Here is a 72089-nt window from a genome sequence, read left to right as displayed (position 1 = left end):
ACTATGGTTTAAATGTAAAAGAGTCGACTAGTCGGTGTGTTTTGCATTAAAAATAAAAAGGGTCTCGAAGAGCGACAAGAATAAGATGTGTAAAGGTTGAAGTTAAAGATAAAAGGCTATTACCTATTTAGGGCGATTGTCGGCGCCGACCGAGAAAAAGGCTGGGATTGTTGGAGCAATAGAGGGTTTGAGCGGAGAAGTGGTGGAGCGTGCTCAAATTTCTTGTTCTTATAAACGTATCTGTGTAAACATTGGTTTGTATTGACAGTCAATTGAGACTCGTCACAATGGAAGACATTACTCCACTGATGCAGTTATGTAAGACATTGCCAAAACACATGCCTAAGCTCAAATAATACAGTGCAGAGTGGGTGTAGGGCACAGCAGATAAAATGTTTATGCCATGGTCACAAGGGGGAAAATCACTGTCAAAAGCGGTATTGCAACATATGACCACATACTTGCACACTGCATACACAGGGAAGAAATTGGAGAAGAGGTCAGCTATTTTAGAGCTCTGGAAAATGTATCAAGAGGAGAGAGAGAGAGGATCCGCTACCGGAGGAGTGGATGCTTACCCAGTGCAGGGAGGAATGTGTTGAGCCTTCTGCTCCCCTTACCTCACCAGATGTAAATAGCAATAGTACGGAAGATGTAGGATTGTATCCGTTAAAGCAATCAAAAGCAGCAACAGGGTATAGTAATCCGCTATACAAACCACCTGCTTATAGCAGTGATAGGTCCAGAAGCGACCAAGAGAAAGGAGGAGAAAAGTGAGCAATCGGACAGACATATAACGAGAGACTAAGAGATGGAAAAGAGAGAAGGATAGAGTGGACGAGATAGTGCTCGTACAGAACGAACGGATGGGAGGCGAGACATTACTCAAGCTAGATGGGAAAAATATTGAGGAAGTCAGACAAAGGGTAGATCAAGACGAACAGTATAGAAAAGACAGGTAACGAAAAAAGAGGTTGAAGGAGGATGAACACAAGAGAAAGAGCAGACCGCAGCGAGAACAGATGTATCAGGAAGAGCAGCAAAAGAAGGAAGAAAGGGCAGAAGAACAAAAAGTGTGACAACAGGCAGAGAGCAATCGAAGAACGGGATAGACAAGAAAGGAAGAGAAGAGGAAGAAGCACAGAAATTAAGGGATGAAAGGATGCAGAGATAAAGGGAATAAGGTGGTACGTGAATATGTATGTATCCACAATAGGATAGCTCACAGGGTGACTTGATGTGTTCAGTACTATAAGTGAAACCAGACTCCCAAGAGGAACCACAGGTTGATGCAACGATAGGAGGCAAATCTTTTTCTTCTTTAGTAGACACGGGTGCAACTCGCTCATGAATACGAGAGGGAAAATACCCAATGTTGGGAATTGCCATGAATGTTCAGGGATTCTCTGGAGCTACAAGTTTTACCAGTCTCCATAGGAGAGTGTGACATGTTTGTTCCATTAGGGTACTCATGGCAGATGCCGGTTAACATCCTGGGACAAGATTGAATGACAAAGCTTAATATGACGATTTCTTTCACTGACGAAGGCATAGTATGCCCCACTCCAGTGATACATTATATGAATGTGGGCGGATTTACATTGGCATTTACAGGGCAAATGGCTCTGTGAGGAGTGCCGATAGAGCCAGAGGTTTTTCTTTATGGGGGGGAGCATTCTGTTAACATGGCTACCGGCCTAGTGGGAAGGACTATGAGAATACCTGACAAGTTCTTGTTTACGCCACAAATACCTATGGACGAAGAAGGGGGACGGACTATTCCCCTAGAATGAGATGCAGACGTAGTACGAGGGGAAATGGTAATGCTTGGTGGAACAGATAACGAGGGCAGGCCATGGAGAACAGTGATTGCCATTGGGGAAGGGTGTAGACCGACGACGTCACCGATGATGACCTGTTTAGAGATGACCCAGCAGATGATGAAGTGATATTCGAGATAAATATTACATATTGGATCAGACTAGAGAAAAGAGATGCGATAATGCAACAGCATTTTTTGATGAAGATTCGGAAAAGGTGCCCAGCGCTTTATGGACTACGGGCCCCTATGATAGCAAGGAGATGGCAGCCTTTGTGTGGGAAACTACAGCGAGTAAAGGGAATTGAAAGATGATTTTGGTGCTTCTTTAATTTGTTGGTGCTGCCTACATTTGCAGTTTGTTGCTCTAAGGGCTGGGACAAGCTTGTAAAAGGTGCTCAATGAAGGATAAAAACACTGTTGACAGGCGCTCCAACCTATAATTTATTTAGTAAACTCTTCTCTTCACAGATTAGTTGCATCTGTTGCTCAACTTAAATGTACATTCATAAATGCCCTCAACACGCGTTTCCCCACTTGTCATCAGTGGTTCTTCAGGAGGGTAAGTAACTCTGTGTAGTTGCTTTGTGTCAGGCTGAGAGTTCCTGTGTCCGCAGAAGCTGCTGAACCCCCGACAATCCCCCTGAAGTGTAATTCTCAGAACCAGAAATACTACTCAGCTCTGTTAACTACACCCCTAAGGGAAAGGGGGAAGTGGATAATGTTTTATTCTTTTCTTAAGTTCCAAACTATTTACAAAACAATTGAGTACGTAGATTCTTGAAGATGCACATGCGCTGAAGAATACCCGCGCTAAAAATCACACGCGCTGGAAAGTCCACGTGTTGAGGCGCACCCGCGCTGAAGAATACCTGCGCTAAAATCACACGTGCTGGAAAGTCCACGTGTTGAAGGACACCCGCGCAGAAGAACACACGCGCTAAAATCCCACACGCTGCAGAGTTCATAAGCTAAAACACACGCGCTTGAACACACGCACTGCAGAGTTCATGCGCAGAAGGATTCTCACGCTAGGAAACACACGCGCTAGGAAACACACGCGCTGGTAAAAACAAGCGCAGCATGGATCTTGCGCGCTGAGGAATTCTCGCGATAGGAATTTCACGTGCGTAGCACACTCATGCTTTCTACGTACACAGGCAGACAAATTCTCACGCTATGAAACACATGCGCTGGTTACACACGAGCAGTAGAGTTCTCGCACAGAGAAGTTCTCGCACCGAGGAATTCTCGCGATAGAAAGCCCACGCGCATAACACACGTTAAACCTCCCGCTTACTTTCAAACGAACACCAAAGTTCATGCACTTAAACAATTCAAAGTTAAAGGCTCCAGGAAAACATTTTACGAATTCTCTCTCAAACGACTTCAAGATGAAGGCAAAGCAGAAGAATTAAAGTCTCAAAAGATAATCACTTATCTCCAAAATGATTTCTTAATATCTTCAGGGTTTCCTGTCTTCAGATGACTTTCCTGGTAAACAAAGATCTTCTCCTGACACCCTCTAGAGAGTTGCCGCTCGACTGCTAGCGCCTGAAGGATCAAATCCACCAGGCCCAAGACTAAAGCAGCAGCAGCCACTACACACGTCCTCTCAGCTGGGTGTTAGATGATGAAAGGCAAAGAGTGACAGTTTAGAATGTTCATTGTTGTTCTGCAGGGTTCTATAGCGAATCAGAGCAGTCACTGAGAAACTCCATCTTGCCTTGGGTCAGAATCAGGATTCTGTATTACGAAGTTAAGGCCAAACCAACTACAATAGAAAACTTCCCACCCACATAAGGCCAATCTAAAAGGGATAATAATAATAATAATAATAATAATAATAATAATAATAATAATAATAATAAGATAAAGGAAAAGAAACCTGACACTTTGAAATTAAGGAGTGAAAAAGAAGAGTTCTAATTTCTATGCTCTTATATTGTCCTTTTCAAAAAATTATAGAATTAAATCAAAAAGTATTGCTAAATAAAAATGCTGTATAGCATCAGAGAGTTTAGCTGAATTATATACCACAAATGTTGTAGGACAAGGAAAACATTGAAAAACAGATAAGACAGAGCTATTTAAGTTAAAACATTGCAAACAGAGAGCTAATTGTTAAACAAAAAGGGTTACATTTGGTTGTGCTTACTGTTATAATCCTCACAAAATCGAATTGGTCATAATATCATGTGGCTGATGTGGTGGATATTGTTCTTTCCACATAGGTTGCAATTCTTGATTATCTCACAAATATTTGAGTTTTATAAATATTAAGTCCTGTAAGTCTTTGATTTGGTAGACAGTTCCTGCAAGTAGTAAGTATATTTTGGATTAGTCGGATATTGTGATCAACAGGTTAAGGATATGTTAAAATAACATTACATTTTGAGGCTAAATTTCAAAATAGTGCAATTGGAGAATAGTGGTACCTGGATTACTCCTTAGATTTCCTCAATATGCTCGGATTCTTCTGGATTCTGCTTTTGCTTGCTGCTGGAACTGTATGTGAGCGTTAATGGCCGCTATTTATTTTGGCGTCGTAACGTGATGATGTCATATGCGTAATCACGTTACGGCCGCCATTTTGGATTTGAAAATACCCTTTGTCATTGAGTTAACGTGCTTGATCATAAGTATTCCGTTGTTAAAGGAGTGGAAGTAGGGATTTTAATTAGGTTGAAAGTGACTCATTTTCATACATCTAAATGGTAACTACTCTGTTTATTTACCTGACAAAGACAGATTTTTATTAGTTTTTAAATGGTTTGAAATGATAAGAAATTATAGTAGTTTAGGTCATTACGCTACACATCAACTATAAATTGGTCCTAATAATCTTCAGAGTTGAAAAGCATGCAATGTTGTACTTCAATAGAGAAAAAGCCAAAAAAGGTCTCTTATAGTGTTCAGATGTAGAGACTTGCTTAGGGTATTGAACAATATAACAAAGTTTTTATACCCAGATATGTATGATGATTAGACATCTAGATACATGATGAAAAGGTGTTGTAAAGCATTAATGGACATATACATACATGATGAAAAAATGCTGTCAAGCATTAATGATGCATCATAAAAAGTGAATTAGTTTATGATCTGAATTTAAGCCGGTGATGCAGCGGTCCATAGAATAAATCCAATTAGCTTACACTTGTCTTAGGGCTCTTTCTCCATTTCATCCTCTTTTGGGTGGAGTCACATGTTCTATGCCATAAAATCTGATCAAATTCCTCTGTTCCTTGTGGTGGTTCTCCAAAAAGTGCTTGCTCAAGGGATAGCGTATGTCTTGCTGTTTAATTGAGCAGATATGTTCTGGAATACGGATTTTTAGAAGTCTTATCATGCTCCCTATGAATAGTTTTGAGCAAACACATTTAATGGCATATACAATTGATTATGTATTGCAATTTAAAAAATCCTTGATGATGTATTTAATGCCGTTGGGTTTAGTGATTTCTTTCAGGCCATTGACTGTGTATGGACACATTTTGAAGTATCCTTTTAATCTGTCAGTTGTCCATAGTTATTCCATACCTCCCAATTTTTTGCTTTCCAAAAATTCAAAGGGCAAAAAACGTTCTTCAAATTTGGTGCTCTTCTGTATGTAATACAAGGAGTATCTGTGAGAAAGCGTTTCAAATCCTGATCCAGCGTTAAGATTCCAATGTTTTTTTAGAATTTTGCTCAAGGTTTTGGCTTCTGTGTTGTAGGTGGTTATAAATCTGATTTTCGGTGTCTGTTTTCTACTTTGTCTTTACGTGGCTTTGTTGTTAAAAGATCTTGTCTGGTTCGTTCATTGCGTCCATTTTTGGCTGTATTTCGATGTTGCATTTTGTATCCTCTTTATAGAAATGTTTTTTTTGAAAAATTCAGGTGTTTGATCAATTGATCCTTTTCGGTACAATTCCTTTTGAGCCTTAGATACTCCCCATATGGGATGTTGTTCTTAATGTGTACTGGGTGGTAACTTGCTGCATGTAGGATGCTGTTGCCCGCAGTTGGTTTAGTGTATAGCGTGGTGTGAATTTTGTTTTTATGGATATATAATTCCAGGTCCAGAGAGTGAATTTTATTTGTGCTTTCTTCCATGGTGAGTTTTAAGTTGTATTGCTGATGTTCAAATAGTGATTTTGTCTCCTTTCCATATTGTTAGAATGTCATCTATACATCTACTCCAATAGATTATCGGGTTAAGTTCAGAAAATGATGCATGCTGCCAAGCATGGTTCATTGTACATGCCATTAAATGTGTTTGCTCAAAACTATACATAGGGAGCACGATAAGACCTCTAAAAATTCGAATTTCAGAACATATCCGCTCAATTAAACAGCAAGACATACACTATCCCTTGAGCAAGCACTTTTTGGAGAACCACCAAAAAGGAACAGATGAATTTGATCAGATTTTATGGCATAGAACATAGTGACCCCACCCAAAAGAGGAGGGAACAGAAAGAGCCCTAAGACAAGTGGAAGCTAATTGGATTTATTCTATGGACAGCTGCATCACCGGCTTAAATTCAAATCATGAACTAATTCACTTTGTATGATGCATAATTAATGCTGGACAACATTTTATCATGTATGTATATGTCTAATCATCATACATATCCGGGTATAAAAATGTTGTTATATTGTTTAATACCCTAAGCAAGTCTCCACATCTAAACACTATAAGAGACCTTTTTTGGCTTTTTCTCTTTTGAAGTACAACATTGCATGCTTTTCAACTCCGAAGATTATGAGGACCAATTTATAGTTGATGTATAGCGTAATGACCTAAACTACTATAATTTCTCATCATTTCAAACCATTTAAAAACAAATCAAAATCCATCTCTTTGTCGGGTAAATAAATAGAGTAGCTACCATTTAGATGTATGAAAATTAGTCACTTGTCAACCTAATTAAAATCCCTACTTCCACTCCTTTAAAAACAAAATACATATGATCACGCACGTTAACCCAATGACAACGGGTATTTTCTAATCCAAAATGGCGGCCGTAACGTGATGATGCATATTACATCATCACGTTACAACGCCAACATAAATAGCGGCCATTTTGAAACACTCACTCACAGTTCCAGCAGCACGCAAAAGCAGAATCCTGAGGAATCCAAGCCTATTGAGGAAATCTAAGGAGAAATCCAGGTACCACTATTCTCCAATTGCCCTATTTTTGAGATTTAGCCTAAAAATGTACCATTTATTTTAACATATCCTTAAACTGTAGATCACAATATCCGACTAATCCAAAATATACTTACTATTTGCATGAACGGTCTACCAAATCAAAGACTTACAGGACTTAATATTTATAAAACCCAAATATTTGTGAGATAATCAAGAATTGCAACCTATGTGGAATGAATATCCACCACATCAGCCACATGACATTATGACCATTCGATTTTGTGAGGATTATAACAGTAAGCACAACCAAATGTAACCCTTTTGTTTTTTTTACCAATTAGCTCCGTTTGCAATGTTTTAACTTAAAAAGCCGTCTTATTATCCATTTTTCTATTTTTTCCTTGTCCTACAACATTTGTGGTATATAATTCAACTAAACTTTCTGATGCTATACAACATTTTTATTTAGCAATAATTATTTTATTCAATTCTATACTTTTTTGAAAAAGGACAATATAAGAGCATACAAATTAGAACTCTTCTTGTTCACTCCTTAATTTCACAGCAACTGCAGAGTTACTTACCCTCCTGAAGAACCACTGATGACAAGTGGGAAAACATGTGTGGAGGGCATTTATGAATGTACATTTAAGTTGAGCAACAGATACAATTAATCTGTGAAGATAACAGAGTTTGCTAAATATATTATATGATTGGAGCACCTGACAGTGTTTGTATCCTTAATTGAGCACCTCTACGGGCCCCTATGACCTAGGCCTATTGAACGGGGTTAGGGGAGGTTAAAATAAAGCTGACGACAGGAGACATTTTACCTCAAGGAAAACAGTACCCCTTGTCTCGAGAGGCAGATGAGGGTATTTTTAAGACTATTTCAAAGCTGATTGATCGAACAGGATTTCCTAGTACCGTCAGAATCATTGTGCAATACCGCGGTGTACCCTATCAAAAACAAGTCAAAGGGGGGTGGAGGGGTGTGGAGATTCATATGAGATCGATTAACCAGATGTAGAGGCAGAGTTTCCTTTAGTTCCTAATCCAGCAACAATATTGTGTAGCATCCCAGTAGAAGCACGATATTTCATGGTGATTGACTTGAAAAATGTGTTTTTTTAAATCACCTTGCACAAGGACTCACAAGACGGACCTTTTTCGTTCCGCCAAATTCGACTGAAACATGCTCGTTTGTCTCAAGGGTACTGTGAGTCCCCATTGATCTTTAATAGGGTCCTCCAGATGGACCTAGGCAATATTGAATTGAAGAGTGTTGTGATACAGTATTTAGATGACCTTTTGATTTGTAGCACGACAGAAGAGGAGTGCAGGCAAGACTAGGTTCAGTTCATGACTATCCTAGCAGACAAGGGTTACAAGGTAAACAAAGAGAAGTTACAATATTGTCAAGAGTAGGTGTTGTACATAGGCCAATTGATCTCACATGAGGGAAAAAGGGTTACACCTGAAAGAGCCGAGGAGATTATGAAAACAGCAAAACCACACACGGTAAAGCAAATGCAGCAGTTTTTGGGACTATGCAACTATGTTAGAGCATGGGTGTTTGATTATAGTTCGTGCACAAGACCACTTTTGCAGGCTCTAAAGAAAGCACAGGTAAATGAAGAGAAAATGGAATGAAATGAGGAAATGGAGGAAGAGTTTGAAGAGTTGAAAAAAGCATTTTGTACAGCGCCAGTTCTAGGAATTCCCAATTATGCCAAGGAGTTTTTCTTGTTTTCACACGAATAGGACAGTCATGACAGCAGTACTTACACAGAGGACGACACTAGGGTATAAACCTCTGGCATATTACAGTGGGTTTCTAAATCAATTTATGAAAGGGCACTTTCCTTGCCAACAGTCATTGGCAGCAGCCGCATTCAAAAATTGAGAAGTCTACCAGCATTGTAATGGATTGTTCTATGATGCTTTTTGTAGAGCACGCTTTGTTTGCTATTTTAGAGAAACCTAAGGCTACATTGACATCGCAGAGAGCTTCTGCATATGAGGTGATCATATCCAATACAGTGATTAAAATAGTTAGATCTAAAGTATTGAACCCTGCCACATTTGTAGCTGAGCCCGTGGCAGAGGGTGAGCATTTGCAGGATTGCACAAACTACGAGCAGTTCTATGATGATATAGAGCGCGTAAAAGAGAATGCATTGGCAAGAGGGGAGATTCTCTTTATTGATGGTTCTTAAAAAAAATTAAAATAAATAAAAATCGAGCTAACTAGTGGAGAAGGGCATTCTGCCGCAGCTGTAGTGAGACAGAGCAAATGGTGAATTCGAGGTTGTAGCAAGTGCAAGACTACCGCCTTACTTTTCAGCGCAAGCGGCAGAATTGGTGGCGCTTATTGTCGTGCTTGAAAATCATGCAAGGCAGGGAGTGAGTGTACACTGACTCCGCCTATGTGACATCACTCATACATGCAGGGCTAGCACGTTAGAAAAGGAGGGGCTACCTATGAACAAACCGCACTCCAGTGCAACATGCAGCATTATTGGACAGGCTTATTAAGGCACTACAACTCCCAGTAGCCATAGCGATAGTTAAATGTGCAGTACATACTAAGCAAACTGACCATCTCTCCGGGAACGATGCCGCAGACAGAGGCCAGAAGGGTTGCATATTCCACAGATATTTCAAGTTTTGATACTCCAGATGTTGCGGAAAAAGTGGTCACGATTATAGTAGTCAATGAAGGGTTTAATCATTTACAGAGAACACAGTTGATTGAAATTCAGGGCAGTGCACCGCAGGAAGAGCAAGAATTGTGGAAGCGAAGGGGGTGTTCTTTATCCCCCTCAGAAGCATTATGCAGACAAAACAGCACTGGAAAGCCGGTGATGCCAGTAGCATGGTTAAAAGTAGCACTTGAACAGCTGCACTACCCTGTGCATATAACTAGGGAAAGCCTTGCAGCAACTATTGCAGAGGACTGGTTCATACTGAACCTGTTAGAACACGTTGCATTTCATGTAGTAAACTGAACCATATGTCAAAGGTTTACCGCTGGGCATACACTGCGAACGATTTGAGGAGTGAGTCTTCGACCGAATGGTCCTTTTTAGCATTTACATTTTGACTATGTTGATATGCTGCAAGTATGTAATAGATACAGGTACAGGATAGTGGTGGTGTGTCCCGTCTCCAGGTGGATCGAAGCAGGTCCGTGTACACACCCTGATGCCACTTATGCAGCAAATTTTTTGTATGAGAAATATTTCCAAGATGGGGAGTGTGTGAGGTGCCGAGATCCGATAATGGACCCCATTTTGTTAATCAAGTATTTGAACAGATTAGTCTATTATTGAACATTAATAACAAGTTTTCTTCTCCATATCACCTGCCAGCGAGCGAGATATGTCAGAGACTAACAGTCTCCTTAAAGAGAGGATCACTAAGATTAAATTGACACTGAAGAAGGGATGCCTATGTTGCCGGCCCTTAGCCCTATATGTGTTATGGAATCAGCCTGGGTCGGACCACCACCTCACACTCCACGAGCTAGTGATAGGCAGGCGAATGAGAACACCTTTGTCTCCTCCATCGAGGAGGATAAGTGATGCCCAGAAGACTGCAGAGAATTTAGGAACCGAGTTATGTGCGTACTTGACATGTATGACCGATAGTAGTTCAGATCTGAAATGACAGATACTATCTGTACCTAGACTTTTTGCGGGAGATACAGTACCGATTCCGAACTTTACCAGAAAGTGGCACGAGCCGCGATTTGTTAGACCTTACATTGTGGAGAATGTTCCTCCTTCGGCAGTAAAAGTCAAAGGAAGACGAGCTTGGATCCATCTTAACGATGTCAAACTCCACACTGGTGAGACCGTCCCACCCCATAAGAGCGATTCGGAAGCAAGACAAGAAGATGTAGTTCAGTGTGTGCTGACCCGATCAATGACGAGGAAGAAGGATGCTAAGGTTGCGGATTAAATAAATGCAAGTTTGCATTTGGACTGTGGGTCCCCCGAACACTCTTTATAGATATTCTAGCAGGAGTGCAAACTCAGTTCTTGAGCCACAGGAATCTTTGAAAATGAACTTTAGAAAGTTGTTGGTATGTTTAAACGACAATACCAGTTACACTCACCTGGTCTCTGCGGAGGCGTTATGGGGCTGAGGTTGCTCGGGTCAGACTTCGCTCTCTGCGCTTATGTTGTAATACGTGATGCTGCTCGGGACTGCTCCTGCATGGAAAATAGGGGGCCTGAGTATGCCAGGTTGTGCGCCTGATCCCCTTCCAGAGCCCTTCTCACAAACCGTGGTACCCATGGGATGCGTGGTACCTGGAAAGCTCACCTGTTGATTAGTTTTAGCTTGCACTCCGTCCTGCTGCTTCTGGCAGAGGCGCTTGTATGATTTGGACCGAGTTCCTTCACTAGTCCCTTGCACGTGGTAGTCCAGTACTGCTGCGACTAAGCCACTATACTTCAGGTAAGTGTTCCTGTTTTCCTTTGCCTTTGCTCGTCTGTTTTTGTTGTATTGTAAAGTTTGTTGTCTTGTATTGCTGTCCGTTCCACTTTTGATGTTTGCTCTTTTGATTTATTCCCTTGCAGGTGATTTTGCCGGCCCGGCAGAAGCTGCGGAGTTCGAGGCGACAGCCGGAGGGAATGAGGAACGAAGCTGCAGTAGTACAGTAGCTGGTAAGTTGTTAACTAGGGGGCGTGCAGGGTTCAAATGCGGCGCGGCCCTAGGACGGATGTTCTAACCTTGTCTTTCTTCTTCACAGGGTCCGAGTTCGTGGCCGCAGAGTGCAGTGCTGCAGCGTTGGGATCAAGATCTGGATGTCAGGAGATTAGTCTGCAGATGAAGCACCGGTTTCCTGGAGGTTCATATGCAGAACGCCTGGTTTCAAAGCTAAGTAAACTGGTCCAAGCAGCGGTGAGCGTCACGTTGCACGCGAGTGCACAGTAACACAAAGCACCGGCCTCAAGGGTGGAGCAGCTTATATAGCCCACCAGGTTCAGCCTACCTGCCACACCTGATGAGCCAGGACATGAAGACCAAACCTAGGGAGCCACACCTGATAAGTCAGCACATGAGGATGTTCTGTGGAATAAAGGCTTTCAGCTCCTGGAAAGTTCTTGTAAAATGAAAGCACTCCTGCACTGAAATAAAGTGTTCCTGCTCACATCTCTATATGAGCCTGGCGCCAAAGGCGCCAGGCCTGAGTCCAGCCAGGGCCCCTGCATTTATAGGTCCCAATGGGATATAAGTGAATCAAGTGACCCATTGCCCCCATCACTAGATGGTGTAGTTTTTGTGTTCTGGGGCCTGTGGCCATGACAATACCTGATCAGAAATTGGAAGCGTGAACAATACGCTGATTCATTCTTTGCAATGCAACTGTTTGGTTGAGTCTATGGTTCTGACAAACGACTATGCCCATACGCTCTTGCTTGCCATTTTCATATTTATTCTTGGAACTTATACTGCTCTTGTTAGGCGCAGTGTTGACATACTCACTTTTCTGCATGATCCTAAAAATGGCCCTGCGATAAGGAGGCTGCTTGTGGCAATAGTCTAAGAGATCCTGCAGCTACCCGATTTACCAGAAATGCCTGATTAAAAAGGTTTTTTTACTTCCGTAAAGCAGTATACAGGAAACATGCGGAATATTGAAAGTGGTACAGTTTTGGAAAAAGAGCGAGCTCAACGGTGTACAGAAAGTCGTAAATGGTGTGGGTTAATGTACTGATGTATAATATATGCATGCTCAGCATTTATCCTTGTTCTCTTGGTTCTTGTGTTCCATACTCTTTACTTTATTGGTCCAAGCATAACAGGAGTCCCTTTGATCCTCCCCAATCCAATAGCTTGTGCAGAGTTGCCTATTGCAGAGACACACGTTTCTACGGTTCTCCATGAAAAGAGAACTCTTTCTGATATGCTTCTTGATTATTATACAAGCACTTACTTTGTACAAGGAAGACACAAGAGAAGCACAGAGGAAAACGATAATGGGATAAACACATATGTAGACAGTACAGCACACTTGGGTAATAACATGCAGTTTATCAGCACATGAAAAAGGTGGGAGAGAGAATGTGCAAGGAGTTGCTATGTTTGTGCTCTCATACCTTATGCCATGGGGACTTCCAAGATATTCGTAGCTATAGAAGTAGCAGTCCAGAAAGCTCATTGCCTGACGCACATTGCCCTTGCCAGACAAGAGGACAGTTCCAGGGTCGAACAGCATCCATGGTATGGGTGACTGAGAAAACATCTCCAAGAAGACGATAATGATGTGCAAGATTTAAAGACAAGAGAGAAATCAGAGACCAGGAATCGAGTGTTAAGATATGAACAGCCTGGAATGAACGGGGCAGGAATCCGAAGAGAAGAAAACAAAATGCTAAATTGTCAAGGAAAGAACCATGAAGAGATACGAAGACTTAAGGAAAGAGATCAGTTACAAACCAAAGGAACAGTGCTGGCTCCACAAGGATGGGCTGAAGGCCTGATCGTGTGCAAAGCAGAAGCAATGACAGGATGTTATGCGCCAGTTATAAATACTGCAGAGCGCGAATGCCAGCATCATTGGCTGAATAGTGTGAAGTTGCTCACGTGGGTTGATGATAAAGGTGGACCCTTACAGATAGTACCTTGGCACAAGAAAAGTTGGAGTAAATCAGCAGTGTGGCTGAATGTTCGATGTACCAGGCATGAAGCATGGAACAGTAGCGTTAATGGATCACTACTGGGTATGTGGCTTCCGAGCCTATATGAAGTGGACCAAAGATTGGGGAGGGCTGTGCTTGGTGGTACTTATTCTTGTTCTGGCATTAGTGATTCCAAGAAGTGACCTAAACATTGGAGAGTTTCCAAAAGCAGATGCTCATAGGAGGACAAGGGAGAATTACTTTTCAGCTACAATCAATAGAAGCCTTTGATTCTATTCCGTATGAACATTGGTTGTTCAGTCAGACTTCAGCGATATTCACAACTATCTTTATTCCAGGGATCCAGACAACGGCGAATGTGAAGTGGTTGAAAAATCACTCGCTGGGAGCTCCTAGCAGATGATAAACACTACCATAAAAAGGATTCAATTCTATCAAGGAAGAATTGAGAGCCATAAGACTAGGCATGTCCATGATATGATCACAGCGATGGATGTAGGCGCTTGTGCCAAAAAAATCAGGGAATCTTGTTGCACATTCATACCTTCTCACAATGACAAGAATGGGACCATGACAGAGGCCATAACGTTGCCGACAAACTTGCACAACAAGACGGAAGATGATGTAGCTTCTCATGGGTTCCGCAATGGATGGCAAATATATTCAAGTTTCTTGGAGCATTATTGGTGATGATCATGTTTGGATTCTGTGTAATAAGGATAATAATCACAGTGTAAGAAGACAGCGAAAAAGGCAATAGGAATGAAGGTCATGATCAATGTTGAATCAGGACTGGGACCCAAGAAGCCGACAGATGATGAAATCAGAAAATATATACAGGCCAGCATTCTAGCGCCTGAGGGAACTAAGTTCCTGTATACGAGGAACCACAAGAAGTATGTGGAATGATGGATCTACAGTAACCCGAATGGACAATGAATCCACAAGACCTGGAGTGTTGATGACCATGTAAAATCAGCAGCATCCCTTTAAGGAGTAATGACGATATGGACTCCAAAAAGGCACTTTTTCAGAAGAGTATGTCTAGATGTGAAGACTGAATCAACCAGGGGGGGGGGGGGGGAGGAGTGTAGAGGAGGAGACAAATGCCTCTACTAGAAGTCCTGCCCCTACTCTGCTTATATGTTGGAAGCCGGAAATTGAGACATCCAGTAATGATACCTATACCACAAATAATCTATGAGACAAGGTATCCATTGAGAAGACCTTTTAAGATGTACCCCCGGAGAGATCACGGTCTCTTCTCTTGAGGGAGATCCCGGAAAACGTGTGAAGATGATTGAAAGAGAAGATTGGTGAAGTCACATGAAGTGAAGACTATGCAGCAAGAAGAGATGCCAAGGAAGAAAGCGTACAGACCGTATAGAATCTGATGAGGAAATAAGGTTATTCGAAGGAAGAACACTCGATGACGCAAAGGATATTCGATGACGCAACTTTAGTAACCCAGGACCCACGAAGAGAAGGGCTGAAAATGTGGCGCAGTAGGAAAAACAGCTGAAGATCGAGGAAGGATCGCAAAGGCTGTCTGGCCCAGTGTCAAGGGTTGGGGCAGCCAAGAAACTGGTTATCTATCTGTGAAGATACAACAAGACATGAGAAGTGAGATGAGCCCCTGTTAAGGTGCGAAGGAAAGCCACCATGAGTGTTATAGTACAATGTTAAATGAGTATTAAATACAAAAAAGGAGCTAAAACACTGTCTCCTGTCACATGGGGTAGATGGAAATAGAAAATGGGCAAGCAGCACCGAGACTTGAAGATAAGAACGTGCTCACACTCCCTTCTATTCTCAGGAGCAGTGATACTTTATAAGGCCGAGTTCAAAGACAATTCAAATAGCAGAAGGTAGGAGTGATGATGGGCTAATTGGGTGGGGGCATGGTCAAGTCCACCCACAAGCACCTGGGGTACCAGCTTGAGTGCTGCTAGCGAGTCGAATATTCCACAAGGGTACAAGCGTGCCAACCAATTACAGAGGGCCCCGTATTGAAGAGCCCTATAGTTTGAAAGCCAATCATATACTGTGTAGTTAACACATGTTGAAGATGGCTAGCACTAGGGGTGGGCATAAGTGGCCCACCCGACTATAGAGATCAAATCACAATCCAATCCCCTAAAAAAAGTATACCTAGATGTTCCCCGTAGACCAACCACAATCCCAAGTAGGTTTTTATTAGTTTGCCACGTAGTAGGACGTCAGGTATGAAAAGTGTTTGGTATATAAATTATGTTTTTTTATTAAATACGATATTATGCTGCGAGACGTCCGTTGATGTCCATTGTACTTCCTGTTTTAGGCAGAATAAAACAGATTACTTTGCCAACTTCCTGAGTCAGTCTTATAATTGGTATAAGTGTTATTCTGCATCCCCATCCATCTAATGATGCGCTACCTCATTTAAAAAGGGCCATAACGTTTCACCAGTTGTTCAAGGCCAGTTGTTAATTAAGCCATCAACCCCATGTTGGGGGAGGGGGGGCATAAAGGGCTGGGAACGGGCAGCCAGCCTGAACCTATGGCGGCCCGAGCAAAGTGATTGCCTCTGCGAGGGCTCGGGGTCATTACTGGCACTGTACGCTCCCCTTGAAAAGGGGGCGATGGCTATTCACACTCGGTGCTCCACCAGGGTGCGAATAGTTTGAATGTTTTTTTCTTTTTTTAACGGGAGATGGGCTTCATGCGTATTGAACATGCCCAACCTCCCATAAAACCGTAGTATAGAGAACAAGGGGCCAAGTCCTTTTTCTATTTATATGGTGGCTCAACCAGGACGTAGCGTGACAATCAAGGGAACGGGTGGGGAGGACGAGGACTTGGGATGACATGCCTGCCAGGTCATGCAGGGGCTGGGAACAGAGCCACAAATAAAACATGGCAGCACCTTGGGTTGCTTGTGGAATGCAGGAGGGGTACTGGCAGTTATCATCCTAGCCACATTATAGGCTAAGTTTAGTTTCTGCTGCGTTTAGGGCAGGAATCTACGGAAGAGTCAATGCGATCTGCTTTTTTTTTTCGAATGGCGGTCTGATCACAAAAAGCAAGCCCAAGTTGCATAATGCAGGTGCTGGTATCACAGACAAAAGCTCAGGAACATATTACAGGTTGGGAAAGTGCCTGGGCAATCTTGAGTTTTAGGCTATGGATTTCTAAGTCAAAGAAGTAGGTCTCGAAATTTGCACTTGCCACTACCCTCTGATAAACGACTCTTGAAGACTAGGACATGGTGTGCAGTGTGTATGCAGCAAAATAAGGTGCAAACTGACTATGCCTGGCTAGTAGCTTGAAACTGTATACCCCTGAAAGAAGCCTTGCAATCAATTGCAGATTTATTGGAAGGGGTCTAATTTGGTGGGCAGTACACTTGGGTTTGAGGAGGCGATCAGAGACCTTGAAGGGAATCAATGTGTTGTCAGCAGTATCAATAATGTAGCTAAAGTACGTGGCTCTAGAGATACCAATTTTTAGACCCCTCTGCATAAAGTGACATGCTAGCTTTTGGCTTGAAACCAATACTTCATCTAATAGTGGAAAGTATGCACCAAGAGGTGTGTGGCAATCTTTAATCACAACTTTATTTTTCAAAATAATTATTCATAAGAGTTCAGGGTTTTAAGATTTTATTTAATGCAATTTGTCAAACAAACAGTCTTCGGTAACCAGAAAGTGGCAATTTTCAAAGTAGCAGAAGATACCATGTGAATCTCAATATAAAAATAAAAATCACAGAAGGACCAAAAACTCGCTCATTAAACCCAAATATAAAATGTTTTAAAATAAACAGTGCAATTCACACACTCCTCAGTGCTGGCAACTGTAGGAGTTAAAACTTTAATAAGATCTTCAACAGAACAGCAGAAACAGACCGACCAGAGTAATAATTATATTTCAATGTCCTTTTTTTTTTTTACAAACATTAATCTTCAAAATTAAAACAAACCCATAATAAATTAACACACAAGAGGAAGGGCTATTAGAATCTGTGACGGTCTATATACTCATTGAGACTTAAGAGTGGATATTGAAGACTCAGAAATGTTGTATGAATTACAGCCGTTGAGAGAACAAACTTACTCACACCTCCCTCCAAAGAACCCAATACCATTCTACAATGAATGGCTCATAAAAGACATTTTAAAGTCACTGTTTCACCCCGAAAAGGCACAAGAGGGCAGGAATCGTGTAGCTGCGTTCATAACGATCTTGTTCTCCACTTAGGGCGGGCCTCTGGAGTTGGACACATTGCATGTGAAGGGCTTGAAACCGTTCCCTCAGACAGTCTCATCTTCCTGTTCAATCAATAAAACAAGGCATTATTCAAAAGCCCTCATTTCACTAACGAGTTGTAGAAGAGCTCTAAACATATGTGCACTTCAATATCCGAGTTACTGCTTGATTAGAGTGGATCCAACAGGAACGTCTACTAAAGAACTTGTGTTTCCTACTGACAGCTATTAGCACATTATTCGATCATGTAACTTAATACCCACCTTATAGTGATTAAAACCACTGAAACATTAAGAGTTCCACATATGATGGGCTAAGAAGCATTATAGGAAATTAAGGTGTCTCAATCTCTCCTCAACTAAAATGTGCCTAGATTGCAGAAAGCATTTACTTGAAATGCCTTGTGGCCAGTGTTACAATTGGAACCCAACAGAGGAGGTGCAAGACACATTTGTACTAGAAGTCTGGTTATGCCCTTTCTCAGTGCAATAAACAAGTGAAACACTAAACAAAAACACAAAAAGGCAGCGATATGTTCCCCGGATAGCCATGTAGAAATGTAGTAATTATTGTGCAGGTAAACACTGCATTGGTCTGGGTTGGCTTCCATTTTTGCAATATATATATTTTATTTTTTAAAATCGGTACTTGGTCCTGCTGTGAAGTGGGAGGTGTAGATATTGCAGTAAGGTTTGTAGCTGTAGATTCATTATGGACTACAGCACCCTGTGTCCCAGGTATTGATATTATAAGCATCGATATTTGACTGTTTTTAGGGTGTAAAAATGGCTGATATGCAGTTTATTTGCAGGGCTGGCTAAGGGGATTTAATAGTCAGTCTCTAGATCTACTTCAACTGTTACCACCAATGGGAACAAGTTTAGGCTATAGTGTTACAGGGATGGAAATTGGGATTTGTTGTCAAGGGGCAAAAAGCACAAGTCCATAGCGCACAGCAAATCTAACATGCGCAAGATGCAAAATCTAACTTTGTGTTCCATTAAATATTATACAATATCCTTTAAATGTCCCTTGGGTGTGTTATTTATTCACCTTCCAACATTTTTCAAAATATACACAGTTAATATCACATATCTATGTTTCTATGGCACTACTTGTCTGGAGAGTCAAAAGGTATCTCCGGGTAGCTGTTGGTTTCAAGCTAACCAGGCTCCCCATGAGTATAACCAAGAGCTAAATAGCTCCCAGCTCCTGGGAACTTCGAACTCTGGTGTTGCATGAACCATATAGAAGGACTACTGTATAACATTCACCTGTGCAATGATAAAAGGTTCCAATTCACAATGTGTCACAAGAGAATCAGAGGAGACTCGGCTGAATCAATCACGCTTGGGAACACCAAGAATCCCACTAGTTATAGCAGTCAAACTTTTCTTTAAACCTGTTCTGTTATATAAAATATGTAAATGTTTATGAAGAGTGAGGATAGGTCAAAGAGGTACACACAATATTATCCATACGAAATGGCAGTATGCATTGGTTTAATATTTAGGTTTCCCCAATTATAAATTTTGAAATTAAAGGTTTCTTAAAACTCACAAAGGTATCTAGAGTGGAACTGGTTGTAGAAATATAGGGAGCATGTTCATATTTTGTAATCAACATTCATAATGTTTTCAATAAACATATTAGAGTAATACTGCCGTTCTGATCATCTGTATTCATGATGTGCACTCATTTTGTTAATTTGTTTGGTTTAAGCAAATGCCCCTTCAAATCATTCACTTCATGTGTCATCAATACCAAATCAAGATATTAACAGTAACATTTCAGTGGCATTAAAAAGAAGCAATTAAGCTGATGCAATGGGAAACTAGAGTGGATAAAAAAAAAGCAGAGACTGACAGCTGGAATTTATTTAAGAACCAGGAGAAGAACAGCTATGACAATCTAAGGACCTGGCAAACCCCCCTCCTCCCACTCAACCCCCTCTTAAAATAAACCAAGGCCATTAGCTTGTGATAGAGAGAAGAGATCAACCCTTCACCAAGATTATCTTCTTATCAAAAGTAGCCCAACAACCTTGAGTTAGAGAACCCTTGCACTTTGTCAAAGCCAGCAAGGTCTGTTAAGGACTTGACTCTGCAGACAATGGAAGAAAGGACAGGAGCAGCAGTAACAGGCATCAAATTATACCTTACTCCTGAAGATTGGCCTGGCTCCCGGGCCACAGTACTCATTGTAGATGAGTTTGAACAGGAAGAGGTGGAAGAGTGTGATGAGGGAGGCAATGCTAAACCAGAAGATAAAGGGTAAGCCTGGGTCCTGCTTCGCCATATGCTCTTCGTGGGCCAGGATGGCCTTCAAGTGCAACGTATGCCTCAGATCCTGGAGATGCGTCAGGTCTGTAGAGATGTACAGCAGTGGTGTAAGGGGCTGAGTCACCATCACAGGAAAAGTGTGCCCAGATACCTCAGAGGTCAGCTCCACAGGCTCATTCATACAGCCAGCCTCACAGGCGTAGAGACGGACAGGCTTGTCCTGTAACTTCACAGAAACGTGCAGGAAGGGCTTCTCCTCCTCGTCCATCAGGACAGCCAGATTGAGGAGGTCTTTATTGTAGTGAATGCCATGTAAAGAAAAGCTGTTGTGCAGGTGTGGGTCTGCCTGAAACTGAAGGTGATTTTCTGTGAACTGTAAACCCCCGAAGCTCAGCACAATACCCTGCATAAGACCATGTGCCCCAGCTGCTACCAAGACCTTACATCCCCGCTTCTGAAGAGTCAGTTTCCACAAATCTAGGAGTTGTAGAATTTGTGGGACACTGCCAAGATTCTCGGGCCACAAGTTTTCTGCGTTCATGGTGGCATGGCCACTGAAGCAGTGGTCTGCATAGTTCAGGCTGGCCTCCATCTTATCACGCTCTTCACTGCTAATAAGAGGGTCCAAGAGGGGAGCAGGCGTGCTAGAGAGGATGTAGTACAGAGTGATGTTCACTGTTTCACTGGACGGTGTGTGCGAGTCAGTGCTTTTTTTTAGCTCTATACCTGCAATACAGAAAAATAATTGTCAGATTAGGAGATTTGACATCCTTGAAACAATCTATTTCACAGGGAGGGCATATGCAAACTGCTGTCAATTGTCTAAGTGAAGAGGTACATTCTAAACAGTATCGTCAAAAGATGTCAAAACAATAGACATACAGACTAGGAAATATATTGGAGAGCATTATGATCCACCGCAGGTATGCAAGTACAATGGCTGGATAAGCATTGATTAATATAGATCCAATTGTGCCTACAGCAAACAGGAATCAGTAAATACTAAATGGAGCTTACCATACATTGACTGAATCTGAATTAGCATGCATGTCTTCAGCCTGGAGCACCGCCTGCTTTGGGCAGGAAAATGTAATGCATAAAATAGCACTGCCCTATAAGACAAAACATTTTCTGGAGCAAACGGATTGCATTTGAGCCAATATGCATAACCACCATGCATTGCTCATATGGCTCTGAAAAGGAGGTGAACTTCCAGTGATGGCTCCCACGTAACGCTGTGGCATGTGTGACTCAGCTGAAATGGCTTTGTCTACTTTCTCAATTAGCATGATAAAAGATGTATTTATTTGACCAAGATGAAGAGTCATCCTCCAAGACTATGGTCATCTCCCTCTAGGTTTCTAAACCTGCCCGTAGGTGGCAAGTTATATGGGCCCAACCAATAAATCATGACATGGGGCTAAAGAGGCAGGCAGGGACGACTACAAGTAAAAGCTCTCATGCAGCAAGAGCTTTGATATGGTGAGACTGGGTGCGAGGATGTGATAGCAAGGAGAGGGCCCTGCACTGTAGGCAGCATCCTGAGCTGTGCCTCAGACCACCAGGCTTCACCCCTCCCCCTCTGTGTGCATTCCTTCCCTTCTCCCCAGAGAAACTCAAAGGATCCAGGGCAACCTCTCGACCATGTTGTGTACATTATGAGCATCATGAATGCAGCTTCTCTGATCAGAGATCACTGATGACACCTGATCCAGTACACAGCTCAGATTATATTATAGGACGACTCCATGCATGGATGCTTGGCTTGCTCATTGCCTTTGATTTAGGGATCTTCATCTTGCCTTTCACCCTGCACATATCCTTGGCCTCCCTGCTGTACTGCTGTAGTGGCTTCACCATTCCGGTTGTCATTGAACCACGCAACTGTTTCAAGATGTGCAGAGTCCAGAGGCAACGTTTAACAAAGAAACTGTCTTTGGAGGATAGCTCAGGGGCAATGTGATCGCCCTGATTTGGGGGGGTAGGTGAACACTGTCCATGCCACTTGCTCAGTCTGTCTGTGCATCTATAGTCTTGCGTGTGATTGTGTGATGATGCTTTTACTGGGCATAACTCTTTTGAGTTGCCAGTGTGGGTGAAATCAGAGGATTTTGCTTTTGGTGAGCGAGGCTCATTAAAATCTACAGACAGGTATAGGGGTTGCGACTGTGATTTGAGAGGTATGCCTGAGCGTTTGATCCCGGTCATCGCAGAAATTATGGGAAATGGTAATTGTATGTTTGACCAGTAGACTGGTCGAAATGTAAGGTTTTCTTTAAACGTGTACATGTTCAGATTATACCGTTTATATGCGGTGTACTTCAATTGAAGTAGTGTTTATTTTGCGTGCACTTTCAAGAGACACGGTTCAGTTTAGTGGCACTTCAGGAGAAGATTGCACAACTCCACCCACAGATTCTGGATTTTAGAACCACAGAAATACTTGTGACCTCAGGTGTATAATTATCCTCTCCTAAGCGTTTATATTGAAACACGCTGATATGCAAGTACTATATTGTTCTTGCAGGTGTTAGTAAAACTTCTAAGTGTAAGAAATGTGTTGGACTTCTTTCTTAGTGTACATTGTTATCTGCCGTAGTAATGCTTTTGTTTTATTATCTTATTCCGTGAGGGATGTGACTTCCTGTGACCGTCTCTTGGTCAAAGGTCACTGGTGATCCCTTCCTCTGATGTCATCAGTGGCAAATGGCATGTGATGTCACTTTGCTACACCTGCCATTTTGGTGAATTCACAGTACTACCTCGGCCCCAACAATACATTTGTGAAGTTGGCACCCATTATCCTGCCTCTTCCCACCCCCTTGTCTTGTATTAGTTGTCTGTAGAAAGAGTATGACAACCTCTGACCCAAACCTAATTCCACAAAACAAAATTGTTCCCAGTTTTAAAAATATGTTTGTTTATCCATAGTACTGATGGAGCACTTATTGGGGCACTGATCCTTTTTAAGTCTTTAATTCGTTTTTCTTTTTACTGCGTCAAAATCAACCATTTTAAATTTAAAATACTACCATCAGATTGGTCACAAACAAAATGAAATTAAGCACACAGGAATACATTTCGCTCTGTACACCAATGCAGTAGAAACAATTCTCCAGGCTGAACAAGGAAGGTAAACGAGCCGCATTGCTGACAAAAAGAACAATTTATATAAAAGAAAAAGCAAGCGTTCCAATTCCGTTTCAGGGCATAGGTGTACACATTCACAAAGACCTTCAAGTGCCCCAATTTAGTTTCATCCAATGGAAGTGAATTTAAGGCAAGGTTTTATTTCCTTTTTATTTACCCACAGCGCTTTAGAAGAAATACAAGGTTGGTAATAAATAAAACGCAAATGTAAAACAGGCACAATGATACTCGGGGCCGAAATTGCGGGGAGCTGGGAAGCTATTTAGATACGGCTTATTGCAGAGAAGAGCCTAGTTCCCTTAATAACATCTACCAGAAACTACTTTTGGCTCTCCAGGCCAATTCTAACAAACATTTAATTGTGCGTTTGGTAAAATGTTATAAATAAAACATTAAGGCACTTCTATGAAACATCTAAAGCATATGGTGTCATAAATATTTGGCAAAATTATGTTTGCATTTTATTTGGAAGTTAGATTTGTGGAACACCATGTACTAGTTCATCGTTCCCCAACAGTAGCTCCTGATCATTGTCTAATGCTCGATGGATAACCAGAAGCTACTTTTAGCTCCTGCTTATCCACCATTCATTTTGATCCCGGTAGACTACAAACAAAATAGGTCGATTTAAGACAGAATAGCCAGAAACAGAATTTTATCTTGGAATGTCTGCGGTTTTAACAATTTTAATACATGGTTTCCGAATTTTGACTCCCTGTACAAATATAAATTCCTTATGTTCCTGGAAACAATTGCCACCTTTCATTTTCATCTCAACAGGTTTCTAACCTTGCCTAGCCTTGCGTGCTGACCTTGGTCGACCAAGTGGTGGACTGGCAATTGCTGCTGATGTAAATTTAAAAGCGGTTACAGATCCGGTTCCCTCATCTGATGGCCTATTAGCTGTACACATCACCTCCAAGGATAGGAAGTGGTCATTGTTGCTTGTTAAGCTATACTGGAATCCAGCTAAGTATAGATTGGAGGTATCCCTCTTGAATGTCAGACCTTCTAGAGAAAAGTAGGATTGCTTACCCCGAATGTGCAATAATTGTGGGAGGTGATTTTAATTGTGATTGCATTGAGAGTCAGATGATGAACAAAATGCCTGTGTGTCACTTTGTGGTTTCTATAAGTGGTCAAAGAGGTATGGCTTGGGATCAGTTTTTTTACAGAATGGTATTTATATCAACTGGATATGTCAACTGGAGATGAGCCATCAGTTTACATGGCATAGTGGCAACCTTTCATCCAGAATTGATTACTTCTATGTCTCATAATTTATAAAGGGGAACTGTGATTCTGTTAATCTTTGGGATCCAGGATTGGGTGATCAGCTGATGTTGGATTTCTCACTTTGCATTGCAGTTCCTACATATGAGATCACTCCTTCCTTGGCCTGCCTTTCCTTTGATGGACTGGATTTATTGAATCATAGATGTGCAATACATTTACATGGCTTATGGGGAAGGAGATAACTGGTATTTTACAATTGCGAACTGTCTACCTATAATAGGGATGTTATTTTGACTGAGACGGTTATGCTCCATATTAAACGTTTGGCTGGTCTTAGTATGGCAATTTCCAGTAATTTATCTGTACATGCATATAATGCCAAAACTACTGCCTCAAAAAAACTCAAGAATAAGAGAATTAGATTACTGCAGAAGCAGGGCCTCCCCTATTTACAATATGTGAGGGAGAAAAACTATCACATTCGCAAGAACCTAACTAGGTCACTGAGGATAGAGACTCGCATAACGGACAACCAGCAAATGCTTAAACACCTCTTTGATAATAAGGTGGGTGCATTTTGGTCTATCATCAATATAACTACTGGGACTTCGAGGGGTTCAATCCTTGGTTTCAGAAGACTTCTGCTGTGTGAAGATGTTTTAGAATAGACTATGCCTTTTTAGGATCGAGTTTAAGAACATTTGCAGACATTCAAGATTCAATGGAAAAGAAAGACAGGATGAAAGCGGATTATGTAACGAATCAGTAAAGGAAGGAAAGGAAAAGAAGATTGGAGTATCATGATCATATAAATGGATGTGAAACCCAAACTAGCCGATTACCGCCTCCAAAGGGGTTATGTATAAAGTAATTGCTAGGCAGGCTGAAAAACGATGGTCTGGAGGGTTGCCCAGAGCTGTGCCCGTGGTTAGGATCGATTCAAAACCTTCCAGCCATCACCTTTTGGTTTTTCTAAAGTATAAAGCAAGGGCCCTAATACTGAACCCTGAGGGACAGCAAAAGAACAAGACATAGCCAAATATAATTTTGAGAAAGCACTGGCTGAAACACACAATGTTTTGTTGCTGTGCCATCTAATAAGTACTTAAACAAAAATGAGGAGTGAAGTTCGGAATGCAGCTTTTATTTTTGGGTTCCTGGTTTTTTGAAAGATCCTATACTGTGACCATTTTAGCATTTTGCACCGTGAAAATTCACTCACATTAGGATTGAATGTATAGTTCCAATTGTTGATTACAAGTTAATATACTTTCTTGACAAGTTTTGAAAAACGCCTGTTTCTGCAGACTAGTATTCCAATTTGCACTAACATTTTGCATTCATTTAACGCATGGTTCGAAATGGAGGGTAGCTGGCAACCATTTAGCTCGTGCTTGTAGCCTAGAAGAGCCTGGTTAGCTTGACAGCAACAGTTATCAGGAGCTACTTTTGTCTCTCCTGGCCAACGGATGCCGAACAAACACACCCATATGAATTAACTGTGTGCTTGGAGACAATCTAAAGCTAAACATTAGGACACATCTATGCACCATTTAATGCATAAGTGGTCATAAATAATGGCCAAAATTAGAGGTTTGCATCTTATGTGGAATGCTATGGACTAGCTCCTCGTTCCTCTGTGGTAGCTCCTGGTCAATGGTTAATGCTGGACACACAGGAGCTGCTTATAGCTCCTGCTTATCCAATCTTAATTTCGTGCCCTGCAACATGACCAAAGCTTTTTTTGCCACCATCATGGCAGACTGAACCAAAGAGCAGCGAGTTTATGGGGAGTTTTAAGACTGTTTCTATCTGCCCCGTGTTCAGGACAGGAGTGGAACTGCCCCACAGCTTGGCAAGGGATTCATACATGTTTTCCATAGAAGACATACTGAAAGCAATGTGAGCAGCCAAGGGCAATTCTTACGAGGGGAACAGGATGGTTTAATATAACAAACATTCAATAAGGAAACAGGTTATGAAAAATAGCAGAATATCTTTTATTCAAAGTTGTTCCTCAAGCTTAATTCCCTATAGTTAACTCACTGTCCCTACAGATATTCTCTTAATCCCTATGATAGATGTTCTCGCCCTAGTGGTGCGCTGGTGCATCGCCTACTAAGGTTAGGGGATAGAAGAGAGAACTCGCCCTTTCCTCTCTCACTGCTTTCCTAATACGCTAAAAAAGGTGCACATCAATTGGAAGTCAGAAGCGTTATTTTTAATGTTGTTGCTTCCATTTGGTGTGACTTATCACAAAATCTAAAAGGTTGTCATATGAAAAATAAATAAATTATTCCGTATAGGTCTGTGTCTAGTTTTGGTACTTTTGACACTGGAATATAAAAAGAACTTGGTAGTATTACAGACCCCCTTCTGTTCTTTATGGGTTCTGGGGCTTGGATCGTCAAACCAAACCACTTTCTGTCTACCGGTTTCAGCGGATCTGGAACTGCTCTCCGCTTTCTTCAGGACCTCCCTATATCTTTTGTTTGTACAGGGAAATAGTTCAATAAAAAAGACAATCTTGTCAGTTATTTGTCTTGTGCTCCTTCTTGTCAGTTATTTGTCTTGTGCTCCTTCTTTTTCTGTGTGGAGAGCGCCTCAATTTAGAGTTCGGGACTCCGTTTTCTTCATTCTTCCTGTCCCTAGAAGGGAATACATACAGAGGGGCAACTATCAATGTTGTACATTTCTACAAGGATTTTATCCATACCTAGCCCTATCTAAGACAGAGCACTTACCTCTTCAGATGAAAATCTCCGAGAGGCTGTTCCTATTCAGTCGTTAGTTTTTTGCTGCACTGGTCTTCTCTTGTGGGTTACATCTGTGAATAAGTAATGAATCTAAGTTTACTAATCATGTACCCTAATATGCAAGCTTATATCACTATGTAACTATTACTGGCTGGGGGCATGCATGGTACTCACCCCCACATGATGTTATGATGTTCTCCTTGTTTGATTTTGGGAACCTGGTATGTTAGACGAGTGACTGGTTTTCCTTCCGGCAGGTTTTCTGAAAATATCCACCCATCAGCGCCTAATTTCAAAAAGTAGTGCGTCAGAGCCCCGATCTCATGCGGTTGAGCATAAAGCATGTTTCCATATATAATGTGGATTTTACAGGTCGGTGTGGTGTCACAGACAGGGATATCTATCCATGGTGTATTAACCTTATTGCACATTCTCATTGAGCATGCGTCCCAATTGTGGTAATAAATCATATGTCCCAGCTGAATCCCACCTGTGATATATGGGGTGCAGCGTTGCTTTTGCAGTAAGAATGTGCGATCAAAAGTTCGCAAATATGCGAGCCGGAGGTAAGCAACTTAATACGGCGACTAAATACGTTCATGCCTCATGTAGGCTAGAACAATGTTGTTTGTCCTATGGGAAAGTCGCGCCTGCGTTAATGGACAAACCCACTCGTTTATTTGTTTTCAGAACACTTGGTATACATACTATGCCGTGTGTGTACCCACTACATTTTATGTGTCCGGCAATCTACGGGGTATCTGTGTCCTCCCTTGCAACGCTTACCTCCATTAATTCGGTGTCCGTGGATTGGCTGGTTTGTCTTCCAACTGGCGTCCGCCATCTTGGTAGTGTTGATTTTATATTAGTCAACGTGCATTGCGTACCTGCATCCCCAACTCAAGTCCCTTTTTGGTGTTGTTGCCCGCTGAAATGTAAACAATGGCGTGTGTATTGATACGCTTGGATCGGCACTCGCTCCATGTTGGGTATCTGTTCTGTGGTGCTTAAACAGGGCTATTATATTGACAGATATACGTTCCTTTTGTAGTGTGTCTGCAGGTGTGTGCACGCGTCCATTTACCTTTATTTTTTGTTTGATTTGTTTGTGTAGTACTATGATCGATCAGAGGGTATTATTAATTTAATTAAATTAGTCAAAACAGTCCACCATAATTGCAATGGTTGTATTAAAGTGGGGGTATATATATCATGCCCGTTTTCTTCATAGTGATAGTCCTGTATAAGGGTTGGGCCATTATAAAACTGCTAGGGTCTGCCAGCATACTTCTTCGTTGAGCCCATTTTGGTGGCTCCCCAGTCTAAAAATCCATTGTTGCTCCCGTCTGAGTAGTATAGCTCCAATGTTTCCTCCCCGTTTGGGTACTGTTACTTTCTCAAGAATGGTCCAGCTAATGTCACTCGTCTAACATACCAGGTTCCCAAAATCAAACAAGGAGAACATCATATCATCATGTGGGGGCGAGTACCATGCATGCCCCCAGCCAGTAATAGTTACATAGTGATATAAGCTTGCATATTAGGGTACATGATTAGTAAACTTAGATTCATTACTTATTCACAGATGTAACCCACAAGAGAAGACCATTGCAGCAAAAAACTAACGACTGAATAGGAACAGCCTCTCAGAGATTTTCATCTGAAGAGGTAAGCGCTCTGGCTAAGTATGGATAAAATCCTTGCAGAAATGTACAATATTGATAGTTGCCCCTCTGTATGTATTCCCTTCTAGGGACAGGAAGAATGAAGAAAACGGAGTCCCGAACTCTAAATTGAGGCGCTATCCACACAGAAAAAGAAGGAGCGAAAGACAAATAACTGACAAGATTGTATTTTTTATTGAACTATTTCCCTGTACAAACAAAAGATATAGGGAGGTCCTGAAGAAAGCAGAGAGCAGGTCCAGATCCGCTGAAACCGGTAGACAGAAAGTGGTTTGGTTTGACGATCCAAGCCCCAGAACCCAAACAGAACAGAAAGGGGTCTGTAATACTACCAAGTTCTTTTTATATTCCAGTGTCAAAAGTACCAAAACTAGACAGACCTATATGGAATAATTTATTTATTTTTCATATGACGACAACCTTTTAGATTTTGTGATAAGTCACACCAAATGGAAGCAACAACATTAAAAATAACGCTTTTGACTTCCAATTGATGTGCACCTTTTTTAGCGCATTAGGAAAGCAGTGAGAGAGGAAAGGGCGAGTTCTCTCTTCTATCCCCTAACCTTAGTAGGCGATGCACCAGCGCACCACTAGGGCGAGTACATCTATCATAGGGATTAAGAGAATATCTGTAGGGACAGTGAGTTAACTATAGGGAATTAAGCTTGAGGAATAACTTTGAATAAAAGATATTCTGTCTTTGTTGTGTTAAAATGATGTATGGGTAGAGACAGGATCGCCAACCCATCGACTTTAGTTGTGATCAACTATGAAAAATAGCATTCATCTTCTGAGAATGCAGGTAATACGTCTTACATTTTGCAGGTACATTTCCTGAGGACAGAGTCTTTTATGTGTTGTAAAGATTTTGACACTTAATGAGAGTCATTAGCAATGTAAAGCAGATACCAAATTTGGTTGCCAGTAGCCCAGAAACGCCATATAATTAGTATCCATTCAATCAGGAGTTAATCTCGGGAATGAATGGCAGAAACATAGTGGCTATAGGGTGGCTGAAAACTGTCCCGATACTGTGGTTTCTCAAAATTTTAGGTATAAATATAAAGTTTGGGCCCAATTCCATAAGACTGAGGTCTGGTAAGCATTGTTGGTCCTGGCCGCTTGCTGTGAAAAATGTGCAACATACTGGTTCAGAGACAATCCCAGTCTATGGTTGGGCAGAAGCCATTGTGGCTAACAAAACAATGTTCTGGGGGAATGCAGGACAACAGAAGTCCCAACTGGAGAAGGCGCTCTGGGGAAGATGGCAAACTGATGAAGCCGGGGGTATGAGGGAGCTGTGTGCTTTGCAGTTTGTACAGGTTGACCCAGATCCAGTTTTGGTATGGAGAATGTGGGGTCTGTGCAAAACAAAAAGGAGATGGCTGGAAGGTTTAGAATTAATCTTAACCTCTGGTATTGCTCTGGGCAACCCTCCAGACCATCATTCTTTGCCTGCCAAGCCATTACAAAAGGGGAAAGAACATAAGCAAATCAGGCCTGGTCTCGCCCCCAAAAGGGGCAGTCCAGCCAAAAGTTCTTGGTCACATACCTTCTGTACGAGACCACAAGCATCCCCAGAAATGTTTTGGTCTCGTTGGCCCACATCAGTGGAGAGTAGCTTGGATCTCTAGGCTCAGCAGGAAAGGGACCTATGTCTGGGGATCTCTGTCTGGGGTGAATAAGCAAAACAAAAGGAGGTGATGGCTGGAAGGTTTACAATTAATCCCAACCTCTGGCATTGCTCTGGGCAGCCCCCAGACCATTGTTCTGTGCCTGCCCGAGGCCATTACAAAATAGTAAAGACCATGTGCAAATCAGGCTTGGCCCCACCCCAATAGGGGTAGTCAACCTGATTGTTTCAAACCATTCAGTGTAGCAGTTGATGCCTTCACTGCAGTATATCTCGAGGTTCTAGAATGCCTTGTAAGACATTGGGGCTCCAAAGATGTATCTTCATGGTATCCTCTCCATACCAATGGATCCACTGAGACTAAACCAAACTCTCAAGCAATAGCGCCCGTTTTGGCTCGTCTACTTAGATAAATTGGTTTCCATTATTCCCACTGACCAAATGCATATAGAACAGCATTTCTCAACCGGAAATTGTCCTTTTCTTTCCCCCGACACACATGAATTTCATCCCAAGGTCTTCCCCATTCTGCAGGCCACAAATACCCATACTTTGCCAATGAAATATCATGGCCAGGTGCTGCAACAGTGGCATGAGAAAGCACGGGAGAACCTAGAGGCTTCGTTCCAGAGGCCAAGCGGACATCCAGAAAAGCATTGCAAACTGGAACCAAGCTTTTCCATAGGCAATAAGATTTGGCTAGCCTCTATATATCTTCCGCTAGCCTCTATATATCGTCCAAGTCATCATGCCCCCACAAGGTTGGCACCTAATTATTTTGGATCATTCAGCAATATCAGCCCTGTGACTTACAAGCTTCAGGTAACCAGCAACATTGAAGAGGATTCATCTGACCTTTCATGTACCCCTTTTAAATGAGACACCTATTGCTATCCTTGTCAGAAGGGAGCTACCCTCCACCTATATGGATCGATGGTGTTCCTGAATACGAAGAAAGTAGGCCCGAAATTGCTATATGGAGTTCAGGTGTACCCATTGTGCATCTTGGAATTACTCTCTTTCTTAGAAGGAAAAATTTGGAAAAAAGTAATGCAAGCTCCAAAATCCCTTCCACTGTCACTAATAAGGATGAGTTGGGTTAGTTTCGCTTAAGACCAGAACATGCTGGAAGATACTCATTTGCAAGAAAGCTTCTTTGCCCACCTGTGAACTCACTATTCATAGATCTAAATAAGATTTACATTAGTCAGGGAGACGTGCATTAGAAAGCAATCTATGAACTGTGCAGTGGTATTCTGGAGGACAAAGGAAGTTCAATCGGGGAACTTTGCAATAACCCCATGGAAGTCTAGAGACTGTTTCGTTGGGACTGGATTAAAGCGCAGGAATATATACATACTTATAGCTCCCTTCAACATTTGCATAGAGAACATAAAGATCTGGGTACATTAGCACCATTCCTTAGCATTTACCTGGATAGAGTAACTCGGCTGAGCTTCCTGCGTTTTTGTTGGAACATAATACAGACTAAGAGTCTTCTTGTTTGATTTGGTACAATTCCTTTGTATCAAGCTAGCTGCAGATTTTGCACAAATGGTAAGCACACACCTCGTCATTGGGTCCTCAATTGTAGGGCCCTTTCTCACCTGCGTGTCATATTTTAGGAAATAATTACCAATTCCACGAAATGAACTTGGCTGAGGGAAATTCTTTAATATGGTCCCTTCTTCTAGCAGGCCGTACTACCTCATCAATGGTTGCTATTACAGGTTTTATCAGAGCATTGGATTTAGATACTTTTTGAAGCGGTTATTTTATTCTTTTTTTCCCTTTATCTTCTGTATTATGAATATTTTCTTTTCTAATGACTTACCATGTTTGTTTTAAAAAAGGTATGTATGAAGCATATTGATGTTTATTTTTGTACATTAAAGGTTGATTTTGTTTCAACCCGTAATTAAATAAAAAAATTAAAATAAAAGCAGGATCACCGAGAAAGACATGCTAGAGGTGTAAAACAATGCTCATATCTTCCATTTACTGCGGTTCTGTCCAAAAATGCAACCTTTAGTCATAAAAACAGGTGAAGATAAATATATTAGGTAAACGCCAGCTAGTTCCGATCAAGCTATACGTTTACATGATTTACTGGATTCGGCTCATCGAGACAGACCTCTATACAGATGGAGCGTAACAGCACTTGCGGAGAACAAAAGATGTATTCTCCGGTTATGGGGCAGAAATAAAGATTGGATAAGCAGGAACTAAAAGCAGTCCCTGCATATCCAGAGCTACCACCGCGGAATGAGGAGCTAGTATAAAGCGGTCCTCAAATTTGACTTCAATATAAGATGGACGCATATGTTTTTGTCCATTATTTAGGACTCTTTATGCATTAAATGTGTATAGATGTGTCCCTGGGTTTATTTATAGATAGTGCCCCAAATGCACTGAGTTCAGCCCTACAGATAAAGGGCGTCCGCCACTTTCACTCCCTAAAAATAGGCAAATACTGGCCAAAAATAAAAAAAATAGGGAGTTAGAATACTACCAACCAAAATAGCTTTCACACACAAAGCTCCACTAAGTTTGGACCAGTAGAGCATGTAATACCACAGGAAGTAAATACTATTATTACTGCCTGATGGGAAGATGTAAACTTGCATCTTTTTATGTGCATGAATAAAAAAGATAAAACACTTCTGTTTTCCAGATGAACATTTTTTATCCGCATATAAAAGGGTAGGCCCTTTCACTCCCTAAAAATGTATTTTGTTCCCAACATTAAAAAAAAGTCAGTAAAATACTCCCACTTCCAAATGTTAACTTGAGCACTGGGTGTGTTTGTTCCGCATCAATTGGCCTTGGAAGCCAAATGTATTTGCTGGTTGCAATTGGTGTGAGCTAACCATCCTCTTCTAAGCTACAAGCAGGAGCCAAATACCACCCCTTAATTTTAAACTGTGTGGGCTCGATAAACATCACAATTACAGGATTGGATGAAACTTCAAAAGGTAGTTTCAGGTGAGAGAATCATGTATAGACTCCCAAGTCAAAGAACCTCTCTCAACATTTGGGGTGATTTCATAAACGTTCAAGAACACTGTACTGTTAAACATACCTGTAAGGAACAATAAGCATTGGGACAATAACAAGATTTTAGAAGATTCTACAAATAAAAAATGTGTTGGCCAACAGTACTGCAAATCATGTAATGTTAGACAGAAGAAATTACATAAAACACTCCAGATCTTATAATTTAAAAATTAATATAGCGCATATTTACGATTATCTATAGTCCACACAGATTGTAAATGTGAAGATCTGTTACTTTTACATCATGTTGATTTGCATGATGCTTTTGTAATGTACTGGGGTTTAATAGACATAAAAGATTTGCAGTGCGATAGACTAGATTTATAAATATATAATTTACAATGAGCGTTTACAGTAAACTTAACAATGGTATTCAAGGGGGCATGGCCAGCAGCCGGACGACGAGGACGTGAGTTTTACTGCTCCCGTGCCACTGGCCTCATCCTGTACTGATCCTGCCGTGATATGCGTCTGTGAGAGGCTACAAAACATCTCACTGGTGCATGAAATCCTGCTGCACTGAATCGCTCTGAAACTGCAAAATCGGAGCGAAAATCGGAGCTCCAGCTGTGTGGAAAACACAGGACCCGGAACGAACACTGCTGCCAAGATGGCCGCCGCGAGCGTATACTAGCCGGAAAGCGCGGCAGAGCAGAGCGAGTCCCAGAAGTGGATGGAAACAGTAATTGCAGCAGCTGCGGGTGAGCGTGAGGCGGCGATTTCGCGCCCAACGCATTGATCCATCTGGTAATCCTGTGCTGCTTCCCTGTCGTGTACCGGCCCTGCTAATCGGCGACTCGTGGGAAATACCCAGTGGGCAAGCCTGGTGACGAATCGTTGGACGGCAGCCGGAGAAACTGTCTTGAGACTGAGGGGAAACGTCGGAAACTGCCCTGTACAGCATCATGGGGAGACAGGGCCTCGGTGGCTTCTGCGACGCTGAGACACCGCGCACTGGGGGCCATCAGCCGAGAGGACCGCCAGTGGGACAGCGGGCGCTCCACATTGCGTAGAGCGCCTGCACTGAATCCCCCTCACTGAGAACTACTGCTACAGCGTCAGCATTCCGAGATACAAGACACAGCGGTAAGGAGAGGGGGTGACTAGATAAGGGGAACCGGCGCTGAGAAAACGAGACGTCGTCTGCCCCCCACCCCACTCCTCCCTGCTGCTGTTAGATGTTCAACTAGAGCCCTGGATCTCATCGGGGCTCGCCCGGCACTGGAGAATATTGCAGCACCACCGTACAAGTGTCTGAATCAAACCACCACAACACCAGAGGCAAGCAGCACACTGGAATCAACAGGGGGTAACCCATAAGGCCACATCACATCACCGATATCGGACACGTTAGCTGCGCTCTCCTCCGGCTCCACCAACCCTCATAAGGAAAAATGGGGAAAGATAAGCCTAGGAAAACTTCTACACAAAGTAGAATTGAACAATATGCATCCACACCAATATCTCGCTCACCAGAGCGGCTGCCTTCGGCTGAATTAGACTGTACGGAAGAAAATATTTCCCTCAGAGATATGATGAGCACCACTGCCAGCTCCAGGACCTCCATGGACAAAAAGATGGACAGTATCGGTGCGGACGTGTCCCTTTTACGACATGACCTGCAAAAGCTAACCTCCCGCACGGGAGAAGCGGAGGCACGGATCTCGGAAACCGAAGATGGCTTGCGAGGAGTAAATCAGCAAGTGTCAGGCATGCTGGCACGCATCAAAATCCTGGAAGCAAGAGCAGATGATAGCGAAGGCAGATCCAGGCGTAACAATATTCGCATAATCGGCCTTCCTGAAAAAGCAGAAGGAGACTGCATGGAACTGTTCCTTGAAGAATGGCTGGTGAACACCTATGACGCGGAGTCCTTCTCCAAGTTCTTCTCGATTGAGCGAGCCCACTGCATTCCAACCTGCAAGATCACACCAGGGGCTCCAACCCACACAGTCATCTCTAGATTCTTGAATTACAGGGACAGAGACACGGTACTCCAACTGGAGAGATCGAAAGGGACAGTCACATTTAACGGATCAAGGATTGCCTTCTTCCCCGACTTTACCAGGGAGGTACAGAAAGCGTGCCAGTCTTTCGACCCGCTCAAGAAACGTCTGCAATCGATGGGTGTCAAATCTGGGCTAATCTTCCCCGCCCAGCTCAAGATATTTCACAAGGGCACAACTGTGCACTTCACGGACCTTAAGGAAGCGTGGAGTTCGGCTGAAAGACATATACAGAGTGATTGGAGCGCGGAGGGGCGAAGAAGAGGAGAACGAAACACACACCCGGAGCAGCCGCCGGAACAGGAACCGCAACCGCAGCAACAACCACAACTGGAGAACCCGTAGCAGGGAAATGCAGTTTTGCGCAAAATGGTAAAACCACTAGTGTAATGCAGTAACAGTGCTCTTGCTCCCCATAGCAAATTAACCACAGAGCACACCTAGGCCGGTGGCCAGCCAAACACCTGCCCCCCGGACCAAGACTCAATCTTCAGCACCACACAGCGGTGCTGTAAAGTTTAACTGTTCACAAGTTCATGTTGGTTCAACAGATGCTTCAGTTGGGGGTGGAGAATAGGGAGGGGGGCGGGGGGAGGTGGAGACAATGTTTGTTTAAAATATTTAGCATACAAAAGGTATTAAGAGCACAATGAGCATGGCCTATGCTGTAATCTTGCTGCAAACGCACCCTAGGAACCATACCCGTGAGCCTACAGTCAACACACCCAATGGCACCTGAAGTAGTTCCAAACACAAGGCGCCTAACTCTCATGACGTGGAATGTCAATGGGCTAGGTTCCAGTATCAAAAGGAGACTGGTACTACAATACTTAAACCGTCACTCCCCGGACATAGCGCTCCTGACTGAAACCCATCTGGCGGGAACCTCATGCAAGTTTTTCCAAAGGTCCAATTACCGCACAGCGGTACAAGTGGGTTTCTCCATGGGTGCAAGAGGGGTGCTGATATTGATTCATAAAAGGCTTCCGCTGGAGAACACGCACATCACACAGGATAAAGGTGGCCGCTATGTACACATTCAGGCAACACTATGGAATCAAACCCTGGTGTTTATGGTAAAATACCCCCCCCCCCCCCATCCCTACTCAGTGCTCTCTTAGCAGACATCACTCCGATCCTGGCAGAAAATGCCACAGACACGTGGGTGATGGGAGGGGACTTCAACAAAGTCATGGATAATGTCTCAAACCGCTCACACCCGAGAGCCAGGAATCCTGCCGCCACCACCAAATTGACGGCCTTCGCGTCCGCAATGGGGCTTCAAGATGCATGGTGAGGCATACACAAGTGCACCCCTGTATGTCCAGATTAGACTTTCTTCCTTCCGAATCAGAATGTGCACAAAATATGCGGCGCTTCATTCCTCCCACGAGGCATCTCGGATCACTCCCCGCTGAAACTTGAATTAGAAACGGAGAGGCAGTGTCCCCCATCTACATGGAGGTTGAACTCCTATTACCTGGGGTTCCCCGAGCTACAAGAGAAGTTAGAGGCAGCCACCTCTGACTACTTCGAGCTAAATTCAGACTCGGTCAATGACCCCAGCATACTGTGGGAGGCCAACAAGTCAGTCCTAAGAGGCGAAATCATTTTCTGGACGTCAGCAAAGAAAAAAGCACAATGTGAACTGATCAAAAATGGCCGAAAAAGAAGAAGTGGTGAGCAAAGAAGCAGAGCACATTGCCAATGTTAACCCTGAGTCCAATCAAGCCCTAACGCTGGCGCATAAGAAACTGCACAATCTATCGCTGGACTGCGCCAAAAAAGCACATCACGCCATGAAGGCACGCCTTTATGAAACAGGAGAAAAAGCGGGGGAAGATTCTTGCATGGCTGGAGAGACGAGAATAGGGGCAAAGGAAGGTGAGGTGTATTAAGACAACATATGCAGAGCTAGCCTCCACCGATGTGAAAATTGCAGAACGATTTGCGGATTTCTACTAAGATCTCTACAAACCCCCAACCGCCACACCAGCCTCCGCCATGATTGACAGCACTGATCTCCCAACACTCACCACGGAACAGGTCAGCATGCTAGATAGCAAAATAACAGTGGACGAAATATCAGCGGCCATCGCCCAACTTCAAACAGGCAAAACTCCAGGACCAAACGGGTTCCCAATTGACATCTGGAAAAACAGAATCACCTAGACATTTCCGCCCAGCTTCTCAACATGTTCGACCACTCCCTAACAAAGGGTAGGCTCCCACCAGACCTCTGTAAGGCCACCATAATAGCGATCCCCAAAGAAGGCAAACCCCAGATGAGTGCAGCTCGTATAGGCCCATATCCCTGCTTAACAGTGAAGCCAAGATACCTGCTAAAGTACTAGCTCCAAACGGTCATTACAACACTGATACATCCGGACCAATGTGGCTTCATGCCCCAAAGGTCAACGAGAATGAATATTCGTAGGCTCCATCTGGCACTAGAGAGAGCACCTGTACTACATCAATCACTAGCACTACTGGCCATAGATTTCGAGAAGGCCTTTGATTCAGTTTACTGGGAGGCCCTATGGGCAATCATGAGGAAGATGCAATTTGGTGAGTCCTTTATAAAATGTATGCCGACAACCTCCTAGTGTATCTGGGGGACCCGGCGGTCTCCTGCCCTATAATAACCCAAATACTGATAGACACGGAGTCTTTAGCAGACTCAGACTAAGGGTGAACTGGTCGAAGTCACTGCTCTTCCCGGTGAAAGGGGTAGACTGCATCCCACCACTCGGCTCCCCATATCGTATAGAACCCACCCACACAATTCCGATATCTCAGCATCCTAATTGAGAATAAATTAGACAGCTATGTAACCCAAAACCTGCAGCCACTGATCAAAAGATACGCCCAAGACGTAGAACACTGGACATTGCTGCCACTAACACTGTTGGGCAGAGCAGCACTCTTCAAGATGCTGGCCCTGCCCCATTTCCTCTATGTCCTCCAGAACGCCCCTCTCCATATTCCCTCGACAGAGACCGCTTAATAGATAGAACAACACATAAGCTCCTATGGGGAGGAAAACATCTGAGGATAGCGCTCAAAACCCTCCAACGCTCAGTCTGGGAGGGGGGGGGGGAAATAGGGATCCCGAACATTCAGGTCTATTACTGGGTGACCCAGATGGCGACAATTAATGACATCCTGCATGGGGACGCAACACTTCCCCACATACAGGCATAAATTGCTGCCCGACATATGACCCCCATTGAAAGCCTCTACAACAGAGTGAACCGCCACACTTGAGGCACGAGTACATCACATACAGCCCTAATATGGAAAGCTCATAAGCACATAGGTTGGGACAACACACTCACCCCAGTCCAGCCTATCTGTAATAACACCCATCTTGAGGGTCTCGGCATTCTCCCTAAATGGCCAACTTGGGCAGCAGCTGGTATTCATACAATCCAGCAAATAGATGCAAATAACCAAATTACCCCATTTGCAGAGCTCTCGATTACATACAGCCTCCCTGTCGCTGAAAGTTACCACTATAACCAACTACATCATGCACTCACTGAACAGAAATCCCTCCTGCTGGAAATGCCGGAGTGCACGTCCATAGAAAAAAATATAGTCATTGACAGTGTGAAAATCAAGATCACATCCACCATGTATAATGCCATCGCCTTGTTTGCCACCAAAGAACTGACAAGCCTGAAACTGAAATGGGAAGGGGATGTGGGCCCGATTCTACCTGAAGACTGGATTGAGACCCTGATGTATCCCAGGGATACGGCAATCTTGGCGAGAATCAGGCTCATTCAGCTGAAAATACTTCACAGAATTTACTACCCTCGTGTGGCACTATACAGCTGGGGCAAAACATCTGACCCAAAATGCTTACGTTGCAAGCGGGAGGAAGGAACATTCTATCACATATGGCAATGCACACGTATACAACACTTCTGGCGAAGTTGTTGCGAAAGACTCTCCAAGGTCTTAGGCCACCCAATCCCAACTGACCCCAAACTCCTTCTCCTGGGTATTGATGCGGAACAGGACCTTTCACGCTTTGAAAAGCTATTACTCTCAACGTCCACAGGAATAGCTAAAAGAAACATTGCGCAGCTATGGGGCTCAGAAGTCACTCCACAATATGATCAATGGATATCGGACAGACGCAATTATCCTAATGGAACGTCATGTTTACCAAGCAAGAGGTTGCCCGAGCAAACCAGACAAAAACTGGGGGAAATGGGAACTAACGTTGTGAAACGCTTTCACACTGAACTAATGCAGCCCGATGAACAGCACTATCGCCGCCCCCGGGGCCTAGCAAGTATGTCAATAATACCTCTGACCACCCTAAAGAACCAAATGTGAAAGTGTCAACGGACATTTGATGTCTTTAATGTTTCCTGCACTTCTTTCCTCACTGATGCTCCGAGATGGGTGCACATATATGCAGCAATACCTCAAACAGCTCTACCACATGTATGCAAATTTATATGTTTCTGAGTTAAATGTCATTGTATTGCAAGACGAAAATACAATAAAATATGTTATCAAAAACAATGGTATTCAAACAAATATATAAACTTACAATACACTACCAAAGCACTGGCATCACTGACATCAAATCCATAAATCTACAAAGCTGAAGCACAAACCCGCATTCACGCTGAAGGTCTTTAAAAGACCCCTATTTTTCACGATAGCCGCTGCTATTATGAAAAATAAGGATCTCCAGGGCTCAGCCCAAGTCTCTCCTTTTGGTTAGGTTGGAAAACAACCTTTTAAAAGGAAGCAATCGGAGCGTAAGCGGTCTGCCAACTGTACACAAATGAGGAAAGGTTGAAATGAGGAATTTTGGTTTCAATGCGAAGTTTCTCACCAGGTGCCTGCCGTCACCCATTGAGAAGCACCTGGACTGGTCTGTAACATAAATGTTTCAAACATAACTACACATCTACAAACAGTCTTGTCAAAGGGTACAGTTTGCATATTAACTATACGTAAGTGATATAGGTGCATCTTACAAAAATATTGAATAAAAAGAACTCAACCTCCTTCTCATGGTTACAGCTCCGGTGTGAGCAAAGGTGAAAATGGAAATATGGCAAGTTACCACTTGCTTCAGCCCACGTACCTCTAATCCCTTGGGTTGGAAAGCCATTAAAAGATGACACAATCACAAGTGACATTCGTAAACTCTGCCTAGGCATAAACACCTCAGTAAAGATAGTTGGAGACGGTTCGTGGAACCTTTGGCTGTCCATTCTCACAGTATAGTAATGGATAGAGAGACTCTGAACATTCATGGGTGGGAAGCGACAGCATTCCTCGCAGCTGCGCAGTGCGGGAAGCTTTTATAACAACTAATGTGGTACATACGGTTTACATCATTGCCATTTGTGCCATTGTATAAAATATTCAACACAACATTACCTTTGCGGGTGCGGTTTAGGCTATGGGTCTTGCCAGATTGCATTTATGATCATTCAAAATGTTTGTTAACGTCCATAGACTTCGTAGGACTGCACAATACATAAGAACATTGAGATTTGTGGGTTAGATATAGAATTCGTGCTGTCGTTTGAGGTAATTTTTCAGAATAAAACTCCAACCTTGTAATTAAAAATGTATTTATGTAAAGGTTACTTATAAAACATAACTTATGCATTGTGTGGCATACTTTGCAGTCGGTTCTGCTGTTAGTGCTGAGCGTGCAGCTGAATTTTATCAAAGACATATGATAAACCCAGCAGGGATGCCATTAGCCCGATTAGCACTGGGCTGCTTCTGTAAAAACGGATGAACGGATATCTTGACTGCATACCACAGACCCTTCTTTACAACACTCAAACCATGTGCACCTTTGGCCCACCGTTTTGGCTCTGACCCTTATATGGCTTTTGGCATCCTTTCACAGGCGTCTTTATGCGCTTATGCATTTAGATTTACTCTTTGCAATTTTAACTTCTGTACAATCTCATTATGCTTGCACCTTTTGGGTGGCCATACTTCCAAAATGTGGGGCGGGCTATTAGTGCTTACCTCTAATCATCATTTAAGTGGCCACCTGTTGAAATAGCCATGCGTTTAATATTGTAAAATGATGCTCATTTTTAACCTTTAACAACAGTTTACAAAATACATGTCATGTGTATTTGAACATACAAGTGATTGCTTATCGAAATGTCTATGTCTACTGATTAGAAAGAACTCCAATGATAATAGGAGTGGTACCAATAAACCCAACGAGATTCTGGATGTTTTGCATATTAAAGAGCATTTTGGAAATATAAGACGGACCAACCATCACTAAATTCCTAATGCTCGCTGGGATTGGTAGATATTTCACTTTGTTTAAACAAATAGTTTAAACAAATAAAAATTCCCCCTAACAATGAAGCTTTTGAAAATATCAAGCATATTCACAAGTTTGGCGAGCAAATACTTTAGCTGTCAAAGTGGAATTACTGTAAACGGCGCAAAATCACTCACCTTGTCCCAGAGAAACAAAAATAAGTTTATATTTAAAAAAAGAACACTGAAAATAAGCAGGCATAAAATGCTGCCACTGTGGCAGTATGCTGCCCCAGGCCAGGACCTAGTTGGCCTTATTGTAAATACTTCTCAGACATTGACCAGCAAGAAAACCGACAACCAGAACTCAGTTCGAGGCATTTCAACTCAGCCTTTCAAAACAAGAACATTTCCCATCCTACATCTGTAGTGAGAACACATCAGTCTCGCAGTGAAGTAGATTTTCCACAAAAGCAGTAGGGAACCAGAAAACCACAGTATGCTAGTGTGGGTCCGAATATATAATGCATGTATATTTTTTTTAGAGAAGCTAACTGGATAAACAAACATCAAATGGGAGAGAAGTTCAAATTAGGCCACAAAACAGAAATGTATTGCTCCTCCTCCCTATCCAGGACCATCTTGGATTCTTCACTCAAGGGGAAAGCTCTCCTAAAAGGGAAAGATGTGTAATTTCAAAAGATTCCTCCCGGACAGGATTTAACTCCATCTTTTTGCAATGAAGACTTTGGAAAAGTACAAACTATACCTTGATTTAAAGTGCCTCAATCTCTTTGTTATCAAAAAGTATTTCAAAACAGATACCTACATAATAAATCATACCTATAATCAGGAGGATACTGCTTAGCGACCTTGCATCCCCAAAAGAACTTTCATGTACCTATCAGAGGTGGCAGATTAGAGGCATCTCAGATGTTCAGTTGACCCTCGCGTTTCCAACTCAGAGCCCTGCCTTTTGGCTTATGAAAGCCCTGAGGGTATTCATGAAGGTTGAAGCTCCATTCGCAAGTTGTTCACCTGGATGGGATAGAGACCTTCGTCTATTAAGGCGATTGCCATATCAGAGCCCCAACCACATATCTTCTGCTCGGCCATGGGACTCCTCCTTGTCAGATGGTAGAGATTAGCAATGACCCTCCAAAAAGGACTCTCAAACCCACTCATGATCTTAAGCACATAGGGGCACACCACAGAACGGGTCTGGACAAAGTACTTCTTCACCAAGACACAGTAAACCGAGGCTTTGAGTTTCTTAGGTTGATCCTTATGAACTCAGTTTCAGCGAGGCACTTCCTAAAACTGCAGCTACCCATTGCAAGCACTGTTCCCAACCTCTCAGGAATTTGAGTCCATAATTCGTCTGGAAAAACCTTTGAGGACAGCAAAGCAATCGGGACTGCAGGAGAAAAACCTATCCAAACGGTTCTCCTCGAATTGGCCCCCCCTCGCACAGCTGTTACTACAGATGACAGCACGTCGGATGAGGGGTGGGGGGGGGGCAACCCTGGATCAAACAGGTCACCAGGATAAGTGGAAACAGGAAGTTGGCTTTCATTCCTCCAATTGGAAGGAAACGGCAGTGGCATACAGAGCTCTGCTGTGGTTGAAGGATCTGGCCCAGGGGGAAGAAGTGGCAGTGAAGGCATACACAACCACGTGTAGTATCAATAGGCAAGGAGGTCCAAGATCGGGGACTCTGTCAAGCGTTACAGCTGGGCTGGTGGACAAAGGCAACTCATCTCTCTTTGGGAAGTGCAAATAAGAGCAGACAATGCTGCAGCAAATTTGGTCAGCAAATGCATTGCTCCAACACCCACAGCCCCAACCCCATACCCTTAATTCCCCAAATCATCCAGCAAAATCAGGTATCCCAAGGTGGAGATTATTCCTGGCTCTTGGCTAGACCTATTTTCGAGACAGGCAGTGAGTTCTCTATCCAGCTGATGGAGACTAGAGCATGTTAAATGCAGATATTACATAACAGGTGCATCGAAGAACAGGTAGCCTCAATTCACAACTCCCGCCATCCCGCGACATGAAAATCCTACAGAAGTCATGGACACATTTTATATACTACAGACATAGGAAGGATATCCCTTCTCTATACTTTGATATCCCAGAAGTGATGCAGTTGCTTCATAAGGTTTTCTCTAGGAGGCTTGCGGTCTCTAGCCTGAGGGCACAGTGGTCAGCCATTTTGGCATTACGTGATTCTTGGGAAGGTCTAACAGAGAGAAAAGTTTTAGAAACCTGCTTGTTAAAGTTTACTTTTTCCAGACCACCTTGTCACCGTCACCTACCCAATGTGTTCTAGTGCCCTCCGTTTGAGCATCTGTAGCCAACTGATCTAAAATTACTGAGCCTTAAGTGTATTGATTGATTATTTTATTTCTATCGCGCTCGTACACAAGTGTTTCAGAGCGCGACAAGGCAAGGTAGGGGAACAGGGGAGAACAAAACAGCGATCTTACTAGGCCCAGTGACATTGAGAACGTGGAAGTGCATGGGAGAGGGGGGAGGGGAAAAGTGCATGGAAGGGGGAAGAGGTGGAAAGTGCGAAGCAGAGGAGAAACAGATAAATAACAATAAATAAATAATAAAGGTAACAAACAGTGGTAATGCAGCCAGCAATTTGCAAGTGCTAGGTTTAAGGCAGCAGACAGGGTAGGTCTCATAAGTGCAGGAAGAAAAAGGGGGCTGTATGGGTACAGATACAGAACCCAGTGCAAGGGGTGGCCCGGAGGCAGTGCAGGAGGGTGGCAGGAGGAGTAGGTACCTGGGCCCAAAAGACAGACGGTGGCGAGGTGCACGCTGCCAAGAGGAGAGGAGGTGGCAGAGGGCAGCTTGAAAATGAGTCGAGTGTCGTCAGCATAGCACTGTAATTTTGAGCAGAAAATGGCAATGCAGTGGGCGAGAGTTGCCAGGTATTGGTTGAAAAGCCAGGGCGAGAGGTTAGACCCCTGGGGAACACCACAGGTAGAGAGGAAGATAGATGAAAGGAAGGACCCAAGTTGGACCTCGGAGGGTCGATCTGTGAGGAAAGAGGTCAGTCAGGCCAGAGCCTGATCAGTGATACCCAGGTTTTCACGGAGACGGTTGAGCAGGATGGTATGGTTGACCGTGTCGAAGGCAGAAGAGAGATGGAGGAGGATGAGGACAGATGGAATGTTAGAGTCAAGGTTGGTGAGCAGATCTTCACAGATGTTTAGGAGAGCAGTTTCCGTGCTTCTGGCAGCTCTGAAGCCAGACTGGTGGTCATGGAGACAGCCAACCGAATTTGAATGAAAGTTAAGCTGAGAGATGGCCAACTTTTCCAGGAGTTTGCCAAGAAAGGGAGTAATGGAAATTGGGCGATAGTTAACTGGACAAGAAGGATCAGGTGTGGGTTTCTTAAGAGGATGCACAAAGGAGTGCTTCAGAAGGGAGGGGAAGGATCCAGAGGCAAAGGAGTGGTTGCAAAAATCAGCAAGGGCCGGAGCGAGGGTGTCAATGTTGTCCTTGACGGTTTTAGAAGAACAGGGATGAACCTGTTTTGAAGAGGCCTTCATAGATCGGACTTGTCTAGCAACCTCATCAGGGGTGAAAAGAGGAAAGGACGAGAAGGATGGTGGGAGGGTGGCTAAAGGAGGGTCAGCAAGCACAGATGAGAGGAAGAGGAGGAGTGTGGGTGGATAGGGTGGACAGGATGTCCTGGGTTTTTGAAATGAAGTGAGAGGCAAGGGCATTGCAAAGAGCCTGGGAGGCAACAGGAGGGGTAGAGACTGCAGCAGGGTTGGCCAGGTCCTTGCAGATTTTAAAGAGTTCGGCCGAGTTGTTAGATGCCGCAGAGACACAAGCTTGAATGTGGACTCTCTTCTTGGTGAGGTGTAGTGCCCATTAGGTCTTCTATTCAACTGGGGGTGACAGGAACCCTGTTAGCCATCCGCCCATCCTTATGGCATGGCCAGAGGCGATCGTTGTAATAAATGACCCCTCTTTTCTTCCCAAGGTCATGTCAAAATGTCACTGCACCCAGGATGTTGTTTTTCAGTCTTTTTAGCTAGAGCCTCCGATTCCTGAAGAAGTGATGTGGCATCACTTGAAGGTGAAGAGGGCCGTACTGATCCATTAGAATAAAACATGTTTCAAGAACTCAGACGGTTTGTGAGTTTTGAGGTATTTAGGGCAAGAAAGAAGGCCCTGGTCATCTCGATAAGTAGATGTTGAACAAGCTCTATGAGGTATCTGGTTAGCTTCTCTCTGCAGAATGCAGGATTGTTTAACTGGAAACATGGCAACTTCCTGGAGGATTGTCAGGGTAGTCTATAAATTTAAACTTGGAGGCCAGCCTTATAGGTGGGTACACATACCTTCATAAAACATGCTTAATGGCAAAGGTCATCTCCGATGCGTTTAATTATAGCGTTCTGAGGTTGCTTACCCACTGAGGGGATTGGACTACTGTTCTTCTGATAAAGAACAGTGATTCAATGTGTTTTGAACACTTTATGGCCAGTGTGGTTCTTCTTTATTGTCCCCATCCATCACAGGTGCTTTAGCAAAATAATGCGAGAAGGAAAAAAGTAGTGGATCAGTACTCATCTTTATTACTAGTCATTCAATTGCTTGTCAAAATACTTACTACCCGCCACTCACATACAGTTGTGACAAAGGCCTACGATTCAAGTGATGAACTAAGGATTGTGAGATCCTGTATGAATTATGATACCTCAAGGGAAAAGGAGCGAGGCAATTTAAAGTTGGAAAACGGTTCTCTGATGATGGAGGGGAATACCACAAAGGTAAGTGCTGTGATGAGAAAGAGTAGTAGTAAATAACATTACTAGAAAGTAATGAGAGCATTACCAGCAGCAGTGCTTTGGTGCAATCTAATGTATGCTGGGGGCAGGCACCTCCTTGATCTTGTGAATCTGATCTTTTCACAGCCACTGAGACGGTCCCCCAGATAAGCCATTTACTGGTATGTCAATACCCTGAAGAAAAAAAATAAGAAAAAAAACATCTTTTTTTTTAAAAAAAAAAAGGCTAATTCCTCATTAAAAAAGGGGGGATAACATAAGTATGGGGCTGCACCTTGGTCTTTAATGCTGATGTGTTCATATTAGAGGCATCAATATTGCATATCAGGAGCTCTAATATTGTATTACCTGATAGGGACCAAAAACAGTTTCGGACTACAAACCCCATTTTGCTTTACAATATACTATGCTGGCTAAGGCTGACGGTAGTATTTGTCCACAACCTCTGGAGAGCCCTGGTTGCAGATCTCAGACCTAAAAAGGCAAAATGAAAATATTTTCATACGGGGTAATTACTGGGTGCAAAGGTGTGTGTAACAGAAATGTTACATAATTAAAATGTTTTACAGGTCTATAAATAATTTGGTTGACAATGAGCAGAATTTTCTTTTTTTTTTTGTACCCGAAAAATTCCCCTCCCCATGCAGATCCTTAAAAAATAAATAAATAAATAAATAAATCAAATAAAAAGGTATTACCCAAATTGTTTGTTTACAATTGTTCAAATGAACAATTGACTGAATTTAAAGGGTCACAATTGAAATATATATATTAGTTTTGAGCGGGTTTGGATTGGGTGGGGGGTTGCGGGGGGTTTCCCCCCGCATATATGTTCCAATTGACCTTCACAATTCAGTCAATTGTGAAAAGGTCAATTGTCATTCGAACAGTTGTAATACGAACAATTCGTATACAACCAAAAAAAATACATAATACAGTACTCCCAATCTCAATATCACATCTGGAGCCCCGACAGTGGGAGTGCAGAGATACTGGTCCCCTCTCCTGCTGCATTGTAAAATGGTAAGGTCACCATAAGCACACTTTCGCGGTGTGCGTATAACTCAACTGAACATAACAATGACAGAAAGGGCGAGCGGGCCCAGCCGTGTCCTGGTGACATCTTTCCCATCTCATCACACCAGCCACAACACACAAGCACTCATCCCTCCATGGTGGCAGTAAGGCAAAGTAGAACAAAGGGCAGTTTTAGCACTCACCTGGCTAAAAATGTGTTAGGGTTCGTGGGGGTCCATTTCAATATGAATGGGCCCCCACCTTGCCCACAGTTAGGAGGGGTGGACACACTCTGTGGCATCTTTGAGTTAAATAAGAACGGATAAAAAGTAATGCTCTTTAAGCTCACAGGCCAGCCAGCCAGAGGGGAGCTGAAAACTAAACTGCCACTGAAAAGTTAATAACAGCTGTGTCAGCAAGGTTCCAATGCAGATGAAACCACAGTAAAAGAGGTGATAACGAGACCAGTCGGGGTCACAGGCAAAATGGTGGCATGATTGACAGCTCCGTCCCATGCCCTGGAAGTTTTGTGGTGCCTGGTAGTATGGGACCTTCGTAAGAAGGTCCTGATGAGGATGTAAACCCCCAAAGCAGCGGTGAGCAGATCCACTGCTGGACCCCCTTGGGCGGGCTCATAGCAGTGCCTGCAGACTTGGCCGTGCCAAGTGAGGCTCAGAGGGAGAGGGCCGGGACCGTCTGCCTGTGCCGGCGGAGCCACCACCTAGAGAGGCTGCCATGCACTGGTGGGAGAGGTGCAGGCCTGAGGTCCGACCCAGAAGGCAATATTTCTGAGCCGCTGCAGCAGGTGGAGGAGCCTGAAGAGGAGTGGGCGAGCCACGGAAAGTGTCTGTCGGTGGAGGGAGGGGAGCAGCAGACCTGGACGAGGAGGCAGGGCCAGCATTGAGAGGACGCCCGGCCGCAGCTCTCCCTGGGGGCACCAGGGGTGCCTGACATGGCGAGCCACCGCTCAGGCTCACAGACTGGAGTGGGCGGACCTCCCCTCAGGAGGCGCACAGGAGCATCTGAGGGAGCCTCGGACACTGGCCAGGGCTCAGTGGATGTATTAGCGACAGAGCCGGCTCCAGGGCCGCACACACCCAGAGAGGTGACCGGCGCGGAGCATTGCAGGTGGAGTCAAGACAAGGCAGCCCGGGGACTTTGGTGGGCACAGCCCCAGAAGAGGTCAGTGAGGCTGGCGGAGTGTGGGGGCTGAAGAAGTTGGCGACCACTGGAAAGAGTCCTCCAGTGGGGATTTCCCTGGGAGAGATGCACCTGTGGTGCGTGTCGTACTGCACCCCCCCACCCCCAAAGACTCCCTGGGCAGGGGTAGTGGCAGTGACTCTCATTGGGGGTGATAAGCGGAGAACCTCAATCGGATGGACTGTTGCACGAACGGGCAGGTTGGGCCAAGCCACGTGAGGAACCCCCATACCTGCCCAGCAGAGTTAGAGGTAAGGTGCCCACAGTGGATGAGCTGTAAGGGGACCCTCGCGCAATGTCAGTACAAGGACGGCGAGATGGCGGCTAAGGGAGAGGGAGGCCCCCACTCGTGCTTTGCAGAGCTTGGAAAGATCATGGGTGACCTACAGGAGATTCTGGAGGACATAGAGGGATGAGAACAGATATAGGAACAGATGTAGGAGCAAAGGTGGAAGACCTCTCTTTGCGAAAGTAGAAACCCTGGAGGAGAGGGTGGAAGGGGCGGAGGTCAACCAGGCTTCGAAGGGGATTCAGGAAGCGCAGACAAAGATGCGCTTTAAGTAGATGGAAAGGAAGGAGGAGGAACTGAGGTTCAAAGTGGACGATATAGAAAACCAGGAGAGGCAGAGTAATCTCTGGTTCTTTGGGCTGAAAGAGGCGGAAGGGGAGTCCCCTAGTGCCCTGGAACAAAAGATCCAGGAAATAATTGGCATGTCTTGGGCTCCAAGGAGGGTGAGCGAGTGACTTTGGATAGGGTGCACCGTGCCGGGGGAGGAAGCAGACGTCTGTGGTCAGTCCTGGCGCGGTTGCAGTATTACAGTGACAAGGCAAGGATCCTCAAAAAGGCGCACCGACAGGGTGACATCAAATATGGAGATTCTAGGTTGGCCATTTTTCAGGACTTGTCGGCGCACGCCCTGCTGAGGCGCAAGAAGTGTGGACCCCTCACCAAATGGCTTCAGGAGAAAGGGATGAAGTACAGATGGGGTTACGCATTTGCGCTGGTGTTTGAAATGGAGGGGGAATCGACACCAGCTAATCATGGAAGAGGCCGTCAAACAGGCTATCGAGGAGCTGGTGGGGCTATGGGATGACACCTCACAGGAGGGGGGCAGGGAGTCAAGCTGCTTCTCATTAGGAATTGCGGGCCCCAAGTCAGTAATGGGAAGGGGCAATAGTTAGGGGGTCCGAAAGTCACAAAAGCTTAACATCCCCCTGTCCCAGAAGGGAGACACGACGTGCCAGGAGGCGAATGAAGCGGTTTCACATGTTTTTCACAATCCTTTTCTCGACGGGCTCTGGCCCATGCTCAGGCAACCAATCTCTGCCCCCCCCTCCCCCCCCGATTATGATAAGAGGGGATGGGGGTTGCAGGGCGCATTCGTTCTAATGCTGTGTGTTGCGAGTTCCAGTTGCGGGAGGCGAAGTGGGGTTTTATTGAGGTCACAAAAGGGAAGGTGGGTTTGGAGAGAACTGGTGCGGGAGGGAGGGCGCATTGGATGAATCAGAGTGGGGTGGGTGCAGAACAGGGTTCGGGGGGGAGCTACAGGAGGGGCAGATGATGGGAAGGGGGAGCTAATACGGAGAACAGGGCAGGTGCAGCCCTCCTGGTGGTTTGACAGGTGTGGCCAGATTGGGAGGCGCACGCAGTCGCTTGTCTCAGAGGAGGGATGGGGACACACGAGGTGGGAGTTCAATGCAGCAGTCAACACAGGTGCAGAAAGCATGATAGCCTCTAGGGGCATGGCGAGGTAAAGGGCAGTGGCTGAGAAAGGGTAATGGCTGAGTTGAAGGTGGCCACGCTCAATGTGAACGGGCTAAATTCACAGAAAAAAAAAAAAGGTAGTTATTGACCAGCAATACGTTCTGCAAACAGAATCTAGCAATTGCTTTTTTTGAAAGAGACTCACTATAAGCAAGGGATACAATCAGCAATTAAGGGGAAGGACATTAGCAAGGCCTAATGGTATTGGGCATCTAGGCATCATACTTGGGAAAGCATTCCCGATTACCGGGGTGCAGATTAGGGGGTGCTTCCTGGGGATAAAAGGGTACGAGGGGATGCGGGTGACCCTGGACACATTATACACGGCCAATGCGGAGCAGGTGGGATTCCTGTTCCGGGTCTTTGCAGCGCTGGAAGTTTGAGGGGAGGGTGGACATGGTGCGTGGGTCGGGTGTGATTTCAATCTTGTGGCAGACCTGAGACTTGATTGGTGTTCTGCGAGTGGGGCCAAGGAGAACATACTTTTAAAATTCATTTTTACTTATCTGCCCTTCTTTAAGCGAATGCTCAAGGTGTGTGATTGCTAGTTTTTACCTCATTCTTTCACTGTATTCAACCATAATATGCACTTCTAAATTCATGTATTTTATTATGAGTTCTAGTGAGCCTTGTTTTTTTTAAAGTTTGGTAGCTACATTATTCTTGTGCTCTCAGCACGTGACGAGTAGCACTGCAACTGAACTACAACTCCCTTGTGTTGTGTAGTTAGTACCTCGTATTTCTTTGCAGTCCCGGCACGAGACCGCCGGTGCGAGTGTGACCACCCTGTCTGTGAGATAATATATAAGGTAAGTTAGGTGCCATGGGATGCCCTCATGCAGTCGGTTAAGGCGGATAGTATAAGTGATCATCTGGTGGCACTTTTGAGGAATGCTCAGAGCTCAGCAACTGCTCGGGCTAGAGCCATTACAAGACTATCTTTAGGAGGCTGCAAATGTTGATCTGCAGCCCATAGATGGCACTGGCATGCAGATTCCATGTCAGGTGACTGAGGGGGACATGGGGAGGATGGGTTCACCACAGATTCTACAAGCAGTTTCAGCTGCTTTTGGCTGGACCATTGGCCAAGCTATACAACTCCATAGTTGGAGAGGGTTCTATACAATTGACTTTTCTCCAGGCCTTGATAGCGGCGATACCAAAGCCAGCCAAGGACCTTGCAACTGTTCCACGTATAGGCCCATTTCTCTATTAAATGTAAATGCCAAAATATTCACTAGGGTGTTGGCTTCCTGTCTGGAGGTGTGCCTTCATCGGCTTATACACGCAGACCAGGCTGGTTGTGTGCTTCACAGACAGGGGGCCGATAACATGCCAAAGAAGCTCCATATCATGAATGCATCTGTAAAAGGTAAGAGAGGGGGCCCTCCTGCCGGCGTTGGACGCTGAGAAGGTGTTAGGCAAAGTTTGTATGCAGTACCCTCTGGGAGCACTACAGACAACTATCGCTACAGGTATTGGCAAGCCAGGCTTATCTCAAGAGGGGAAATGTGAGCTGTAGTGGAGTTACAAAGATTCACAGTTACAGGTATTCAAATAAACTCTTAACTCAGGGTTTCTTACATAAACAATTCATAATTTATCAGTCAGTTATAACGCCTTCTTCAGAAGGGAGCAACAGAATAGTAACACAAATATACTTCAATACTGTACACTGAGTTTCTGGATCAGACAAGTCCCTTTTGGGACGGCCCACAGACACATCCTAGACCCACAGGTGACTTCAGTAATAGGGGTGCTGGGGACATTTTGGCATTCAAAATATAATTTAAAAATTAAGTAAAAGGCAAAGGTTATTTACAACCCAAGAATTTACAAATATTCATAAGCAGGGCAAATACTTTCAGATAGCACTTAGAAGAGGCATTCAATTCAATAGGCTAAGCCAAAGTCAATAGGCAAAAGTCTTTGTATAGGATGCATCACTTCAGGTAAGTAAATGGAAAAGTCTTTGCACCAGTGATTAGGAGTCTTTGATAAAAAGAAGAACCAAATGTAGAGCCACAAGCTGATTAGACTTGTGAGTTGCATAAGTTACAAGCACTTCCACAGTAAGAGGTAAGTTCTCTTAGGCTAGTTTCACAGTACCTTAGTAAAGAAGAAAAAGAGGCAGCTGAAGACTTCTGTTCCTGTACAGCTCTGTTGATCCCACTGTTCCTGGGCCTCAGTCGTGGGGACAAGAGGGAGGACGTCAGGGGACTCCTGCACTGTATTGGCACCATCAAAGCTGGCAACCGGCAAACTTTACTTTCAGTGGCTGTATCACGTTTCAGCTCCTTGCGGTATAGCAAATAGCAATAAATGCGGTTCCTGGCTGTCAAGGTGGAATTTCCTCACATCTGAGGTCCCGCACTCAACTGAGGGGGGGTTCAGGCTTGGTCAGTCCTGCTTTGTGGGAGTCCAGAGGATCTTCAAAAAGCTTTAGGCCAGCTTACAAGCAACGCACACAATCTGGATTCCCTCTCCCTGGCTCTACGGTTTCCTGCAGCAACTCTGAGGAAATTCAACCAGCTTCGAGATGGGTGTCCAAGTGGCTTACTTGGGAGTTGATTGATCCCACCAACTCAAAGGGAGAAGTCGTCCTTGCAGGGCTTCTCTGGCGATTCGGACCTGCAGAAGGGCTTCACCAGGCAAACCAACGGTCCAGGAGTTGCAGCAGCCATCCTCTTCAAGCTCTTCTTCGGCTCCTTAGTCCAGTGGTCGACTGCCTTCCAAGCCAAAAGGCTCACCTTTTATTCAGTTCTCTCCCATTCATTCCGGCCTAGCTGCCACTCACCCAGCAAGGTGGCCATCCTTGCCGGACAGCCAGCCAATCGTCACAGAGTGCATTTAAGTCTCCAAGGAGACTAAGAACAGGGAGTTTCGGGCACCTCCCTCACTTCCTGCCTACCCCAGACACTCTGGAGCCAGAGGCAGGTTTCACTCCTGAAACTCGCCAAAGGCGAATGAACAAAGACTAAACCTGGTTTGGCGCACAGAGAAAAACTCTGGAAGGACCTTTCCACAAAGATCTGGCAAAAAAAGAAGAGCAGGCACCATTTTAACGCCATTTTGAAAAAGATAGCTCCTGCGGTCAACGTTACCGGGTTGAAGAACGGTCGCGGTAAATGCAAACCTATGTAGTTCAAAAGATAACCACTGCCACCAGCCAGTCAATTGAGGAAAGTAACAAAATATGTTACATGAGCATTTAGACACAGGGGATACTAAGTAACCCCTCCAGCACTCGATTGTAAGATAGGGTGTGCTGGGTCAAGTAGAGTCAATTTCACTCTACCGCTCTGGGACACAGCAATTGATCCCAGAAAAGGCATTTAAACCTTGGGAAATCTAAAGGACTTCTCTGTGTCACTCTGAAGGTGCGGTGTGACAATTGAAAAAGATGATGCCTATGGAGTTTGTTAGACTTCATAACCAAAAAGACACACAAAGGTAAAATTCACACGAAAATACATGAGAGGTGGGAAAAAGGTTCAATCTCTCTCCAGGTTAAAAAAAATCAAGTGCTCAAAATCCAGCAAAGTTGCTGGGGGTCGCTAAGGTAGAGGGAATTAGCACATTTTTTAGAATTCTCCCTAACAGAAGACATTTGACAGGGTGAGCTGGGCATTCCCGAAGGAGGTCCTTGCGAACATAGGCATGGGCTTCAAATGGATGGGGTGGATTGCAGCGTTGTACTCCAGGCCGACAGCCAGGGTGGTGGTGAATGGGAGCGCATTGCAGGAGTTTGCACTGCAGCAAGGCACAAGGTAGAGTTGTCTGCTCGGCCATCTGCTCTATGCACTGGTTATGGAACCGTGGGCATTAAAGGGGACTGTGGAATTAGCAGGGTCTCGATAGGGGGTAACGCGTATAAAGTCTGCTTGTTTTGAGAACATGGCCCTGCTGTATATCACAAAGCCAGCGCACTCAGTGCCTCGCCTGCTGCAAAGTGTGAGCCAATATGGGGCTTTATGCGGGTTCAAAGTCAACCTGGAGAAATAGGTAGCCTGTGTGGTGGGGGGCCTGTCGGTGGCAGACAGGGAATACGTCAAGGGATTACCATTTCAGGAGCAGAGGGACTCCTCCTGATATTTGGGGATAACAGGGGACGCAGAATTATGGTGACCTCTTTGGGGAGAACCATCACCCGCTATGGGCTGAAGGACATGGAAAGGTGGACACCACTAACTCTTGTGGATGGTGCGCCCAAATTGTATTAAAATGGTGGTGTTGCCCAAATTTCTATTCCTGTTTCACATGCTCCCAGCGGCGATCCCGCAGTCGTTTTTGGAGGAGGTTAGGGCGGTCCTATTGAGGTTTTTGTTTTTGTGGGTAGGAGCTAAACACCGGATCGCTTAAGGGACCTTGACGCTGCTGAAGGAGGAGGGAGGATTGGGCCTCCCAGATTTAGAGGTGTAATATAGGGCGTCCCAGCTCTGCATTATGGTGGACCATCTCGAACCACGCCCGGATAAACAATGGGTGGCTCCGGAAAACGAGATCCTTGTCCCGGTCTCCCTAAGGGAGTGGCTGTGGGTACCTAGTGCGCGCATTCTGAGAAGGGTATTGTTTCACCCAGTTCTGGAGGTCCTTTGGAAGGAGGGGGGTGGGGAAATAGGTGGTTGCCTACATGACTCACCTCTGAGTTGTATTTAGGCCCTGTCCCTGAGAGATGCGGTTGAAAAGCCAATGGCGTTCCAGCTGTGTTAAGAGGCAGGGCTTAACAGCTGTGGGAGGGGGACTAGTTGGAGGAGTACCTGCAAGTGGGGAGGTTGTTGGCGTTTCGCTATTTACAGTTGAAGGGTGTCCTGTTGGGGAACCAAGGGGGAGAGAACTTACGAAGGGGGCTGACAGATTTTGAGCACATCCTTATCTCAAGGGGGAGGAGGGGTTGCACGGGCTCATAGCTCGGTTGTATAGGGCAACATTGCAGGAAGCACCTAGGGATCGCTCCCGGCCAGAATTAGGTAGGGCAGGATTTGGGGAGGGCCATTTACGATGCCTTATGGGCACTATGTGCAGGAGTGTCTCATATTCCACAACGTCCCTACAGTACAGGGACTGAAATTGTTGCATAGGTGGCACTATCCACCCGCAGTGCTATCTAAAATGTGCAATGATCTGAGTTGTGGTGGGGATGCCTCAAAGTTCAAGCCTACTTGAGGGAGGCGTCCTCCCTACCATGGATACCATGGATCAAGGGGGTGGATGGGATCAGTAGGAAGCTGTTGCCACGCATTGCCTTTTTGGGGTTGGGTTAGAGAAGTAGGAGGAAGTGGGGGGTGGGTATATAGTGTGGGTGATGACTACATGTTTATAGACATAGCACACCTAGCTCAGGTAGAATTGGTACAATACATGGGCAGATCGATTTCGGACCACTCTCCCCTGCTTATGCACTGGGCCCTGAAGGACCCTAGACCCCCTATCCCGCTATGGCGAATGCCCACAGAGGCACTGAAGGACCCAACATTTAAGGAGGAGCTGGGAGAAAAACTAGTAGAGTATGTCACCAATAACAGTGGCAGTGTGGACCGTTGGAACACAGTATGGGAGGCCCTGAAGGTGGTAACGAGGGGAGAAGTTATTGCCGGGACAGCGGGAGTCAGGAAAATGCTGAGGAGGGAATTGGAGGAGAGGGAGGAGGAAATAAGGCTGGGAGAAGCTAATAGCGCCAGAACTAGAGGGGAGGAGGAGATTTTGCAGGAGGCTCGGACGAAGTGTCACCAGGCGTGGGGGCGGCTAGCAAAATTGATCACGCAACACGTACCACTAGAGTACACATAAACGGGGACAAACCAGGTAGGCTACTGGCCTAGTTGTGCAGGCGTGAGCACCCAAAACACCCAGTGACCGCGATAAGGGACAAGAAGGGAGAAATAAGAACAACCCAACACTCAATAAACACCACATTTGCTGACTTCTACTCCACACTGTACGCACACGACACCCAAGTACCGCTGACAGACATACAAGACACCCTGGAAGAGATAGGACTCCCCAGGCTGAGTGACCAACAACGAGACTCATTAGAAGAGCCTCTTACGCCTGAGGACATCACAGACGCTATTAGATCCCTGTCCACATGCAAGAACCCAGGAACGGACAGGCTCCCCTCAGAGTTCTACAAAGCATACGAGACGACACTAACCCCACTACTACACGAGGTATTCCAGGAAGCCTACGAGACGGGAACCCTACCCAAGACCATGAGAGAGACGCTAATAGTCCCGATACCCAAACCGCACAAACCAACTGATGAATGCGACTTTTACCGACCGATAGCTATGCTAAATTACGACAGTAAGATACTGACCACTATCCTGGCCAAGAAATTATCCAAAGTGATAGGAAGTCTGGTCCATGAGGATCAGAATGGTTTTGTCCCTGGTCGCAACACAACAGCCAACCTGAGGAGACTACAGCACATTATAGCACACACAGAAGGAGGCCAGGAGCACATGGCAGTATTCTCTTTAGACGCCATAAAGGCATTCGACTCCATTTACTGGGAGTGGCCGATAGAGGTGCTAAGGGAGTTCGGATTCGGGGAAGGATTTGTGCGCTGGATCAAGGTACTGTACAATGATCCAACAGCCAGGGTAAAGACGGGCAAATGGGTATCAAGAGACTGGAACATACAGAGAGGCACTAGACAGGACTGTCCCCTTTCGCCCATGCTCTATATTTTGGGGCTGGAGCCAATCGCAATTTATATAAGGAAGCAATTCTGGGGTGCTGGAATACGAGTGGGAAGGGGGCACCACGTTATCTCACTATATGCAGATGTCTTGATCTACCCGACAGACCCAAAAAACAATGCCCCTACAATTTTGGAAGTGCTACACAACTTTGCTCGCTACTCAGGGATACACTTTAGCAGACAAAAGTCATGCATGTTTCCACTAGCGGGCTTGAGGGGGGTAAGGAGTAGACGACCTACCACAGGTTGGGGTGAAGTGGCAGCCCGACATGTTCAATTACCTGGGGGTCAGGATCAGTCATACACCTGAACTCACGCACAAACAGAACACACTGTCGGTAACTCAAGGGCTCCATATCTCGATGAAATTCTGGTCTAGACTACCACTCTCAATGATGGGCAGGGCATCGATAACAAAAATAATCATATTGCCTCGATACCTATACTTTTTCCAGACCATCTGTCACTACATCAGACCACCTTTTTTCCGAAAATTAGAAGCCCAGATCAGAGACTTCATATGGGGGAAGGCACGTCACAGACTGGCACTGAATATCCTGACCCTTCCGCATGATGCAGGGGGCATACAGCTCCCGGACTTTGAAAGGTACTATCTGGCTGCCCAACTCAGTCACGTTACCAAATGGCTGTCGGATGAGGTCACCAACGAAACCGGCCTACTGAGTGATCTCGTCAAACCCATATACCTCAAGGAAATATGGGCGCCTCAGGATCGAACCAATAGGGCCCCAATACTAGCCGAATTGGGTAGACAAGTATGGGAGAGAGTTAAAACCATCACACACTCGAGGAACCCTTACTCCCCGGAAATTCCATTGATGGCAGGCATGAGAATGACACCAGCTGATGTCAATAGGCTTAAGCAATGGGAGGGTCTGGGTATATACGCCTGGGGGGACATGTACGAGGATGGGGAATTTAGAGAGCTGGAATCACTGCATGAGATAGAGGGCCTACCTATGGGGCAATTTCTATGGTACCAGAAACTTAAGCACGAGGCGAGGGTGAGATGGACTGACTGGCCAGAGGAACCAACGATGACCCCCCTAGTGACAGAGATGTACAACCTGAGCGACGGGTGGAGGCCAGTGTCGAGAATCTACGCGCAGCTAAACGACAGGCCCAACCCCCGCGGTGCCATACCGAGGGCCAAATGGGAAACGGACACTGGCGAGGAGATCTCAGACAATGACTGGGGAAGGGCACTGCAATACCCAAAGGCAGTGTCCAGAAATGCCAGGTTCAGGCTAATTCAAATAAACGTCCTATATAGAACATATGACCCCGAAAAGGGTAGCAAGCTTCAAACGGCAAGCGGAGGCGCACTGCCCATGGTGCACTAATGACGAAGCAGGCCTAATACACATGTTCTGGGGGTGTGAAAAGGTAGGCACCCTCTGGGCCAACATCAAACAGACATGCATGAAGGGCGGAGTAAGTAGATATGAGTGGACAGTGAAGGAATGTCTGTTGGGCATGTATCCCAGGTTAAGCAAAATAAAGCACATTGTACGGGTGATGGACATGGCATGCATACTGGCAAAAGGGGAGATAGCGATGTCGTGGAAGTCAAAAAAAGGCCCACAATACACGAGATGGAAGAGGGAAATGGAGCGATGGACGGCCGCAGAAACAGAAGAGTGGGGGATAGGGATCGCCGGGGATGAGGGCGATACTAATGCTAAATTTGATGCATGGAAGGCCGTGGTGAGAGACATGTTCCTACCCTCCGATGACATGCCCCAGTGAACCAACTGGCGGGACGAGTGGTGCACAGTCACACGGAGTGCGAGGCTCATAATGAAGTAAAGAGGGAGACGCCACACGATGGGGCAGAAAGTCAACCCCACCCGCCCCCCACCGAATAGACATGGACAGGCCACCAGGTGGATCCAAGATAACGTAATCGCCACAATCGTTCAGCATGAGGACAGTTCAAGCTTTTCAAATGTTGTTGTTTTGTTCAGTTTGTTGTTACTTTTTAGGAACCAATCGAATACGTTTTGAAATTGCAAAATGGCGCAAGAAATCAGTGGGAGGGGGAGATTGACACTGATGTAATGCTAATTTCAAAATGCCAATAAAAACATTTTAAAATAAATAAAATATAGTGCGGGTGATGCTGGTAGCTGCCAGATGCTGCCTAGCTCAGGGATGGAAGACTGTGCACCTCTCAACGGAAAACAGATGGGTGGCAAAGGTCAGGGCCATCCACAACATGGAATTTTTGGCACACCTCCTGGACGAGGCCCAACAATTGATGGACATTTAGGGCAACCGCGGACTGGTTATGCGCCTTGTGATAGTAGGTTGTTTTCTCTGTTAACATACTGTGTTTAACCACTTGGTGGAGCAATTCTCTCTGTGGATATCCCTTTATGTGTTGAAAACTAAATCAAAACATTATTGACAAAAAATGGAGGCGATAACACTGCTGGATGCTATCAAAGCCAGTCTGTAACCGCAAAGCGCACATTTACAGTCTTCAGTTAAGGCGACAGAAGCCAGCAAAGGGCAGCCTGCAACATGCACACAAGGCAAAGTGCACATTTAATGCCATGAAAGTAAGAAATATGTTGCTGGGTAGTAGGCAAAATAGGGGCAGCTTCTTGCCCCCCCCCACTCCCTCCTTCCCAGAGGCTCTTGAACAAACAGAACAAAATCACTACATTGTTAGGACCATTAGGCAGCCAAAGCACTGATTTGTTCCAATTTGTCTTCTGGACCTGTCCAGCTAAAGGTATGCAGAACTATTTTCACGATATGGATTGACATGATCAGAAGCGACATCACAGTATATAACGTTAAAAGCAGCGTCATCTGTCTTCAGTACTCTAGGACAACATTGGTTCACACATTAAAAGAAGTTTTCACTTGTAAGCCAAGAGAATAATGTACTGTGCAATATTTAAATATTCACTATTATTAATATGCAACAACTCAATCGTTTGGTAAACCATGAGGGTTTTTCTTATAGGAAAAATTGCAAACTCAAGCCCTTCTAGTGACACCCAATGTCAGCTGATCAGGCAGAGTGAGATTAAATCATTTGCCCAGGATCACACATTTCGTTAAAGTGGTGAAATCGGTGTTTGGGTCCAGGCTGTGATTTAAGCACTTAACTACATATATTCCTAGTGATAGATCACAAGTATTTTTTAAGGTTGCGTTTCCAAAAACTAAATAATTTATTTTTCTATCAATGCATTGAAAAGTATGCACATTGCATAAGAAACCAACCAGACATATACACTGTTCTAGAAATAGGTCAAGCAAAAAGACATGTATAGCTTTATTTTCACCACCCTGAATGCATGATTACAGAAGAAGCCTGCAAAGGAATGTGGACCTAAAAACATTATCATTTGGTTTTAAAAAAGGTATTCACAAGGAAAGAATTCAATATAAGGTAATCAGCTTGAGCCCTTATTTTACACAGCATGCAGCGATATACTCCCCTCCCATTTATTATCACCCACCAATTTCACCTTCTAATGGACAACAGTCCTCACCCAGGCACAGCCGAATCTGGGTCATCCCCCTCCAATCGGTCTATTGAAATGAGGTTGACACAATGGGGGACTAGTAGGAAAGGCGCTGAGCTCCCCAGCGCTTTTAACTGTCACACAAATATTGTGAGCTGTGAAGACTTTGGATAGCCGATCATCTTCAGAGGAGAAAAGTCAGACCTTATTTCTGTCCAAAGCTGGCAGTTTGGAGACATGGGACAGTCCTGCAAATTCAGGATGATTGGCCACCCTACAGACACACCCAGGCCCATTGCCCGACATTGGATTTCATCTGGGCTGGTTTAGCTGCCAAGTCGGTATGAGGTGAACATAGAGCACTCGTACAAAGGGGATTTACGTTAACCATGTGGATCTTTTTGGCCCATTTCAATACAAATGTATCCAAGTGGCTGCATTTTAATGTTTCCCCTGTTCATTTATCTATTGTAGCTGTGACTGTGTATAGGTGGTCAGTTAGGGCAAGCAACAGCTGACTTCGCATCACCAATATGCACTTATCAGACACACCCTGTCTGCTGCCTTAAACCCAGCACTTGCCACTTGCTGGCTGCACTTCCAGCATTTATTGCCTTTATTATTTATGTTTCGTCTCTGCTCTGCACTTTTCACTTCTCCCCTCTTCCATGCACGTTTCTCCTTTGCATTTTCCATGCACTTATGCGTTCTTAATATCACTGGGCCTAGTAAAATCGTTGTTTTTGTTCTACCTTGTTCCCCTCCTTTGCCTTGTCGCACTCTGAAACACTTGTTTACGAGCGCGATACAAATAAAATATCATAGATCATATCTCCTTTTACTGCATTCACCCCAGCTTCCTTTTTCTCCCATAGAGCATTCTTTTTTGCCCCCCTCTTTTTTCTTTTCCCAGCAATTTCCTATATACCATTTACTCTTTCCTGCTCTTTTTGAACACTAGGTTGTCCCCTGCTCTTGCCTCATTCCCTTAATCCTACTGTATTTATTTCTCAATTTGTTCCAAAGATTTTGTTATAAAGATCCCACTCTTCCTCATTTTACTGCAATTCACCTTCCTTCACTCAAGGTTTCTCTCCCTTGTTTACCCACATCGCACACCATATGATATGATAGGTTATTTATAACGCACTTAATACCCAGAGGTTTCTAAGCACGGACCCGGGGATCAAACATGTGGTGCTCTGTGTTGCCTTGCTTCCAAGACAAGCATGTTGCCAATGAGCTATCCTCCCATTCGCCCTGTCTACCTCTCTCCAGCCCTCCCTCGCTCATTTCTCTGAGTCTTTTTTTATACCTCCATTATTCCCCATGCTCGTTACACTGCTGAACCCCTTGCTCTCCATTTCCCCCTCCCTTTAATCCTCTTTACCCCGCATTTCCCCTCACTCTTGTGCCGGATTAACTAGGGCCGCATTCTTCTGCACTCGTTCATTCTCTGTACCCATTCACCCTCGACTGGCTCTGTTCAATCAATTTACCTCCTGCCTTCACTCATTCGTCTGCCCCCCTTCATCCTCCACTCTCCGGTCCCATCAGTGTTCATGTTACCTGCTCCTTCTCCACTTTTCTTCCTCACTATCCTGCTCTTATTCTCTATCCATTTGTATCCAGTGCACTGCAGCAGGGCCCTGTGGAGCTGGAGGAGATATGGGAGAGTGAGGGGCATCAAGGGCTCTTTCAAGTGCCACAAGGTAATCCCTAGTACATTTTCAGATTAAAAGGTGAACTCCTTTAAGTCTAATGTTCAAATGACCATTAACAGCAAATCCTGGCAGGGAGGCCCGCCTGTCTCTAGCTAGTTAAAGCCCCAAACACAGAAGAAAAAAAGAAAAACACACTAATATATATATAAATAAAATAGCATTTGTCCCTAAAGCTAATCATTGTGCAACTCTGCCCGCTCTGCACCTTCTGCTCCAATTTTCAATGTTATGTGAATGACACTCAGCTCTTTCAGGCTCCCCTCAGCCACCTCTGCTTTTTCTCTCATACCAGACTGTCTGGCTGCAACTCAGGAATGGTGTGCTGCCAATGATCTCTGCCTTAATGCGAGTAAGAATGAGATCCTCCTCATTGGGATTTTTTTTTTTTCCTCTCTCTCTCCCTCTCTCCCTCTCTCCCTCCCTCTCCCCCTCCCTCTCCCCCTCCCTTCCCCTCTTCCCCTCTCCCTGCTCCTTCCTGTGAGACTAAGAACCTTGGTGTCACCTTTGACTCCACCCACTCCTTCTCTCATCACATCTATGACATCTCTAAGAAGTCAAACTATCAGCTGCACCACCTCAGATGTATTCTTTCTTTTCTCACTTTCCCCCCAGAAGCTCACCATCTCCAGAGCTCTCGTCCCCTTTAGGCTGACTATTGCAACAGCCTCTTTCTAAATCTTCCTGCCTCTACTCTTCAACCAATCCAGAACAGGACTGCAGGACTTGTCCTTGACCTCAAGCCCAGGGATCGAATCTCTCCAGCTCTGAAATCTCTTCACTGGCTCCCGTGGCTGCAAGGATCAACCCCAACACCCTCTCCATTGTCCACAAGGCTTTCTGCGGCCTGGGACCGTTCTACCCCCAACTTTCCCTTCCAAAACATCTTCCTTCTCGGGCTATCCGCTCATCCACCTCCAACACTGAGGGTCAGACGCTTCTCCAAGCAGAGAGTTGGGGGCAGATCTATCTCCTCTGCTGGGGCCTCCCTTTGGAACAGCCTCCCTGCCTCTCTCAAAACTTGAGCAGAACCACCTCCGGTCCCGGAAGCAACTCAAGACCTTCCTTTTCGCTTCTTCTTTCTCTCTTCCTCTCCCCTACTGATGCACCTGACTGCTCCGCACACTGGTCACCCTCTGAACTTGAGCCCAAGCTCCTGCATGTTCAGTGCCCCCGCACTGCCTCCGGGCTCCCCCGCACAAGTGTCTGTATCTGCAACCCTACAGACCCTTCTCTCTGCACTTCTGAGCCACCCGCTGGCAGCACTTACGAGTGAACTGCACTTCCCCTTTCAATTCTCCCCTTCCCTCTTCCGCACACTTGTGCGATCAATGTCACAAGGCCTAGTAACATCATTATTTTGTCCTCCCTTGTTTCCCCCTCCTTTTCTTGTTGCGCCTAGAAACACTTGTGTACAGGCACATTATAAATGCCAAATCATATCCATGACCCACCCACCTATGGCTGTCATTTTTGCCCACCCTTTGCCTTACATGTGCCACTGCATACCATATCAGTGCAAAACTGCCACCCAAAGGCCAGCCACGCATTGAGAAATGTATTTGCCATTTTCAACGTTTTTTTTTGCAGTAAATGTCAAATAAAATGTTTCAAATATCTACATGCTCACCAGCAAGGTCGATACCATGCAAATGGTACTTGCCTTTCATAAAATCTCCACGCCAACGCGAGCGGGCTAGTAGATTTTGCAAGCCCAGCCACACTTATAAAGGAGCACTTTCATTTATGATCTAGACAACATATCCTTTAAAACATTTTAGAAGTGCCTGTGTTTAAAAGGTAAAAGTAAAACAACGGCTCTACCTGAGATAAATAAGTCAGACCACATTTGTTGATGTTCGTGTAACAGGTCTTCAACCCCCATTCGCATAACTTCAAGCATTGCTTTCTTTGCAGTGTCTTTCAAGTTACTTAACACATCATCCAGCTTTGTAGATTCCATTGGCGGAGAAGTATAAACAACAGATACTACTGTTTCAACAAACTCTGACTTGGGACTCACTTGAACTCTATTACCCAGCTTCTTGGTGCCAACCACCACAAGAACAACCTTTCCACCTTCCACCTGGAGCCGACCAGAGGAGAGCAGAAACTGCCTGTCCTCAGCCTTTTCTATACTTGTCGAGAATTTAGCTCCCACTGGAGGCGTCTGGGAGCTGATTTCGAAGACAGCGATCCGATCGCTTGGGTTGAAAATGTGAATTTTCTGCAGGTACAAGTGTGGTCGACTACGATGAGCATAGAAGTCTTCACGGACAGTAACACAGTCACGAGGAGATTGTGATGCAGACGCCTGAGTGCAGCGAACTCTCCTCACTAGACCATCGCGGAAAAGGATTGCTGTGGACTGAGCATCAGTGCCAGAAGCGGCTGCTTTGAGAAGCGCCAGTGGAGGGTAATCGACTACACGTGCTGAGAGCGATGGTGAGAATATCCAGAGACGATTTGTGGAAACATCTATCAAAATATTGCCGTTCCCCACCACTGTGGCCCGCTGTCTTTGGCCGTCTTCTCCCATAGCATGAACCAAAGCTGCATCCCCTTTGTCCAAAAGCACGGTCCATTGCTTGGTCTCTGCCTGCAGACACACCCCAGCAGCCCCCCGCGGTTGCCCAGGATGCCATAAGAAGCGGAGAATGGTGCCAGAGCTAAGATACCAGTAAAAAATGAGCAGGAATCCCAGCAGAGCCAAAAGCCTCCGGGCCCAACTGCTGGAAAGTAGCCCCGGAAAGCTCTTCAGCCTCTGTTGCAGCCACATCTGGGAGGCGCACACGTCTTTGCCCGGCTACTCAGAGTACCTCTACCAGAAGGACTGAACGTATCCAGCTAGGCACCCACTATTCTCATTGCATCAAGAACCTCTTCTCCACGGTCCTGAAAGTCACGCGATTCTGAGACGGTCCCGTAATTCGATCATATTTACGCCTCCCAGCTAACAATCCAACAACTATTTAACTGCCATTTAACCTTCAACTCAGTAATACTACGTAGCCTAACTGCTTGGGCCTTCTGTTTATCCAGACATTTAGTCCCAGTCACCTAGACGTTACCCTTACGCTCACGTATCTCTACTCTCCTTAAGGTAATGTCTAGTTCCTATTCGAGAAACGGACCTTATCAACGCTCCGCCTCCTCTTCATCACGTGGATTGCACGTTTGGACGTGTCTGGGAAATCACGTGCATGAGATTGCGCATTTCACCAGGCAGTACAAGAGCGGGAACGCTGGTGCAGCATCGTGGCCGAGAGGGGAACGCTGGAGCTTGACACAGCATGTGGCTGAGAGATGATGAACACCCTTATTCCTCCGTTACCAAGCGAATTTGGTTACAGTAAGTCCTAAAGACATCGCATACTAGGCTGTTATCATAGTGGCATACATGCAGGAAAGTGCCTAGACAACTTGATGCCCAAGACGAAACCAAAGATGAACAGTGTTGAATCAAAGCAGAGGCGATATGAGAGGTATGCAGGAACTTTATTAAATGGCACAGGAACAGGCAGCAGGCACTGCCTTCAAAGTAAAGCCAACTGATCAACAGGTTTCCGAATCACATGAGTTCACTATTACATCATAATGAAAGACCCAATATACATCAAACAAGAAACAATAATAATACAAGAGCACGTGGACAGTTTATTAACCTAACAGACAGCCAGGTACACTCTTATTGTACTCTTTAAAAATACCTCTAAAGGAAAGGGGACAAATAGCACCAATGAGGGGCCCTGTATGCTTTGCAATAAATCACAGCATTTCAGGAATACAACAGTGGACCAGAGATCTCTATATTTGATACACGTCTGTACGTGTGAATCTCTAAATTCATAACAGACACATGGCTTGATGCTCACTTACTGTTCACAGCACTCATCCTAACATTAAAATGTTTGTAACCATGAACCATACATACTCATTCAAGCAGCTTACGTTTTTGGATGTGAGAATAAAATGTCTGCAACATGCCCACTCAAATGGCGTACAAGGGCTGTGTTGCTTCTTGTTTCTGAGAATTTTAGATGAGGAAGGGCTTTGTCTCAGTGTGAGCATGCCCAACCCCCAATAACGAAACATCTTTAGGGAATTATATATTGTAGACAGGACAGGATACCGTACAAGAGAGACCCAATAAACAATGCACAGAAAGGATTTTACCTGTTACCAACTTTAGCCTGACCAGTAATAAACTGATGAAGCATTTTAAACAAAACCAGCTTCTAATGTATGGTAAAAGGTCCACAGTTCCTCAGTCACTACCGCCTCACCATTACGCAGGCCCAAGGGGTTAATTCTGCAAAAAAGAGCAGTCACATGCTTTATCTAACAGAGCTGGCATTAGCATCTCTTATTAGTACCAGCCTGCAGCTAGTGAAAATCATGGTGTGGCAGTGTAGAAAGGACGTTTGGCCTAGTAGATGTACAATTTGTGGCAATTTCTTTATGTGTTTAAGTGTGGGCAGTGTATGGCATACTCGTCACAGCCACATGCACACAACCTTCCAGTGAGCTATTGTATGGACATTGGACATATCAGACAAAACCAAGCATATTTGCTATTACATACAGGAGCACCACATACACTCCATTTACCAACGGGGATGTGACTTGTGCAGCGCACAAATCATTGCTGCACACATCACTGCTTTGATTTTCTATGGACGACTGTTTGCATGGTGACACACACTGAACTCTGCTTTCCTAATCAAGGTGCCAAGTGGCATTGATGTGCCATCTGGTGTGTGTGCTAGGCAGTGGTTGGCTTGTTTAGAAAATTAAAAGACCTTTGATGCTGAGCGGATACATTTAGTTCATGTTCCAAAGCAGCCACTAGAATACTTAAACAATAAAATTACAGTTAACCTTACCAGGGATGCACCATATGTAACTCAAAAGTAACATACAAAAAAAAACGGTTTTGTTTGTCAAATAACAAGACCTGGAAAGAAAATAGTTTAAAACGTTTTCTGTGTGGCACGTTAATTCGCTTTAAAGAATGCATATGTTTGATCAGCTAACTGATACTTGTGCTGGCCTTCTGAATAAAAATGCCCCATGTTCATTTCTTAACACCAAAATGTTAAGTGCATACTGTGAAAAAACAATGACTTGTTGAATGAGCCATCACTTATAAATTACCTCACTTGAAAGACTATCAACACAAAGCATGAGGGGCACAGAGTGAGTGATTCCAAAGCATCTCACTGTGTTTGTATTTGTATTTGTATTTATTTTATTTATAAAGCGCAGCCAGGCCCGGGGGCATACGGGCATTCCTTGGTTTGCATATTGTGAACACATCGCAGTCATCCATGAGTCAGCAGAGAGCAGGCAGCCGAACATGGCATAGGAGCACCCACCTATAGGAGCACCAGGCTGCTTATTCTTGTCTCCGGGTAGCTCAGAGGCAGCTTTCTAGGTGGGCCCCTTTCTGCGCCCTCCTCCTGGGCCATTTAGCTCTGTGCCCCGGGCCGTTCTGCCCTGGCTAAGAAATGGGCCTGCATACATGCCAGCATTCTCGAGCACGTGGGAGGGAGATTTTGCAACAGAAAGCAGGAGACAGGAATGTCCCCATGGGATTGCATTGTGAATTTCATTATTTTAGGCAGGAGTAAGTAAAAAAATAGCAATATTTTTAAATAAAAAAACTGGGAGTCTCCCGCCTAAATCGGGAGGGTGGGCATGTATGTAGTGAAGCTGGGCGAATTGGCCTGCCTGGAGGAGAGGGTATTTCGTGTATTCTGGCCATTCGATATGTTCAAAGGGGAGTTTTCAGCGCAGTAGGGCTTAACACTGCATTCCTACTTTCCCAGGCGAATTTCTAGAATACCCGTCTACAGCAAAGCAGATCATTTTTTTTTCTCGTGGAGAACCTTTTTTGTCCTGCCGCTGGAGAGGTGTATTTTGGGGATTTCATTTGCTGTGCCGTGGAACATACTTGACTATTTGCCCTGTGCAGGGGGACACACTTGGGAACGAATTTACAGCCTAACAGTTTACAGAAAGGTGGATCGTTACTTTTTAGATTGTTTTCTCGTGCAGAGGGGCGATTTGGCCCTGGGAGGGGGTTATTTTGTGGATCTCTTATGTGCGGCAAAGGGGGAGATGTGTTTTGTCGATTGGGGCATACTTAAGCAATTCAGCACCCTTCAGTTTAGCACCCTGTCATCATTGCACAAGATGGAAGGCAGGATCTTGAGACAACATTGTGGTCGAGAGGTGATGAACACTGGCATTTCTGCATTTATCCCATGCCGAGGGACACCTTTGGGTAGTTATGAATGGCGGAATCCTTTTGCTCAAGTGTAAAGGAGCAGTTTGTCTTGTGCATCGGGTGTATTTTGCCATTTGTAATGTGTAGCACCGGGGGGGGGAGGGGCTATTGTTTTTTTGCAGTGGTGAACTTGGGTATTTGTCCTGTACAGAGAGCTGGGGAAGTATGGGGTTTGTTGTCTTGCCTTGCACAGCATGGGGGTTCATATGTGAGAGCGTCAGGCTTTACAAAAAAGCATTGGCTTCTAGTCGGATGGGGTTAGCAGGAGACTTAAGGGGGCCCTGGCACAGCCCCATCTCAGACACATTGTTTGGAGCCAACCGTGGCTCTGCCCCAGCTGGTCCCGGCCCACTTAAAGCCCTGGGTTTAGTGCAGAGGAGTCTCCACTGGACTAGGACCAGGTTTGTGAATTGAAATGTAAAAGTGCAGACCTGAATAATAATATTACGTTCTCCTTCTTAAACATTGAAACATTCTTTAGGAAGTAAAAAGGCTGTAGAATGGCAGGAAATAAGTAAAAAAAAAAATAATTTGTTGTGCTAACTTTTTATTCCTACTAAATGCATGTTATCTGATTGTGGCCGCACTTTGTGGCTATCATGTTGCAGACTATTTAAATGTAAATGATGTTTGTCTTTGTATTCATCATACTATGTTTATTTCGGAAAGGAGAACATTTATATAAAAACATTGATGTAAATACAATACAAAATGTCATAACAAACACACCGGCAGATCATTACATTACAATATGTATGCAGAATTTTAAAAACCATGTAAAAGCATTAAGTATCCACAGTTTGAACCAGCAAATGTTTTCTTTTCTGCAAAGCCATTTTAAGATACGATAACAAATCCCTTTGGGATATCCGCCCATATAAAATATAGTAACGCTGGGTGGCATTGCGTCAGTCCTGCCTCCCTTAAAATTAATTTCAAAGCAGAGTTCCTAATATTTGCAAAGGCTGGGCAAAACAGAACACATTGTAATAGGTCTCCGCTAGATGCCTGACATAACGGGTGCGATCTATCACCAATATTTCCCTTTTTTTCTGTGCCAATATGCCCTTTTGTTGAAGTAATAAACTGTGTTGAATAGCAAATAGCTAATTGCTTTTTGGTAATGTTCAAAACTGCCTTACTTAGATGACATGAGTTGTAATTATGGTTTCCTGAATTCCTACCACGTGGTGCTTTCCTGATTCCAGAAGTAAATGTAGTCTATGTATTTGGACTAGTTGCTCCTCCTCCTATAAGACTTCTGTCTGTGTGGAGCTTCCACTGTTGAGGTCCATACAGTTTCTGTTACATGTGGGTGGGGTTCCCACTTGGGGTTTTTCTGTACCGTTTCTATGCAAGAGCAGCATGAGTTGCTGAGGCCCACGCTCTGCATGTTCTTTGTAATGGGTGTTTGGACTGTTGCTTTTCCTATTCTATGTGAGTGTAGCTTGTGTCCTATTCTATGTGAGTGTAGCTTGTGTTGGCAAGGGCCTTAATTTTCATGTTCAACATGGGGGATCGTGCACTGCTCCATCACATGCCATTCCGGCTCTATGCGAGTGAAACGTGCATGGCTATAACCCACAACTTATCCATTTTTTTAATGTGTGGTCATCTTGCACTGTTAAGCCCTATGACATTTATGTTCTATGGGAGGTAATCCTGATTACTATGGTCCATGACATTCATTTTCTACAACCGAGGGGAGTGTGAACTCCTGAAGCTGTTGTACCTGTTCTATGGAGGGGAGCTTCCAGTGCAGCAACAGGCTGCATCTGTTCTATGTGTAGGCATCGCCTACCCATGAAAGCTTGCATCACTGTTGCCCTGATTCATCTTTTCTCTTTGTGTGAGAAGCCAACAGTTCTGCTAGTTAAGCTGACCGGTTCTGTTTGAGCGACTAATTGAAAAACCTCTGCAGTTGTTGCACCTTTTCTTTACATGCAAAGCAGGCCCATGGTGTTACAACTATTCTGTTACACTTGTGGTGTGTTGCCTTGCTATTAAACCCTGTGCTTTATGTTAATTGTGAGAGAAATATGCTCTTGTATCACAATGTGGACCACTGCCCATGATAACTATTTCAATGCAGTTTTATCCTTTTACATGCCTTGACTGTATGACACATGCTGTTTACTGTGAAGGTGGCAACCCATATTTTACTCCCTTGAAATAATTGCCTTTATTCTCAAAGTTAAATACTCCTACCTCAACATTTTACCCGGAGCACTGCTTGTCATTGTGCTTTTGGATGGGGTTTTGCAGAGTAGGGGAAGGATTGGACATTTGTATATGTGTTCTGGATGGGGCTTTGTAGAAGACACCAGGATTGGACCTTCTCAGAGATTGTTTTGTGTGGGGCTTTGTAGAGGAGCCTCAGAATAGAACTATACCTGATAGGTGTTGGATGGGTTTTATATGTGGGGCAGGTTTTGACCATGACATAGGGGTATTGGATGGCGCTTTGGAGAGTGCTAATGTGACCTTGCAAAGTAAATGGCTTTGGCTTTTTTAGAATCAGGGTTCTGGATGTGCCCTTGTCAAGTGGTGGTCTGTTGGGTGATTATTTGTGTTGGTTTGGATGAAACCTTTGTTGAGGTGGCATGAGTGGGCCTCTAAAGTAGTGGCACTTTAATGTACCCTTTTAAGACTGTTTGGATCGTGATTTATTTTGGTGGATGTTATTATAGAGAAAGGTATGGATAGGGCAGGTGTGAGAAACCTGAGGGCGTCCTCACTTCCTTCTCCCCAACTTCCTTTGCTCAGGTGGCTAGGGAAAGGCCATCGCTTTTGGATCCCGACCCTGGAGGTGGATATGAGAGGAGATTTGGGGGATGTCCTTTGGTGAGACACAGTATTCCCCATTCCCTTTTCATGCGGAACCTTCCATCCCAGAAGCTTTTATAGGGTCCTGTCAGCAGACCCCCTTTCCTTCCTTTCAGAGTGACCAGTGGAAACATCCTTAATATAAAAAGTCTAGAAAGAGAACACCTCAAAGGACCTCTCTCTATATGGGTCAGGTAAAACCCGGTCAAAACATGGTGATTTTTGACACCTCAAACAAATACCAAGCCAGAAAGTAAACGGCTAGGAGGTTTACCCCATATCACTC

The 72089-nt window shown here is 44.5% G+C and overlaps 1 protein-coding gene across 1 annotated transcript; it reads right to left on the bottom strand.

Annotated features, from left to right (window-relative positions):
• Positions 1-17242: 17242 nt before the first annotated feature.
• On the bottom strand, positions 17243-65827 carry KIAA2013 (KIAA2013 ortholog). The gene is made up of 3 exons (XM_069609909.1): positions 64510-65827; positions 20024-20874; positions 17243-17928 (listed from the first exon to the last, which is right to left on the bottom strand). The coding sequence occupies exons 1-3, from the start codon at positions 65462-65464 to the stop codon at positions 17911-17913; spliced, it is 1824 nt and encodes a 607-aa protein (XP_069466010.1). The 5' UTR covers positions 65465-65827; the 3' UTR covers positions 17243-17910.
• Between the last annotated feature and the right edge of the window lie 6262 nt (positions 65828-72089).

The sequence above is a fragment of the Ambystoma mexicanum genome, chromosome 8 (assembly GCF_040938575.1).
Source record: "Ambystoma mexicanum isolate Mex_15411 chromosome 8, UKY_AmexF1_1, whole genome shotgun sequence".
Taxonomy (NCBI): Eukaryota; Metazoa; Chordata; class Amphibia; order Caudata; family Ambystomatidae; genus Ambystoma; species Ambystoma mexicanum.
Note: the sequence above shows the minus strand (reverse complement) of the source record. Positions and strands in the feature narration are given on the sequence as shown.

What these genes read in the sequence shown, in the direction of transcription:
- KIAA2013 (XM_069609909.1), bottom strand. Translation starts at nt 65,464, where the DNA reads ATGTGGCTGCAACAGAGGCTGAAGAGCTTTCCGGGGCTACTTTCCAGC. An exon ending in GTCTGACTTATTTATCTCAG is followed by an intron (nt 20,875 to 64,509) that starts GTAGAGCCGTTG and finishes TCTGTATTGCAG; the next exon opens with GTATAGAGCTAAAAAAAAGC.